The sequence below is a fragment of the Dasypus novemcinctus genome, chromosome 3, assembly GCF_030445035.2.
Source record: "Dasypus novemcinctus isolate mDasNov1 chromosome 3, mDasNov1.1.hap2, whole genome shotgun sequence".
Classification (NCBI taxonomy): Eukaryota; Metazoa; Chordata; class Mammalia; order Cingulata; family Dasypodidae; genus Dasypus; species Dasypus novemcinctus.
In genome coordinates, this window is record NC_080675.1 from 31480337 (window position 1) to 31551431 (window position 71095).

The window sequence follows — 71095 nt, forward strand, 5'->3', positions numbered from 1 at the left end:
CAGATGCGAGAGTAGAACTGAAAAGTCCGAAACCCTGCCAAGTAGAAGGTGATCTCCCCATTCTGACAGGCAACGCCCCCACCGCCCCTTTGGGGCCCTGTGCGCCCTGGTGGGCACCCCTCCGTAGCCTGGTGATCCCAGCCCACCTCCCCGGGCCCCCTCTACTGTTCCATGGCTCCGCAGGGCCGTTCCTGAACTGGCCCAGCCCCCCTGGGGTTTCTTTTGTCCCCAGCGCCCACTACTCTCAGCAGCTCCCTGTCACTCCGACTTCCTCCCTTCTGTGTGGGTTTTGTCTGTCAACTCTACTGTAAATTCCCAGAAAGGCGGGAATGGAAATGGTGGCGTCCTGGGTAGGGCACTGATGCCATACCTCTAGGACTAGCCATTATCAATATGTAGCGAGCATTTTCCACCTGCCAGGCGCTTCTCACACACACAGTTTACCTCTGTTAGCTCATTCTAGCCTCATAACAACCCTGTCGTTACTCCCCTTTTCCAGATGGGGAAACTGAGGCACAGAGAGGTCATGTAACTTTCCCAAAACCATCCAGCTAGTAAGTGGCAGAGCTGGGATTCAACCCTAGGCTGCCTGCTCCAGAGGCGATGCTTTTAGCCCAGACACTAGACTGCTTTTCTGTTGTGAACCATTGTAGACACCCAATAAATTCCCTGCTGAAACCTAACAAGGAATCAAGTTCTCATTTATTCATTCAACACATTTATGGAATACCTACTGTGTAACAGGTACCGAGGATAAAGAGAAAGGAACAGGATGCGGGCTCTGCCCTCACAGAGCTTACAGTCTGATGCTTAAGGTGGCCTTGCAGGTGAAAAGAGGCCAGCTTCAGAGCCTACCTGGACAAAAGAAAGGAGCAGCCTAGCCAGGGCACCTGCGGGGGCTGAGGGCACTCCATGCTGGGGACCTCTCCCAGGGCTCAAGGCTGATGCCTAGCCAGGCAAAAAGGCCTGAGCTATTCCTGGGTTGCCAAATACCTTGGCAGTGACTTGGGGTCCCCAGGAAGCAACCAGACCCCACCAGAGAGCTGAGCACAATAGAAGACATCACCCCCAACCCCTGGAGAACAGGACAGGGGAGGCATTGAAAGACCTAAAAATGGGGGTAAGCTATAAGGAGAAAAACATCTACAAAAGCTCATCTATAGGGAAGCAGATGTAGGTCAGGCAACTGAGCTCCCACCTACCACATGGGAGGTCTGGGTTTGATTCCTGGTACCTCCTAAAGAAGACAGTGAGCTGGCATGACAGGTAGGTGCGGCAGGCTGACACAACAAGATGATGCAACAAGAGACATAAGAAAAAAACATAATGAAAGACACAACAAAGCAAGGAGCAGAGGTTCTCAATGCCTCCTAAAGAAAACAAGCAAGACGGCGAGCTGGCGTGATGGGTAGGTGCAGCAGGCTGACACAACAAGATGGCGCAAGAAAAGACACAAGGAAAAAAACATCATGAGAGACACAACAAAGCAGGGAATGGAGATGGTCAAGCGATTAGGCGTCTCCCCCCACACTGGAGGTCCCAGGTGCAGTTCCTGGTGCCTCCTAAAGACACAGTACACAGCAAGTGCAAACACTGAGGGGGTGGGGAGAAATAAATAAATATTTTTAAAAATATTAAAAGAAAACAAACAGCAACAGCTCTCTATGACATATGGGAAAGAAAAGCCTCAGGAGGGGACTGACTGATGGCTGGAGAGGCCAGAACACAACTTGACATTCTCCCTGCTGAAGGGCAGTGTTAGTGCGAAGCTCCAGGAGGTGGGGAGCAGGGACTGACCTGGGACCTGGAGCTGAGGGGAGGCCTTTCAGGGAGGAGGCAGTCCCACGTGAGCTGGAGGCTCCTTCCCAGAGTTCTGGTCCCCCAATTTTCCCTTTCTGGCCTGCTTGTGACATGTGGAATCCCACTATTAATAGCTCCTTAAAATATCGAAAGCATTTGGCCTGCAAAACCCCTTGTTCCAAATCCTAGGATGTATTTACTACAAAACACCTTGAACTTGGGCTCTCTTCTGCTCCTGCCCCAATACCTGGCTGAGAGTTGGGCCAGAAGTGGCCTGGTGGGGTGGGGGTTACAGGGGAGGGAGAGTTGTATCCCAGGCAGGAGGTACTCTGGGGGAAGGATGGCCCTGTAAGGGCAGTGGGAGGGGTGCCAGGTTGGGTAATTCAGCACACCAGGCAGGAAGGGCAGGGGCAGGCTAGGGGGGCAGGAACTAGCAGTATCTTAGCTGAGTCCCTGTTTGCCCCTGGGCAAGTCACAACTCTCTTTGGACTAGACTCACCCTTTGTTTAGACTTATCAAGGGTTAGGCAATCTTGGCCCCTGATGAGGCAGATGGGCCCCCAAGGAAATGTTTTGCTACCCAAGACAATATGTTAACATATAGCAAGCACATTCTACCTTGCCACAGACCCCACTCCTCCCTACTGCCCAACTACAGCTACCCACAACTCTTCCCCTACCTACTTGGCCTCTGAAGGCTTCTGAGTTTGTAAGCCCTGGAAGATCAAGCTTCAGGGCCTGGAGTTCTTGTCCCGACTGTACACTACATTTGCTGAGCGACCTTCCACAAGCTGTTGCCCGTCTTTTGTGCTGTGCGAGGGCCAGTGGCAGTGGGGGGAATGCAGGCACACTGTTTAAGAGAAAAAAGCAATGAGGGAGGTGATTTTAGAGCAGAAGAGCCAGGCGGGGGTGGGGTGGGGGGCGGAGATGAAACGGCAGGAATTTGATTTGGATATATTCCGAGCCAGCAGAGGTCACCAGCTGCAGGGAGAGGGCTGTTCCTGCTTGACTGTAAGGGATGCGTTCCTGGTGGAAAAGCACGAGTGGACCCAAGGAGGGAAGCCCCGAGGAGGTGGCGAGTTGAGCGGGCAGCGGGGCCCACCCCCTGGGACCTGGAGCACGCCCGGCGGCTGGGGCCGGGAATTCCCTCGCACGTGCCGGGTAATTAATAAACCGGGGCGCCGGGCGGCGGGGCGAGACAGCTCGCCCGGGAAAGGATTTAATTAGCCACGCTTTCAGGAGAGAACATTAAATTACAGGAGACAATGGTGCGCTCCGAGGAACACGGAACCCTAAACCGATTTCTCAGACCTCGCGCGCGTCCCGAGCTGCCCTTCCACAGCCCCAGCCCGACGCGGTGGCACGAGCGCTGCGTGGCCTCCCGGGCACCCGCCGGCACCCCATGAGTGGCTCGCGTCGGCCAGAAGGGGGCGCTGCCGGCCTGCCACGCCCCACTCTCCTGGCGCCGACTTCTCCGTAGTCCGAGGTGGGGCGCCCCCTTGCGGGGGTCAAGGGCCGTGGGTGGGGACCTGGGGGTGAACCAAGCCCAGGGCTGGGGGGGCTAAGGTTCTTGCCTTGCCGAACCACCAGGGCCTCGGGGGTGGGGGAGGACGGTGCTAACAGGCATCTGAGACTCAGCTACGCGGTGGCCCAAGTGGGGAGAGCCGGCCTGATCCCGGGGCGTGGGGGTCGGGGAGGGCGAGGATGGGCCAGCTCGGTCCGCACCCCGCCCCACCAGGCGTCACAACCTTGCTCTCATCCCTGCCGCCTCTCCTCAGACGCCACCGTGCCTCGGCGTCCCCTCAGCCCACCTGCTGCTCGGCGTCCCCTCAGCCCACCTGCTCCACAGCACCCGGGAGTATTTTTATCTGTTAACATAGCGACCAGTCTTGAGCTTGTGCTAGACCCAAGCCATGTAGTGAGTGCGGACTATAGAAGCTCACCGAATCCCAGCCGCAGCTCCGGGAGCTGTAACTCTTAGCCCTGCTCTTCAGAAGAAGAAACTGGAGCTCAGAGAGGCCCCGGTGCACACAACCGGTAACCAGTGACCTTGCTGAAAGCCACACGCCTTGGACTCGCAGATACTCCCCAAGAGGGGAATGGTTTTGCTCCCCAGCGCAGAGCCTCTCACATAGTAGGAGCTCAATAAGGATGAGCTGAATGAACGAATGGCAGGTGGTGGTTTCCTGTTTGTCAAATCCGGTGCTAATAGCTGAGAGGGGGTGTGCAAAACACCTGGCACTGCACTTGGACCATTGTAAGTATTTAGTCAAAGCTCATGCCAGCGCTTCTCAAACTTGACAGTGAGTGGGAATCATCAGTGGGGTCTCCTTAAAATGCAGATTCAGGATCAGCTGGTCTGGGGCAGGGCCTGTGATTCTGCATTTCTGCCAAGCTCCCAGGTGAAGCCGGTGCTGCTGGTGGAGGATCTGCTCTGAGTAGTGCCGGGCTAGTCCTTTCTCTGCCCCTGCCCCATTCCAACCAATCCCACGGGTGGGAAGTCACTGCGGAAGCTCTTCACATTGCCTGTACATTTGCAATCGCCTGAGGAAGTTTCCTGCTGGGTGTGGGGAGGGGTCCCTCCCGGCAGGGTCTGATGGAATGGGTCCAGGGTGTGGCCTGGGCCCTGGGATTTTAAAAGCTCTCCAGAGGATTCTACCACGTAGCCAAAGCTGAGAACCGCTGCAGTCCAGGCGCCCGGGGAGCGCAGTGCTGTGAGTAGAGGAAAATGCAGGAAGCGCACCTGGTACAGGTGGTTTGAGGGGCAGCTGCCGCCAGGTGTGAGATGAAGGCCCTTCCCTAGGGTGGGGCAGACAGTCCCGATTCCTCCCTACCTTGCCCTGGCTGTAAAGGGGGGCGGGGCTGGGACAGAGTGGGGAGGGCGGGAGCGCATGCTTGGTAAGTACTCTGCAGGGTGTGGGCACGTGCTGAGGGAGAGGCTCGTTGCAGGTGCAGCAGGAAGGCAGGGAGCTGGGCAGATTTGCTGGACACTGCCCGTCAGTACAAAGTGGAAGGCTGGCCTTGGACAGAGGCCAGCAGAGCTGGGACAGTCCTCACTCCATAAACAAACCTGCGTGGTTCACCTGCAGTAGCAACGTCACGACCAGCCGTTAATTGAGCACCCACTGGGTAGTGGCCACTGAACTAGGCACTTTATAGGTTAAGGTGCAACAAAACTTTTGGAGTAACTGTTAACCTTAACAGATGAGGAACCACAGCCCAGAGAGGTGAAGTAACCTACCAGGACCACACAGCAGCCAGATCCATGATATGTCCATCGTATCATGAGGCCAGCCAGCCTCGGCTCACATGCTTTCCTTTGGCTAAAGCACCCTTCCCTTTCCTCTCAGCTTATCTAAGTGCCATCATAGACCCAGGCTGAGCGCAAATCTCAACTTGCCTTGAGCTCCTTTTTCAGGGCCTGGGGGGCTCTTGTCTGTAATTCTCCTTGGGCCCCAGGTACATGCGACAGCCTTGCTCCTTTTTCTGAGTCACGTCCCCTGGCTCAACTGTGAGGGCTGCAGGGCGGGGAACCACATGCAACTCTCTAGAGTCCCTGGGCCTCAACAGGTGTTTGCTGCCAGGCCTGGACTAGGGTGAGGCAAGCAGGGGACCTGCTGTGCAAACTTGAAAGAGGCACTGGCTCTCTGGATCAGGCGCACGTGCCTGCTGGGCTGTGTGTGCGCACTCGGAAGTTCAAAGGTGAGTGGCTGAACAGGATAATCCACTTCTGAGAACTCTCTTTGTATGCTTGGGTGTCTTCGGGTGTGGACTTAACTACTTTAATTCTTATGCCTATATCAACACTTCCCTTGTCAACCTGGTAGTTTAACATTCAGGACTGTTGCCCTAATCCAAGGGTGTTGAATCCAAAGGTGATCAAAGCATTAATCTTTGAAGTAACAGTAGAAGCGGGCAGGGTGCATCACCTTGCCCACGGCCACTGCTACCCTCTGGTGAGCATGTAAGCAGGGCCTGTGCCTGGACCTTCCCTCACTTTATACCTGACAGCTAGGACAGCAGTTGGGGCATAATTTAATGTGTATACTACCCTGAGGTACAACAATGCTTTGGCCAGGTAAGCTTCAGGATCATCACAACCTTAATCAGGAGTGGAACTCACCAGGGTTTGATGATGATATACATTTTGGGAGTGTGGGGGATGGGTATGAAAATCCTAGGGTTGAGGGCCAGACTTTTTATTTCTATTTTTTTAAAGATTTATTTATTCCTCCCCCCCCCCCCCCCCCCCCCGTTGTCTGTTCTCTGTGTCTATTTGCTGCGTCTACTTTCTCCACTTCTGTTGTCAGCGGCACGGGAATCTGTGTTTCTTTTTGTTGCATCATCTTGTTGTGTCAGCTCTCCGTGTGTGCGGTGCCATTCCTGGGCAGGCTACACTTTCTTTCACGCTGGGCGGCTCTCCTTACGGGGCGCACTCCTTGTGCGTGGGGCTCCCCTATGCGGGGACACCCCTGCGTGGCACGGCACTCCTTGCGCGCATCAGCGCTGTGTGTGGGCCAGCCTCCTGAGAAGACTTTTTAAAGGTCCCCCAAGTGGGGTCTGCCCTGGTATTTACCTCTGCTGGCTGGTGCCTGCTCACTCCTGGCCCCATGAGTCCCAAGACCCTTTTCCCCTCAAATAATAAGTCTGTGTGGCAGGGCATTTACGGCTCAGTGTGTGGGCTCATGCACATCTCCAATCCCAAAGTGGCTGGGGGTGGGGGGGAGGCCAGTCCCAGCCATGTGCTGAGTGGAAATGACATTGTCACCGTGGCCCAACCTGACCAGGACTTACTAGCTGGGAGCGTCACAGCATAACTGAGGCGGGTAAAATGCTTCAAGAATGAAGTAGCACCAGATGTAAAGCACAGCACTTCTAAATACAAGTATTGACTTTGAGATCCTTTAAAAAAAAAAAGCGTTCACCTTAAAATTCTCTTGGCCCCTGACTGCCTGCTGGAGCACAGTGGCATCCTGGGCTGTTGGTTTGGGGCAGCTCACTGACCATCCTCTGTGTGTTTTAAGTGAGTGCTGATTCGCATTTTCTGAGCTGCCCATGACCATCGAGAAGACAGAAGCCTTGCTGGAGAAGAGAGGGGGTCAGGATTAAACACTCACCAGGCCCCCTGAGCCAAGTTTTCCTGCATCTATTAAAGATGGTGCAGAACCCGCTGAGGGTGCCTATTTTTGTGTGTTCTTAAAAAAAATTCTTCTCTTCCCCTGACTTTGGGGCAATCTACTAATTTCAGCCCAGCTCTTTTTAAAGAGATCTTGATCTTTCAGGGCTGATGGTTTCCCAGCCCGGACCCAGGAGCTGACTCTCACCCCGAAATGAAGGGCAGGCTGCGGCCAAGGCCTGCCAGCCAGCCACCCCCAGCCCAGCCCAGCCCCAGAGGGCAAGGGCCTGTGACTGCTCTTGGAGAAGACGCCCTAATGCACCTTTATAAAGACATTTACCAGAATGAGGGAGTAGGCTTCAGAGGCCACGGCAGTTCCCAAGAGAACGTGAGTCTTTAGGAAACTTAAAGGTAACTATTTTTCTTCTCATTCCCCAGCCCCTCTCGAGGCCTCGCTCCCAAAGCTGATCAGTCAACCTGACTGGGGCCCTAACGCTGGCTGGCCTTGGCGTCCTACTTTTGGTTTAATTCTCTTTCATTTGATTCATTTCATTTCCTAACTTCCTACTCCATGGGCTTTTCTCTCGCTCATTGTCAGCTGCTGTAATTTGAGGCAGGCGCCATATGGGCTGTTCTTTCAAGCAATTCTCTAATATCTTGCATAACCATCCCTCAGAAAGGGAAAGAGATGGGAAAACTATGTATTCTAAGAACGGAGGCGGAATTCAAGGGGAGAAAAGCCAAAGTGGCCGCAGGGTCTCATGGACCCAGAGAACGTCCCCTTCCAGGAAGCCAGGCAAAGAATAACTGTCCTGGGTTGATATTTGCTCTCTTCCCATTCGCTGTAACTGAGATTCAGGTAGAAGATAGTTTAATTATTCCAGGCAAATGACAACCCTCAAGGGGTCGAGTGCCTCCCTGAATTCCATTGCTGGGTTTGTGTGCAGCGAGGCCACGCTGCTCGGCAGAGCAACTTTATGACACTTTATAGACACACCCAAGTTCTGCTCCTCCCTGTGTTCTCCGGAGGTCAGATGTACAGCAGGGATCCCCCCTCCTCTATGAGAAAGGCAACTGGAGAGGCAGAGGCGACAGCTGGAAGAGTGGGGGCATGTTCGCTGCTTCCTGCTGCCTCTTTCTCCCCAGCGACTCTCATCGCGCCATGTCCCCCAGGCAGGCCTCTTTTCATCTCTCTTTTCTCTTCCCAGGTGGATGAAAGGTGACACACACAAGGTTGCGGCCAGAACAAAGACCTCACAAGGTGCCACAGCATCCTACGGAGTCTGTAACTATTCACAGTGAGAATATACCAGGGGCCAGGTGGGGTTGGGAAGGCGGAGGTAATTCTTCATTGGCGCAGTTTCTCTTTGGGGGGCTGGAAAAGTTGGGTAATGTATAATGCTGATACTATCACAATGCGAGTAACACCACTGGATTATATATCTGAATGTGGTTAAAAGGAGAAATTTCAGGTGGTATATATGTTGCTAGACTGAGAATTAAAACAACAAAAACCATAGGACTGCACAACACAGTGAACCCTAAGGTAAAGTGCGGTCTATAGTTAATAATACAATTATTCTCTCATCAATTTTAACAAAAGTTCCACACTAAGGCCAAGTGTTAATAATGGGGGTGGGTATACGGGAACCCTGTATTTTCTGCATGAACTTTCTGTAAACCTACAACCTCTCAATTAAAAAACAAAACAAAACCCAAGATGTTCTTTCTAACACATGCAGAAGCACCACCCCAGGTTGTAGGGAGAGAAATCTGAAAGGAAACCAAAGGTAATAGACATTCTCTTCAAAATTGACAACCAGTTTTGCAACCTTCACCTCCGATGAAAAGAAAGGACTGTTTAGCAGTGACTGACCAGGAAAGAACATGATTTGACTTAACCCCATATGATTCTCCTTTGGAGCTTTAGAGTAGTCTACTTTCGCCGCATCCAGATAATCTTAAGAAAGGCAAAACGAGTGCAGACAGGCAAAACGAGTGCAGACTGGCAAAGAGCTTCTGCTCTCAGAGCCACATATAGTAAAAAAAAAATCCGACAGAACACTGTAATATAAAACCATATTACTAGAGCACTAAGACTATTTTCTAAGCACCCCAGGGTTTTTTTTTTTTTAATCTATTAATTTTACAGGTCACCTGTAACATAGCTATATACATCTTACAAAAGGTTAGAGCTGGGAAGCACCTTAAAGATAACTAGTTCAAATTCCTTATTATTCAGCTGAGAATGACATGTAGAGAGGTTAAGTGACTTATCTGGTTACGTGGGTAATGGGCTGAGATGACCCCTGAACACAGGCTCAGTCCCCATCCCACCAATCTATCATCTGTAGCGATGTCATAAAAGATGTGGATTAAGCAGACATGTTCATACTCTCTTGCTTTCTGAAATCTTTTTAAGGAAGATGGTTCTCTTTATATGAGGAAGGGTCATCTCTAGCCATCTTTACCCATTTCATTTCATTTTAGTTTTCTTAGAGTCCTATTTTAAAAAGTCACTTAGGGGAAGCAGATGTAGTTCAACTGATAGAGCATCGCTTAACATATGCAAGGTCCAGTGGTCGATACCCAGGGCCTCCTGGCATGTTTGGTGAGCTGGCCCACGCGCAGTGCTGCTGTGCACAAGGAGTTCTATGCCACTCAGGGGCACCCCCCATGTAGGGGTGCTCCACAGCGCAGGAGAGCCACCCCGTGCGAAAGAAGTGCAGCCCGCCAGGAATGGCACTGCATACATGGAGAGCTGACGTAGCAATGGGACTCAACAAAGAGACAGATTCCCGGTGCCGCCTAACAAGAATGCAAGCAGACATAGAAGAACACACAGTGAATGGACACAGAGAGCAGACAATAGGAAGGAAGGGGAGAGAAATAAATAAATCTTAAAAAAAAAATCACTTAGAATATTGGGTCAGACAGAAAGGAATTAGATTTTAGTAGACCCACCCCAGGCTTTGAATGACGACAAACTTTTTACTCCCCCAGCATCTTAAAGATCCAGGGTGGGGGCACGTTGACTGGCCTTGGGGAGCAGGGAGGACTCCACCGGTCTCCCTGAAAGGGAGGAGCAGAGCTTTAGGAGGTAGGGAGGAAGGCTTGGAGGCATACTTGTTAAGGGCCTCTACTGTTGAAAGAACTTACTTAGTGTGGCTTTCGTTCCTCCCAGGATATGACTACAGTTTTATTGCAAGTTTGTTGTGAAAGGGTTCAGACCACATGGAAGAAATGACTGGGATGTATTCTCCTCTCCCTCCTCCCAGCCTATCCACTATAAACCTCCAAGACGCCAGCGAACATCAGAGTCTTCATTTGCCCGAAGACTGCCTGCATTTCCTTGTAAGTTTACACTGGGCAAAGTCAAAACAATGAATTTCCATGAGTCCAGTTTCTAATCCCAACACTTCAAAATGACATGAGGATGTATGAATGAAAATTAAATCAATTCACATATTTGCTCTAGATTTCACTTGGTAGTTTTAAGCAGTGATAAAGCAAAAAGGCCAAATACTTTTCAAGTAAGTGACTTTTATTTCTCTCTGACATTTCACAGTCAATTTCTACAAAACTTCACACTTTTGCAAAAGAATTCACATTTGGTAAATAAATTTCTACCCTACAGAATTCATAGCTGGAAAAACACTTCAATATATGCACGAAAGTTACTTTTCTGTTCAAGGAACCACAGTGCAGAAGAAAAGTCAGACAATATTATAATCAATAAAAAGCAATGAGAGAGTAATAAATTACAAGTGCCATTAAACTTCATTCCCATAACTAATTTAATCAGCAGCTTTTCCTAAATGTGTCTCAGCATTGCTCAAAAAATCTACCAAACGTTCTCTTCAGGGTTGGTCTGAGCTAAGAAAGGCTTCTCACTTTCAGCCAATGGTAGCTCTGCCACAGTACTTCATACCAGATCGAACCATGCATCGCTGAGACCATCACTACTTACACAGCCTGTGCAACCAACAGAGGTCCTTCTGGTCTACTCCGAGGTTCTTTCATCTGACAATCTGGCTTCTGGCTCCAAGAATCTGCAGGCCGCCAATGAGCTCTCCTTCCAAGGTCTAGCTTCTCTAACTTAGCTTCATCTGCTCACAGCTCCACTAGGAGGAGAATACCCATGCTAGGAGCCTAAAGAGACTTCCAGCACCAAGTCACCAAGTCAGAGAAGAGCCAGGGGATGCTGCTGCTTCTCCCTGCCACTCAGCAGTGAGGATCGATGATGGTTTTCATCATCTTTTACCATAATCGGAAGAGAAATGCAAGCCTGAGTCTAGGAAGAAGGATCCAAGAGGCTTATAGCTAGCTCCACAAAGGGTTTTTCCAACAGAATAAATTTGGTTCTCAGCAAGTGTTTTCTGATTTTGACACTCAGTAAGGCTCATGACTGGTGCCCAGACTGTTCTGCATGCACCTGTCTCAACAGCTTTGCTGCCAAACCTATTCTGCCAAAAAGGAAGCTTCCTAGCATGGTGCCCAAAGCGGAGGTGCTAGAGCCCCACCCAAAGTCAGGGCAGGCTATGGGAGGGGGGCCAAGAGGAAAATATTCAAAGGAGCTGGGACTTTTGAAAGACCCATTTCCTCTGATTTAACAAATTCTTTCAGAAAGCAAATGGCAGTAATAATTCTGCATTCACCAGGAGAAGCTACAGAATTCACCAGGTTAACTTCTAAATTGATGATATCCACATTCCACATTTGAGAGCCAAGTGTAGGTGATGTGAAGTCTTTTAATTTTTATGCTATGGTTAGAGTTATTACTACCTAGTCAATATGATCATTAACTTCTGGCCTTGGTAAAACTTCAAGAACATCTTCCTTGCAGAAAAGATGAGCTGATCATATATTTAATTCCTCATTAAGGGAATTTGTAAAGTACAACGATTTTCAGGAGCATGAAATTGTAAAATGAGAGGATAAAAACTTTAGTATTTAGAAATACAGTTTACCTATACAATGAAGCAGAAGTCAATGTGTATTATCATCTGAAAATTCTCACTGCATTTTTCATTTCTAGATGAACTTCACATAACCAGCATTACACCTTTGGCTTTGCTGTCAATATCCAACACGTGAAAGAAACACAGGAGATTCTGCTCCACTGCCACTCCACCTCACCACGGCATGGAACAAGGGAGAACTACAGATGTGAGAAGAAAAGGGAGAAGATTTTCCAATATTTTGTGGACTTCTGTATTGTAATCTCAGGATGACTTTACTAAAGTCGGAGTTTATCAAATAATAATCACATCTTTCCTTTTTTATATATATAAAAAAGAAAGGCGGGTGAGGAACAAGAAATGGCAGAGGGTTAATTTATATTACACTCTTAGTATCCACCAAAAGTTATGCTTAAAATTCACTGTTTCAAAGAAGAGGGGGGAAAAAGCATAAACCACTAGAATCTTCCAGCTCCCCACCAAAAGATGCTATGTCTACTTTCTTCAGACTCTAGGTCAAAAAATCAATTCATCAAATACAATTTCACATGGTACTGAACCCATCCCATACTTTCTGAAGTTCTTTTGCCTGCTAACTCAAGTGAAGAGAAATCTGGCTTGTGATTAAAGTATATGAATTAAATGATTCTACCCTTTCCCCTTGACTTTCAAGTTTAAGAAATCAAATCCTTAAGTGATTAAGTTGTTTGTATCCTAGGCCCAACCCATGCCCAAAGCATTTTAGGTTTCGCCCAACTGGTGTGATCTCTTGTGGAATGCACACACACCTCCTATTTTTCTCCATGACTAAGACACTCAAGGGAAGATCCACAAAGGGACCTTTATGTGGCGTGCTCCGTGGCTTGACAGGTGCATGCTCACCCACATCACTGTACCCTTGATCCTGGTGAGTGGGAAGGTGGGAGGTGACAGCTAGAAGAGCCTCACACGGCCATCTCTCCTGCCTTGTCCATGACCCATTTGAGTGCCTGTAGGCTAAGGAAAAGGGACTCAAGGACACTCTGAGTTGCAGGTCATTAGTGGGATGGAGGCATACGGAATCTGGGCATAGACCACAGGTTAGGACAGCAGCCAGGTACTGGCACGTGACTTCATAAGTGAAAAGCTCTCACCTAAGCTTAGGGAAACAGGAGGAAACAGTAAGAGTTAAAAGAACCACTCAAGTAACAGGAAAACATGCCTTCTGTGCTATATGTCTGGGTGATCAGAGAACACATCCAGATCACTACCAGTATGACTTGACCCAGACGTTAGAGATGCCTGTAGCTTGGCCCAAGCCTGTGGAGCCCTGCTCTTGGTGGCCTCTATAAACAGCTGCGTTTGTTCTTTCAGCTGATCTAGTTCCACCTGAGTTGCCTGGTTCTGACGAATCAACTCCTTGGTTTTCAAAGTGATCTCCAGCAAACCAGATTTGTGCAGAACTACCAGGGTATTCTGAAAGCGCCTATGTTTGCTCTGCCGCTGCTCTGAAAAGATATCTGGGCTGCGACAGAGGTGCTCTGCAGCCCATAAAGGTGAGCTGTAACTGGCTGGCAGAGGGGAAAGGGGGGAGTTGCTCTCTAACCCGTGCAGAGTACTGTCTGCTGCACAGACAGGACTGGCGGGAGAAGCGAAGGTCAGACTGGGAGCTTTAGCCACGTGGCTGCTGGACACTGGCTGAAGAGTCTGTGGACTTCCACCTGCCACCAGGGAGGGCACACCCTGCAGAGCTGAGTCCTCGGCAAGTTTGGCGCTAGGGGTTGCTGGAGTCGAGGAGCTGGATGGCACAGCACCAGTCTTGGTTGGCTCACTGGGAGATGAGGTTGGCCCAAGTCTCTCTGAACAGATTTTCTTCTGTACCCCACTTTTTCCTCTTTCTTCTGGGCTGAGGGAAAGGCCCCTTTTGCCCGGGTGTGGGGCTATTTTGGTGTAAGAATTTAGAATGGGCAAGTAGTTTCTGGAGTCCAACTTTTTGTCCCCAGCATGGCCTGGGCTTACAGGAGATGGTACAGGTGGGTGGAGGAATAAGAGCTGTGGCTGCGCTGAGATCACTTCAAAGGAGGGCTGGACCGTCCAGGACTGGAGCTGGGATGAGCTGCTGCCCTGAAAAGAAAGGAAGAGAGCAGCGTTCCACTTACTGCCTGCTGAAAAGGACAGACGATTGACGCTTTTGTCAAAGGGGCCAAACAGAGCTGCAGATATTTATAACCATTTCAGTATAGAGCTTCCCTTGTTAAGAACATGATTGGAGAAGAAGTGGTTGAAATCAATTCATGTCTGATACCACAATTTTTTTTCACTTTTCCTAAGGGAAAACTAGAGGTAATATCTATTTTTACTCAAATGCTGTTACTCAGAAAAAGAAAATGTAGATAGCTGAAGTGATGATAGTGTTAAGGTCATGATGGAGGTAATGAAAATATGGACATACAGTTTCTCAGCAAAAATTAAAATGTGATAATCTAGGGAAGCAGATTTGACTAAATGGATAGAGCATCGGCCTACCACATGGGAGGTCCAAGGTTCAAACCCAGGGCCTCCTGACCCATGTGATGAGCTGGCCCACGCGCAGTGCTGATGTGCGCAAGGAGTGCCGTGCCACACAGGGGTGTCCCCCACGTAGGGGAGCCCCATGTGCCAGGAGTGTGCCCCATGCGAGAGAAGTGCAGCCTGCCCAGGAGTGGGGCTGCACACACGGAGAGTTGACACAGCAAGATGATGCGACAAAAAGACACACAGATTCCTGGTGCTGCTGACAAGCATACAAGCGGATACAGAAGAACACACAGCAAATGGACACAGAGAGCAGACAACAGGGGTAGGGGGAAAGGGAGAGAAATAAATACAAATAAATTTTTTTTTAAAAGTGATAATCTCAAGAATATAAATATGACTTTACATCAGTCTACCTGCCTTTAGTATACCTGGAACCACTTTACCAAAAACAACTTTTGATTTAAAGTTGCATGTTGGCAGGAGTCTATGTGACACTTGACTAGCATAAAACCATTCAAAATAATAATGCCACCATTTGCTGGGTGTTTACTATAGGCTTAGCACTGTGTGTGACATTTTCCATGGGTTATCTCATTCATTCCCCATAACCACCCCCCAAGGCAGCTATCATATCCTATTTCATAAATAGGAACCTAAGATACCGAAATAACTTGCTTTAAGTCACAGAGATACAAAGTATGGAGCTAGGATTCCATCCTGTCTGACTCTAACCTTTGTTTTATGACTCCTCAATTGGAGACTGTAATTTTTAATTAATGTACTGATTTAGAGGGAAGTCTAATAACATCTAGGAAGGAAGGGCATGGCTACTTGTCTCCAATATCTAAAAGCAGTCAAGTTACAACCTGGTCCCAAAATTATGAATGTAGACAAGGGCAGACAGAGGGACTCACTTATGTGAAGACAGCTATGGACTACCTTCCCACACACATACACACACACTTCACACACATCTCAGCCTCATAGATGCTGGGCTAGGAACTACAGCCAACAATCATTCATCTCAAATTCTTATACTCAGGCTTGGGCAGTGCGGAGTCTGTTCTGGAGTCCTCTTGATCTCTTCAGACAAGCAATGCTTAGGACCTTAAACCCCAGATCCAAAATCTTGGGTATCTTTCAAAGTAGAGATCAGTCTAGTCCAGCTCAGTCAGAAGCAAAACTTCAGTCCTAAGGGTTAACCTACAAGGCAAATGGATCTAAAAATACACAATCCATTGCCTTTCCAAGATGGTTTTACCTGACTGTTCTTCCTAATGGTTTGTTATGCCCACTGTCCAAAGATATACTTAATTAGCTCTATTCATTATGTTTTACAAATTATTCATCAGAGGGAATGGAACAAAATTTTAGACTTGGACAGGTTCTTGGAATCATTTCACATAGAGCTTCAGGTTAAGGTGAGGAAATTGAGGCCCACAGTGGTTAGGTAACTGTGCAAGATCATACAGTTCCTTAGCAGAGCTGGAATCAGACCCTTCAAAGAAAAACTCCTCAAACCAAGCAGCAATAATCAATTCACTATACAATATACAATATGCAGAGATTTAAAAAAACATATTATTATTTTAACTTTAGAATATTCTATCATGTTTAGAAAAAGGAAAAAAAAAAGCCCTAGACTGTTACATTAAATCAGCCTATCCCCAAGAAGACTGTCTCCCGATGGAGCCCAGCAGCCACCTGTCGGGCCTGTGTCATGAAGAATGTGCCTACGCACTCCCTAACCGTGGGCTGTTCTCAGCCTAAAGAAGGGACACAAACACAGACATGCAAGAGTAACAAGGCAGACAAGAGAAAGGGAGGAAAAGAGGCAGGAGAAAGGAAACCGGGCAGGGGGTAAGCTGCCACAGCACTGGCGGGGCCAGGGCAATCTCGTTTGGGCACTATTTCCTGTCTTTGTTCACTCTTTTCGTTTCAATAAGGAGAGATGTACTTCCAGCTCAAACGTGATTCGCCAAGAAAAATCTTCCTTCCAAATGCACCAGGCTATCTTGTTGAAAATCAGTTTGTGTTCCTCAGAAATAACTAGGTAATAATTAAGAGGTTACTGTTTCTTATCAGATGACAGCCATGCTTTTCTAACATTTTACCTAAGGTGGGAAGGTCAACTACATAAAGCCAGATTCCACCTGCCACTATCTTCAAGCAGCTTCATCAGTGGACCCCAGTGGGAACTGGGATATGTTTTCAGAGTAAAGCAAGGTGAAGTTAAATGTTCTTTGGGTTAAATTGATCTTTTTCTATTCCTCAGACTTCTCTATTCTAATTTAGCCAAGTTCATAGGATTGTGTTCTCAGTTTCAGACACTGGAGCTTAGCTTTGATTTTCATCTAAGACTTCTTTCATATCTAGACAATAATCACATAATATGCATAGTTATGTAATAAAGCTCAAAGCAGGTTATTTTTCAAATCTGCAACAGTGCTGTGTGGAATCTGCTAGTATAACCATACTAAATCAAGGAGCTTCTTGTCACTTATAAAATGGCTTTGGCTGATTACTAAGAAAATTCTCAGAATGTGACATAAGAAACATGGAAATTGCCTCTACCTCTGAAACCAATAAATGCGTCTTACATTTCCAGATTCCCAGGGCAATTCAAATGAGAAAGAAATTCTTCTGCATCTGTCTTAAACTCTGCCACATGTTAGACTGCACAACTGAAATAATGACATTTCTGTTTGGTCCCTTGATATATGACTAAAGCACTTTGAGGTCTCTTTGGACTACAGATACAGAAATAAAAGTCTACTGTCTAAAAATGAAAATACCTGCCACGATTATTGTATTCATTTTTAAAATAGTGTCAGTAGTTGAAAAGTGACATCCTCTCCCTGGGATAGAAAACATGCAGCAGTGTGGTTTTAGTGGTTGGTTTCTAAAATCTCTCCGTGGCAGAGAGGATGAGCCTTGGGACAAAGAGTGCTCAGAAACTTGAACTTGCACAGACTTTAGGAGCCAGCAGACCCCTCACCTGTTTGACCAGCACATTCTTCATGACGACCATGGGGGGCAGCGCAGGGAAGGCATTGTTTGCAGTCTTGGAGCTCTGCCCCGGCCTGTCTTCGCTCCAGCCTACAGCACGCAGCATGTCCTCGGACTCCATCTGCTCTGCAGAGCTCAGGCATTCCGAGCTCCCATCTGGTGGGCAGAAGAATGGTTGGTTCATTTAGGCTCTAGGCTAGGGGCTCTCAACCCAGCTCCCAGGGAGCACTGGACCTTCGGAAATGGAATGCAACATTTGTGATAGGTGATTCTGTGCATTTTGCTGAGGAGAAGGTCTGTAACTTTCACCTGATTCTTGGTGGGATCCAGAACCTCCCCACCCCACAAAAAAAGTTTAAGAATCACTGCCCCAGGACCGCTTGACTTTCTTTCTAACATTCTTAATAGACAAAAGTCTACGGTGGCGGACTTGACCCAATGGTTAGGGCGTCCGTCTACCACATGGGAGGTCCGCAGTTCAAACCCCGGGCCTCCCTGACCCGTGTGGAGCTGGCCCACGCGCAGTGCTGATGTGCGCAAGGAGTGCCCTGCCACGCAGGGGTGTCCCCCGCGTAGGGGAGCCCCATGCGCAAGGAGTGTGCCACGTAAGGAGAGCCGCCCAGCGCGAAAAGAAGATCAGCCTGCCCAGGAATGGTGCCACACACACGGAGAGCTGACACAAGATGACCCAACAAAAGGAAACACAGATTCCCGTGCCACTGACAACAACAGAAGCGGGCAAAGAAGAACACGCAGAAAATGGACAAAGAGAGCAGACAACGAAGGTGGGGGGGTGCAAGGGGAGAGAAAGAAAGAAAGAAATCTTTTTTTTTAATTAAAAAAAAAATAGACAAATGTCTATATCAATTAGAAATCCCGTAATCAACACCACAGACTACAGGGAGGCTTCAGGAGAGTTCATTACTGTCAAAAATCTGTTTCTGAGGGAGAAGGGAATGTGTGATCCAAGGCAGGATCAGGACCTCTAGAGGCTATGGATACCATAAGATGTAATTATAATAATAAATTACAGCCATGATAAATTTTCTAAATGTAAAATTCTGGGTAAGTTCATCAAATCTGAAGTTAAAAAATTTTCTTTCTTTGTTCTCCCCCTCCCCACCCCCTTTTAAGTGCCTCCTTTGTTGGTGTCCTAAGTGCGGGCTAAGTGTGCCTACTGGGGATCCTGCACCATGAGTGACAGCAAGACGTTCTCCAAGAACTCCAAGGGAGAGAAAAGAGGGCCACCCTATTCCATATAAAAGACATGATTAGTTACCTGCTAGAAGAAACCAAGAGACTACTGAAAACCTGCTGTTGAGGAGTCTGAGAACATCTGAAATGCTTATCAGGAATCTCAGAGTCAGGTGGGAGAGGTGAAGCAGGTAGTAAGATAGGGAATCAATAGACAGATGTGGAACCTGGCAAGAGGTCCACGTGGACATCAATACCCCCAAGATGGCTGCTAGAAGGACTCCCCCCTGCCCCACCCCACAAGATCCTGCCATCCAGAACAAAGACTTCCTCTGGAGGCCAGAAGAAGCCCCAGATAGTCCCCAAGGACGTTATCATGGGACCCTCACAGGGAATTGATGGGTGGGGAAATCAATCAAAACAGCAAACAGCTGGAACTCCTGCCCTGCCATTAGCAAAAGGGTGGGATAATTAAGAGCTCAAAAAGCCACGTGAGGCCTGAAGAGGGCTCTTGCTCTCGTGCTCTCTCGCCTCTAGACCTGTTCCTTCCTCTGTGCGCCACTCTCGCCATTTTTCCTCTGCCATGTGGCCACACAAGTAAAACCTGGGCATTTATAATGTATAATGAGGAATTGTAGTCTTCTTTATCACCTCTCACCCCATTCCTCTCTACCTGGGATCCCTGATCTGTTATTTTCTCCCATTTCTCGTCCCTCCCTGCCTGAATAAATTACTGGACTAACTCACCTGATATGCTATTGAAATTCATTTCTGCAGCAAAGTCAAGAACCTAGATAAAATCCAGTAACAGAGGCAGGACTGGAATGCGAGTATAACTTTAATAAGTGCGACTGCCAAAACTTCCATTTTCCCACACTTGGAGAAAGACTGTGTGACCAGAAGGACATTCTTCAATAGAGGTAAAATTCAGAATCTCCAGAAAAGTTTCTTTAAAAATTACGAACGTTGGGTCCCTCCTCTCTGGATTGATAAAGCTGAACAGTGGTGTCCAGGCACATGTATTTTCACAAAGCACCATAAGAAGTCCAAAAGTGTACCTCTAGTTCCTCTAGTTAAGAACCATGAGGCCAAACAAAGGACCCCGGAAACAGTGTGCATATCAAGTACCTGGATCTTGGTTTCTAAATGCCATTCTGCACAAAAAAAGAAAACCAGAGCTCCTTGAAGAAATGGCTGATTCCAAGTCTTTGGCAGGGAAGGTACAAAATGAGCCTGGACTTCTTGTTGTCCCAGAAAGCTAAGAAGTGCTCAAACACTAAGGGGGACATGGCAAAAGGACATGGGGACTATCTACAAGGGATTCCAAACTGGCCAAATTTAGGACAATTTGAATATCAAAAAGAAGAGTAATGTCAATGGATCAACAAATTGAATTACAAAAGATTTTCAGGAATCCATAGTGATGCTCAAAAAAAGGGGATGGGGGATGGAAAGCACTGTTTTACAAAAGAAGGTCAGCTAATAAATGTACAAAGAATGATGGTGTGGGAAAATCCACCAATGTCATAATTGATTCAGGCAAGGACCATCAATAGATGCTAAAACCACTGGGATTTGTTGGGGAAAAGGACAGTCACACAACTTCAAAGTACCAACTAACAGATTACTCACTAATTACAAAGGAAACAGGGTACTTTTACAATGAAGAAATCTGGCACACTCTTCTTTAAGCAAGTGATCACTGGAGCATCACCAAGAATCAGACAGATTTATGAGTCTCCTTATATATTGCCTTGGGAAGGAAACAACATCAGTGATATAGCATTCTGGTAAAAAATGTTTATTCTGACTCTAATAATGAGGAAACTATCAGAAAAAATCATATCGTGGGACATTCTACAAAACAACTGGCCTGGCTCATTGAAAGCTGTTAATGACATGGAAAAAGAAGAAAGAAAGAAAAGATGGGGAGCTGTTCCAGATTAAATATGACTACAAAGATAGGACAACTAAATGCAATGCACCGTCCCCAGTTGGATCCTGGATCCAAAACAAATAGACAAAAAGACAAACTGTTATAACGGACACCGTTGGGAACATGAGAAAAATCTGAATGTGGACTCTATCTAATGATAACTGTATCTATGTTAAATTTCCCAGGTATGATAATTGTAGTTATATCAAAGAATGTCTCTTTTTTAGGACATACATACTCAAATATTTAAAGAGGATGTGTCAAGTGTCTGCAAATTGTTTTCAAATGATTCAGCCTCTTTCTCTCTATATAGAGAGATAAAGCAAATATGGTAAAATAACAATCAAAGGATCTGAAAGATATCTAGGGTATTTATTTACTTTTACATAGATTTGAAGTTTTTCAAAATAAAAAGTTGGGAGAATAATTAAAATGGAAAATGCTACCTTGGTTTTGCAAATTTTATCATAGTCTAAGATAAGTGGAATAACTCAGGCAGTGATGAAATCAATGGCCCCTGGCTCAGGACTGGCTGGGGGCATTCACTGGGGCTACTTATTGGGACATAATGTGTTATGATTACCTTTTATTTATTTATTTTTTTGGAGGTCCTGGGGCAGGGGATTGAACCCAGAACCTCATATGTGGGAAGCCGGCACTCAACCACTTTAGCCATAACAGCTCCCCTGACTTGGATTTTTCATTTTTTTTGTTTGTTGCTTGTTTTCAGGAGGAACCGGGAACCAAACCTGGGACCTCCCATGTAGGAAGCAGGCGTTCAATCTCTTGAGCCACATCTGCTCCCTTATGATTACTTTTAACACCACCTTAGGTCTGAATAGTACAATACTTTTTTTAAACTTTTTATTATAGTAACCCATATAGAGCACAAAATTTCTCATTTTAGCCACATTCAAGTATACAATTCAGTAGTATTAACTATATTCACAATATTGTGCTACCATCACTGATATTCATTACCTTCCTTGTTCATCACCTCAAAAAGAAACCACTTACCCTTTAAGCTATTAACTCTTTCTTCCTGTCCCTGATAGTTTATGAACCACCACATGTCTCTATGAAGTGTGCTTCTTCTAGGTATTTCATATAAGCAAGATCGTACAATATCATGCTACAATGCAACAACAAAAAGACAACCTAATTTAAAAAATGGGCAAGTGACTTGAAGAGATATTTCTCTTAAGAAGATATACAAAACACACGAAAAGATGATCAGCACCACTGGTGTCAGGGAAATGCACATCAAAACCACAACGAGATAGCACTCCACACCTGCTAGGATGGCATGGCTATAACTTAAATAACAGAGAATAAGTATTGGCAATATAGAATGGTGCAGCCACTGTGGAAATCAGTTTGGTGGTTCCTCAGGAAATTGAAAATAGAATTACCATGTGACATAACACTCCTCTCCTTGATATATATTCAAAAGTATTGAAAGCAGAGATGCAAACAGATATTTGTACAACGTTTATAGCAGCATTACTCACAATAGCCAAAAGGTAGAAGCAACCCAAGTGTCCACAATGGATGAATAAATAAACAAAACGTGGTATATGCATGCAATGGAATATTATTCAGCCATAAAAAGGAATGACATCCTAATACATGCTGCAACATGTAGACATCTTGTTGAGTGAAATAAGACAGATACAAAAGACAAATGTTATATCAAGAGTACAATACTTTTTACAGTACCTCTACACAGCAAATGAGGAAACTATCAGAAAATTTCAGATTGTGGAACATTCTAAAAACAACTGGATTGGCTCTCAAAGTTGAAATCATGTCAGAAGGAGAAGGACCAAATGTCAAAAGGATTAGGAATAATGGGTAGTAGGATTATAAATTACACTTTTCTGAATTTCTAAGTTTCTACAATGAACATGCATTACCTTCATAACATGGGAAAAAAGACAAAAAACTTTATATTCAAAGAGAAAAGACATTAGGTCTGCAGTGTTTCCCAAACCTGCCTGATTCAAATAAAGAAACCCTTGTTAAAGTACCAGACTCCAGAGTCTCCCCCAGACCTTCTAAATCAGAATCTCCAGGGGAGGGGGTCCTGGTGATTAGTTGTTCTAGCGAATGCCTTGGATGAACATTATAATGAGGCAGATTTAAGAAACCATGCTGAGAGATACAGAAGGAAAACTTAAAGGGCTACTAGTTGGCTTGCCCTGCCCAGACTGTCTTGGCACTGGGCAGGGGCAACTAATTCCTCTTATTCTAATCCCCTGCTCAGTGCTATGTTCCTCTCTGAGCAACAGTCTATTTATACTCTGGCTTCTCAAGCAGAATGCCTACAGGGACAAAATACACTAATCTTAGAATGAGAGAGCTCTAGTTTTCCTGACAGCTGCATTTACACTATAAATTAATAAATCAACAAGACTGATTGATCAGTCTCTGTAAGCTTGGGCATTATTTAACTTCCCCTAAGAGAAGGCTCTACTCTCAGGATGCTAACCCGGCCAGGAGCCCCTGACATCATACCTCTGCATCCCCTGGGCCAAAACTGTTGACATTTAGAACCATATTCCAATCACTATCTCCAGACCAGGAAATAAAAAAAGAGCCTCAGCACAAAATCAAAAGATTCCCTAGGAAAGCAGCTAGCAATTCCAGGTAAGATTTAAGGCAAACTAGTAAAGAAATTTGATTTTTTTTACTCCCTTGTCTCTTTGCAATGGGGCCAGGTGGCTGACAGTCCAAAAAACACAATGTATAGATTCTAGGGAGATGAACTGTGAGGGAAAATGTTTTTAAACTCAGCAAAATTACTTTCTTAGCAAAAAAGTTATCTTAAATTCTATACTACTTTTGTTTAACTGACAACCTTCCAACTTGTTACATGGTGACAATATGCACTATTTTTTCCACTGCAATGTTAACTATTCCTATGAAAAAGGAGCCAAAACAACAGAATTACACATACCTAAATTTTTTTTAATCTAGTAACTCCTTGCAATGGTTGGAAGTATAAGATTTAAAACTGAGAGTCTAGCTTGAAAAAATATGTCAGATCTTCCTTTCAGAACCACCCCCATGATGACCAGACAGCACCCTGCCACATGGCATCAGAATGACCATTTTATCCTGTACATGAAAGCTTTCCATCCTTATCACACAAATGAGAAGAAACGTTCCAGGCAAATCATTGATTACAATGTAGAAAGCATAAGGCGTTTTAACCTGAAAATCCAGAGTCCTTATCTGACTCAGCAGTGGCCATGCCGAGTTGACGAGCCACTTTGTTCATCTCTGTCCCTTTGCCTAATTTGGCCGAGAGTCTTCTGGGGCTCTCTCTGGGTAGGTTTTTCCTTTCCATGTTCTACTGGGCTGGAAGCAGCTTCATCAATACTCTTTTCATCTGGATTGCCCTGTGAAAAACAACAATTACATAAGATGTCATGCTTTGAGAGCTGAAAGAGGTGATCCCAAGAGTGAGGAGTAAAGGAAAGGCAAGGAAAGCTGGCCTCGCCCCCTTCCACTAGATCTGCTCTGAGGTCTCGGCTGACCAAGGCTTCAAGGTGACTGAACAGTAGCATGCAGCTGCGCAGTCCTCCTACTGCCCTCTAATTCCATCACAAATTCAAGACACACAAACCACACACAGTGGAGGCTTTGGAAGGAGCTAACAAAGGCACATTTTATTAGGCTTTTTGGAATGGGAACCAGGTCAGCTCACCCTGCGCCCTGAGGAGAGGAGAGGAGAGGAGAGGTCACACTGCTGGGGCAGGCCCTGCGCCCCAGGTACGCACCAGCATGTTTGTGAAACTACCGCCACCTCCCATAGTATAGTTTCTCTAATTAACCTCTCGCCTCTCTGGCTGAGGTAATGAGTAGAATAAAAACAACTCCTTATAATAAATGTATGCTATCTTTCGGCCTGAAACACACTTTTATGCACAAATAAGACATAAGTCATAATGTGCCTATAAAACGTGAGTTCACAATATTATTGCCGTGAATGTTATCTCAGTTGAGCCTCACAATGACCTCCTCAGTTGCATTTTTGCCCGGAGGAAGCTGAGGCTCAGATAAGTGACACTCAACCATTTAAAGCTATTTACCAAGTGCCCACTATGAATCTGGCATTGTACTAGGACCAGGGATATAAAGTGACTAGGACAGACATGGTCCCTACCTTCCTGGAGCTGGCATTCTAGGGAGAGAGACAGACATTAAGCAAATAATCACAAAACTAATTAATTACTATTTTGATAAGAGCTACAGAGGGAAGGTGCTGATGGTCTGGAGGGCCCTGGGAAAGAAAGGCTTTCCTGAGGAAGTGACCAGTAGGTGGGATCTGCAGCAGGGTGGGAAGGAGTTAGTAGGAGTCAGCTACGTCGAGAGGGATGGATGAGGTATGGAGGTGTGCTGCAGGCAGTGTGAGGGCCCCCAGCACGCAAGGAGCTCAGCACATCCAAAAAGCTGAAAGGCCAGGGGGACTGGAGGGCAGTGCTGAAGGGTTAGGGTGCTATGCACAATCGAGAGAGGCAGGTGGGCAGCAGCAAGGCAGTGCCTTGTAATCCATGTTAAACTTTGATATTAACTGAAAAGCAATGGGGAGCCACAGAAAAATTTTAATCAGAAGAGTGATCGGATGCTGGGCTGAGCCTGAATTGGAAAGAGGCAAGAATGACACTGAGAACATTCAGATACCACCATGGTAGTCCAGGTGAATTAAAGTGGTGGCAAAAGCAATGGAGATGGAAAAAAGTGGACAGAATGGAGACATCTACAAGGCTGACTTGATTTTTATATGTAGGGAGTAGATGGTGGTACCATCTCCTAAACTAGGGAGACCAGGTGGCAGGTGGGATGGGGCGAGAGGGGTGATAATTAGAGTTCAGTTTGAGCCGTGTAGAGTTTGAAGTGACAGTGGGTCATCCAAGTGGAGATGCTAGGTAGGCAGACAGATATACAATTATGCGGCCCAGGAGAGCCGGCTAGATTTTCCCCAGTGACATACAGCTAGTCCATAGGAGTCCAGACCTAGGCTAATTAACTGTGCAAAGAATGAGACAAGTTTGCTGAAGGGCTGGCAGAGGCTGAGAACATTCCCTCCATTGCAGGAAGGCTACTTGAGTCACCCAGGAATGGCAGCTGTAAGGTTGGCTTGATAAGAATACAAACAAAGGATAAAGAAAATAGGGGGAAAACAATAATGAAACTGGATAGCTGGTAGCAAAGCCTGGTTAATGTTTTAATTCACAATCCAATCAGGACTCACATCCTTTTGTCCTTCTGAGTAGGTAGACACAGGTCCCTTGTCAAACTGGTATATCTGGGATGCCCTGAAATGCCAAGTCCAAACATTTCTGCTAATATCAGATCTAGTGGAGAATATCAACCACTCAAGAAGTAGATGACGGATTCAAAATAAAATTAAATAGAAGACAACAATGCTTAGGAGCATCCTTGAACAACCGTCTGCCTCAAACTTTTGTACTCAAGAAAAGGAGAGTGAAGGGGACCACACCAATCTGAATGAGACTGAATTTTGAACATAGTTCCAAGTAAAACTTATTTGCATCAAATATAACTCATTTAAGGAGACTGGCTTCCTCATCAGTTTTGTTCAAATCAAGGACTCTTTAACAGGTTGCATGTTTAATTCTGTGCACATAAAAAAGAGACAACAGGGCTGTCACATCTTGCATAGCACTGTGTAAATAAAAGCAGTGATTCTCTGTTGGATGGCTATGAAGTGGATGGCCTGGTTGGGGGCGGGGGGGCAGGAATTAAAGTATAAAACTGTATTTGCAATTAAACCAGGATCCTTTTGTGTGAAATGCAACAAATAAGCATAATTTAATTTTCTTGCCAATGATATTGTCCAAAAGTGAATTGGAGGTGTCTTCAAAATGGATGTGGCTTGTGAATGGGCATTTAGACTCTTGCAAGTCTGAACAGGCTGCTGATTTAGATTAGGAAGGTGGCTCACATTAGCTGCAACTAATTAAGAATGCAAAAGAGTTTCACATTATCTTTAAAAACATGGGTTATTTCATAGGTATTTTAGGTTAAGCATCTTGATTTAGTGTTCCATAGTCCTTGTGACAAGAAAATGAAAAAGGGTATTGCTACTGTTGGTAAAGTGTAGTGAACAGAGCTACTGAAAAAAACTCAAATTTAATCCGGCTCATAGAGAATTTAAAGAACAATTATTGAATTGAATACTGAAATACTGGCAGATAAGTTAAAAGGAGAAAGGCTACAAAAATTGTAGATCCTGGGGAATTGGTGGCAGTTGGAAATAAGGAGTGCATAATTTACTTTAGAATGGCAAACCGCCTATTTTGGATGTGAGAATGTTTTAAACTATGAAAGGCCCTGGCCTAAGTCAAGTTGTCTTCAAGTATCACAAATCTTTAATGTCCCAAGGAGGTTCAAGTGGGATGGAGATGAAGAGTTCCATCCCACCTCACACTTCTCGTAGAGGAGTGGCTGGGAGTGGCCCAACGGATGTCAATTAGCTAGCGAACAACAGACCCACCCATCAGGGCTCGACCTGTGGCCTTGACAGGAAAGAAACAGGTGGAGGGGCGGCTTTTACAACAGGGCCATGCAAATGGCAGTCTGACAACGTCAAGAAGCTGCTCGATACTTTTTCCTCCTTAGGGAAGTTAGATATTAATAAGTTGATTAGGAGATGAAAATGGTTTACTAAGTTCTTATCCTCCATGTCATTTCTGCATTCCTGGCACAGACTGGAAGCCACTAACATTGCTTGACAAATACCTCTGATCCTCATGTGTCTAACTCTGCATTTGAAGGACTCCAACTAAACTCCAAAAACTGTCAAGATTGACCTAATTGGGCTTCTTATAAATGTACACGTAGTACATTGTCCAAAAGGTACCCAGAGGGCATAGAACACAATAAAACTCATAATGTAAATTTGATCAATAAATATAGACGTTCACATAAAAAATAAAATTATAACCAAAGTTTTGTAATTCATAAGTATAATTTTAGTGCTCCATAGCATTGACTCTCATTTCCATTTTTGCACTATTTACATTGAAGTCTAATTACTTGTCTCCTCAACCTCAAAGATTATTTTTTTCATCGTTTCAACTTCAGCCCCAACCATTAACAGGCATACAACACATGGGAGACACTTGGCAGAATAATAAATTTCAACAAATCTTTTGTCCTGCTGAGTCTGTGACAGCCCTAGCAGTTTAGCTGTCACCGAAATTCCCAAACAGCTTGAAGGTCAAGATTTTGCAATTCCAAACATCATGGTCACTTCAAGACCTAACTTTCATCACTGCAAGAAACAGATCAACCCTATATTCTATTTTTTTTTTTTTTTGTCAATCCCATTTTCTAAGATGAAATCATTCCTTTTTGAGCTCAGGAGGAAACTGATCACCAAGCAAATTAAAGGGATTTAAACTGGCTCTAACCCCCAAATAATCTCTGAAAATTTGGGTTTATGATAAAAAGGAGAGCCAAGGGTTACAAGGAAAGGATCTGAAATGCCGCTCTCAGATCTCTCCTTTTATAGATACCTGGCAACTGTCCCGAGAGCTCAAGTTCCCTTGAAAACGTGTCACGTGTATAACATGCGTGCACGGACAGAGAGGTGTGAGGTTAAAGCCCAAGCAGAGGCTTAAATACAATACAGTAACAAGGCCATTGAAAGTAAAGTCCTCGCCACCCAGAAAAAGATGAGTAATCCCAGTTAGAATGAAAATATATTTCTAGCTTTTTTTTCTGGAAGTTATTTTCTCTTCATCTGCATATTCAGAGATAGGATTCTGGAGGAATGTCTGTGTACTGTAATGGGGGAAAATGCATCTACCTAAATCTCTTAACATTCACCTTCCCCTTTGCATCCATTTCCATTCTCCAACTTGGCTGCTAACTTGTGTCAAAGATCCTGAACCCTGATTCCATACATTTTTAAATTTTGGGAACCGTGTATGGGTGGCTCCATTTTTCCCCTTTTAAAAAGATCAGATTAGAGAACAGCCAATTTCCTGCTTCCAGAAGGGTTCACAGTAACAGTGCCCACCTACCCATTCGCACGAGCCCACGCTGCATCTGTGCCAGACAGCATCAGCACCCTCCAGCCATCCACCAGCCCGCCAGCTCAGCAGGGCAGAACTGGGCAGACCCCAGTACTGTGCTGTGACTGGCAGGCCACCAGCTTCCCAGGACACACGCCCAGGCAGTGTGTACTGCCAGGACTTGGGCAACAGCCGGGAATCTGGCTCCGGCCTCTGCCGGGATCAGAGCTTCCCCCACCCACCCACTAACTTCTGACTTGTCACTGCCCATCTTTCACCTCCACTTCCCACCCCCCACCTCCTGGCGCCACGCCTGGCAAGCTGGCCACCCTGGGGAGATACCCAGCAAAGCGGATGACAGTAGGTCCCTGTAAAAGACAGCACACCTGTGCCGGGAGCCCAGAACGGGCCACTGTTCCCACCCTAGACTGAACGTCCCTCACCCCGCCGGCTGCGCGCCCACTCACTCGTTCCCTGCCCTCTGCTCCCCTCAGGCTCTCTCCATGTCCTGGAAGGGGCTAGACCAGCTCTAACCAACTCACACCATTACTCCTCGGAGAAGACCCCTTCTCGCAGTCCCTACCCCTCCCTCGATTCCCTCTCGCACAGTCCCCGCCCCCTCACAGCAAAACCAACCAACTAAACAGAGGAAAGGACGCACCATCCCTTGCTCCCTTCATTTGGCCCTCTGTCCCCCGAAAGCCTGCGTTCCCTCTCGCCTACCTCGCTCCCCTTCTTCTCTCCCTGGCTCCCACCTCCTTTCCCCCACGCTCCTCCCACAAACCTTCTCCAGTCGCGCCATCCCCGCTCCCCTTCTCCCCGCCTCCCACGCTCCCCGCCATCCCCGCACCAATCCCTCCCTTTCTCACCGAGGGCCAGGGTCGCCGTTCCACAACTGGCCCCGCGGGTCAGGTGGCGCATGCGTGAGCCCGGCCCCGCGGCTCCATGACAACCCGGCGGATCGCGGGGTCTGGAGCGATCCCGGGCTCCCGCCCCTTTCTCCTCCCCCCGCCTCCGCGGCACCTTTCGCCCGCCACGTGACCCAGCTTGGATGACCCTGCACCACGGAGACTGCTCGCTATCCTCCTAGAAGGGCCCTTTGAGAGGCATCTTTCCCCGACGCCGGAAAACGAGGCCTCACTGGGGGCGGGGACGTCCCTAAGAGGCCTGCGCTCTCTTCACGGAAGGCGGGCGTCTCTATGGTTGGCTTCTGGGGCCTCTGACGCCATTTTGTGCGGGGGACTCTGAGCCGCAAGCAGCGGGAGCACGTTTTTTGCGGTGCAGTTTTGAGAAACGCGGGTTGGGCCCTGTTATAGCAGATTTGGCCGGAGAAGTGATTCTTTTGAGGGAGCGGGTGGGGAGTGACCGGAGTGAGTCCGCTCTCTGGGTTAGTACCGCTTTAAGGTTGGGGACCGGGACAGGCCGCACCTGACTTGCACGCGGAGCCCTACGACTGAGTCCGCCGTGGGAAGGAGGCGGGGCAGCTTCGGCTCCATCCGGGCGTGGCAGAGGCGGCCCTAGACCTTACCCCCCCGCCGCTCACGTTGTTGCCACGCCTGTTACAGTGGTTTCTGTGTGTTCCCATCTGCCGCGCGCGAACCAGGGACGTGAAGAGTATTTTTGCAGGATGAGTGCCTGTCACTTGATGTTTGACTCACGTTGCTCCGTGCGACTGTCAGAGCTGGTGGTTTCTTATGGCTATTGTTTCTTTTGCCAGCTCTGCACTGGGAACACGTGTAACAACTGAAGAGAAAAAAAACGGGATTGGGAGCAGTTGAAGTGCTGATGAGCTCAATCAGTGAGCCGTACTTTTTAATTTTATTTTAAAATTAATTTATTAAAGTATATCACCCACACACAAACATACATAAACAATAAGTGCATAGCAATAGTTGCGAACTTACAAAACAAACATATATGACACCGTACAAGACCCTTATAACTCACCCTACCGCCAACACCTTGCATTTTGTTAAACCTTTTTAACTAATGATTAAGAAGCATTGTCAAAATATTACTACTAACCAAAGTATTTTTCCCCAACCCTATTATCATCTTTATATCATTTGTATATGAACACACATAAACAAGTATATAGTAAAAGTTGTGAACTTATAAAGCAAACATGCATAACATCATAGAAGTCCCATACATCAACCCTCCACCAACACCTTGCCTTGTCATGAGACGTTTGTTAAAAATTATGAAAGAATATAGTCAAAATCTTACTACTAATTATTGTCCTTGTATTTGGTGTGTTTTCCCCCAACCCACCCTATGTTTGTTTGTTTTTAAGATTTATTTATTTCTCTCCCCTTCCACCCCCCCACCCCGGTTGTCTGTTCTCTGTGTGTATTTGCTGTGTCGTCTTTGTCGGCTTCTGTTGTTGTCAGCGGCATGGGAATCTGTGTTTCTGTTTTTGTTGTGTCATCTTGTTGTGTCAGCTCTCCGTGTGTGCAGCACCATTTCTGGGCAGGCTGCACTTTCTTTCGCGCTGGGTGGCTCTCCTTTCAGGTCTCACTCCTTACGCATGGGGCTCCCCTACGCAGGGGACACCCCTGCGTGGCACGGCACTCCTTGCACGCATCAGCACTGCGCATGGGCCAGCTCTGCACGGGCCAAGGAGGCCCCGGGTTTGAACCGCGGACCTCCCATGTGGTAGATGGACGCCCTTACCACTGGGCCAAGTCCGCCGCCCCTATACTGTTTTTTAAATGTAATTTTTTTATGACAGAAGTTGTAAACTTATAAAAAAATTGTGCATGTGCAGAATTCCCCAACAACACTTCTCTATCAACACACCACACTGGCGGAACATTTCTTACAGATAAGATAATATCATCTGATTGTTACCACTTCCATAGTGTACATTTGGCTCGCATTGTCCATGCTGCCTCAGTATCAACACAGTATATCTTTTGCATGGATGCAAGAATATTATATTACTGCTGCTAATCACAGTCCATAGGTCACTCCAGTTGTATTTTTCCCGTGCATTCCCAGCATTCTGCAGCAGTGATGTATGGTTGGTCAAGCACAAAGGGCACTGCTGCATCTGTAACATCAACTGCAATTCTCATCCACCTTTTGGTTTACTATGCTATTCAGTTCCTAGATTATTCTCCAGTATTCTGTCAATTGGCATTTATATCCCTAGAATACCATTTTCAGCCACATCCCCATTTATAAACTCGCTGTTACTATTTGTTACCATCCACTCTATACATTTCCACACTTTTACAGTAAAACTAATTAAAACGTCTACATACATTAAACATCAGTAGTCCATCTCAGTCCTCTTATCTCCTTAAAGAATCCAGCACCTACCACCAGGTCTTGAAGATATTTTCCTACAATTTCTTCTAGAAGTTTTATGGTTTCTTTTATTTTTAGTTTTTTTATCCATTTTGAGTTAATTTTTGCTTAAGGTGTGAGATAGGGGTCCTCTTTCCTTCTTTCAGCTATGGATATCCTGTTCTTTCAGCACCATTTTGTTGAATGGAATATTCTGCTCAAGCTGTGTGAGTTTGCCCAGCTAGTCAAAAATCACTTGACCATACATGTGAGGGTCTATTTCTGAACCATGCTGTTTTTACCACTATAGCTAGGTAATATGATTTAAAGTCCGGAGATAAGGGTTCGCTTTTCCTTTTTATGATGTTTCTGGCTGTTCAGGATCCCTTACCCTTCCAAATAAATTTAATAATCTTATTTTCAATTTTTTAAAAATGCTGGTGGAATTTTTATCAGGATTGCATTGAATCTGTTTATCAATTTGAGTAGAATTGACATCTTCGTTATATTAATCTTCCAATCCATGAGTATGGAATGCTCTTCCAGTTATTTAGGTCTTTTTAAATTTTTTAACATTGAGTTGCAGTTTTCTGAATACAAGTGCTTTACCTCATTGGGTTAAGTCTATTCCTGTCTATTTGAGTTTTATCTGTCATATTTTATTTTCACCATTCTTTTGACACTTTTACTTACTTTTATTGATATAATCTTCATTTCTAGACTCTCTTCCAGGCCTCTCTCTCCTGTCTTTTCTTTCCAGGCTCTAGCACACCCGTTAGTATTTCCTGAAAATCTGGTCTCTTGCTTAGAAATTCTCTCAGCTTCTGTTTATCTGTGAATATTCTAAAATCACCCTCATTTTTGAAAGACAGCCTTGATGGATATAAGATACTTGGCTGGAAGTTTTTCTCTTGTAGTATCTTAAATATATCAGACCACTGTCTTCTTGCCTCCCTGGTTTCTGGTGAGAAATCAGCACGTAATCTTATTGAGAATCCCTTATATGTTATGATTGCTTTTCTCTTGCTGTTGTCAGATTCTCTCTTTGTCTTTGGCATTTGACATTCTGATTAGTATGTATCTTGGAGTTAGTCTATTCAGATGTTTTCGGATGGGAGTATGTTGTGCTTCTTCGACATGGATATCTATGTCCTTCAATAGGGTTGGGAAATTTTCTAGCATTATTTCTTCAAATATTCCTTCTGCCCCCTTTCCTTTCTCTTCTCCTTCTGGGACACCCATGACATGTATGTTTGTACGCCTTTTGCTGTCATTTAGTTCCCTGAGACCTTGTTCAATTTTTTCCATTCTTTTCATCATCTGTTCTTTTGTATGTTCACTTTCAGAGGCCATTTCTTCAAACTCACCAATCCTTTCTTCTGCTTCCTCAAATCTGCTATTATATGATTCCAGTGTTTTTAAAATTTCATTTATTGCACCTTTCATTCCCATAAGATCTTCTATTTTTGTATGTATGCTTTCAAATTCTTTGTGCTTATCCAGTGTCTTCTTTTTTTTTAAGATTTAAAAAAAAATTGATTTCTTTCCCCTTACCCCCCCCTCCATTTGTCTGCTCTCTGTGTCCATTTGCTGTGTGTTCTTCTGTGACCGCTTCTATCCTTATCAGCAGCACCGGGAATCTGTGTTTCTTTTTTTGTTGCCTCATTTTGTGTCAGCTCTCCATGTGTGCGGCGCCATTCTTGGGCAGGGTGGCGCTCCTTATGGGGCGCATTTCTTGCGCATGGGGCTCCTCTACACGGGGGACACCCCCGCGTGGCATGGTACACCTTGCATGCATCAGCACTGCATGTGGGCCAGCTCCACACGGGTCAAGGAGGCCCGGGGTTTGAACTGCTGACCTCGCATGTAGTAGGTGGATGCCCCATCCATTGGGCCAAGTCCACTTCCCCCAGTGTCTACTTAATATCCTTAATCTCTTTAGTCATCTCATTGAATTTATTAAGGAGATTTGTTTGAACATCTATGATCAGTTGTCTCAACTCCTTTATGTCATCTGGAGGCTTATCTTATTCCTTTAACTGGGCCATATCTTCCTGTTTCTTGGTGTGGGTTGTAACTTTTTATTGGTGTCTTGGCATCTGGATTACTAGAGTATTTACTCTAGGTGCAGTTTTTCTGTTTAGTTTAGGGCTTCCTGCCCTTTCTCCCTTGCTGATTGTGCAGTAGGGGCCAGGGATGTAATTGGTGCTATAAACTATGGAAGCTCAAGCTGCTCTCATTGCCCCTGGGACCGATGAAACTTCTCCCAACTTTTTCCTTTGGCAGAGGTAGGGACAGAGTCACAGCTGTGTGGAATAATCCAAGTCATGCAGGCCTAGACTGTAGTTTCCCAGAGAGACTGATGAAGCTTCATTCCCCTTCCTCCCCTGCCTGGGGCGGGAATGGAGCTGCAGGTATGGGTAGCAATCTATGCAGTACGGGTCCAAGATGACTGCAGCTGCCCTGGTATATTTCCTGTTATTCAGTTTGTGCCAGCCAAAGGTACCTGAAGTTACCTGGATAGGGTAGTGAAGGGCTTGCTAGTCTCCTCCCTGTGGGAGATGGGGCTGAAGGCTAGTTTAGGGCTGCAGGCTGATCTGGGTGAAAGAAACCAGTTCCTATTGTCACTGTGATTTTCCATCAGACAGGCTTCCCCTCTGGCTGGGGACAGAGTCAAAATGGTGGCCACCAGCCTCTTTCTGACTTGGACAGATTCACACCCCAGCCATTCCTAGGGCTGTATCTTAGGCAGCCGAGTACTAATCAGTAGCCAAAAATAGCAGCCAGTCGTCTCCTCCTCCCCCCCTGTTTTTGTGAAATAAAGCTTCCAATTCCAGCCACAGCATAGCTCTTGGGGTGGCTTGTGCCACCAGAGAAAGATAATCACCACCCTCCATGACTTGGCCGGTAATTTCCCAGAGAGGCTGGCGCAGGTCCCTGCAGCTTTCTCCCTGCTGGAGGTGGTGCTGGGTCTTAGGCTAGACCTGTAATCTGACCTGGATGGAAAGAAGCCGGTCCCCACCAGCACTTGGATTTTCAGTCCGCACTGCTTCCTCTCATGCCAGGAGCAGAGTTAAGATGGTGGCTCCTGGCCTCTTTCTGACTTGGACAGGTTCAAACTTCAGCTGTTCTCAGGATTATAATTTAGCCTGCTGAATTTACTCATCAGTAGCTGAAATTGGTGCTAACCGTCTCTTCCTTTTGGGGAAGTCGAGCTTTCAATTCCAGCTGTGGAACAGTTCCCAAGGCAGCTTGTGCCTCCAGTGGAGGATGGGCACCAGCCTCCAGGGCATGGAGCACTCTACTTACGAGTCTTCCCTGCAGACAGGCAATGTCCTCCTTCCAGTCCTTCAAGGATGTGGCAGGATGCTCTTCTCGCCTCCTGAAGCCCCCAAACAAATGCTTCAGCTAGCTCCAGAGAGCTCTGGGTGATTACTAACTGCCCTGTAGCAGGAGCTGACTCTAGGAGCTCCTTACTGCACTGCCATCTTGCTGGTTCTTACTTTTTAGATTATGAAAAGTTCCTCCACTCATGAAAAAGATGATACATTTGAATTTGGAGATTGCTAATGGGTCAAGGCAAGGTGCAGAGCTGCCCTGACCAATATAGTAGCTGCTAGTCATGTGAGGCTATTACATTAAATAAAATGAAAAATTCATTTTCTCAGTCACCTTACCATATTTCATGTGCTCAGTAGGCACATATGGCTAATGGCTGCCCTCTTGGATAGCTTACATTATAACATATTCTCAGCTTTGCAGACAGTTCTATTGGACAGCACTGATTAACAACTAATGGGGCGGGAGGATTGCTTTACGTTGGTAATCTAGGCCTTTTTAAGCACTGCTAGATCACAGTTAATCACATAGGCCCTCCACACAGAGATAATGCTAATGCATTAATAGGTATGAATGTATTTGTTAGCACAAACAACAAGCAAATAATCTGAGTGCCCATAGCATGTAAGGCTTTTGTTTGGGGGCTGGAGGGAATGAAAACAATAGTCAACCATGACCAAATAATTAAGAACCAAGCAGCTTGACATGCATTCTCTTCAAATGCCTCTACAAATGTATCAGGTAGGTGCAGTTATTTTCAGGTTATAAATGAAAGAATTGAAGTTTGGGTCCTTAATAATATAATTTGTAAGCCCCAGCCTTTTAACCAGTAAGTCACATTGCCTCTTTTTGAGGCAGATTGAAATAGTCTTTGCTTTCAAGTAACTTAAAATCTAATATGAAAAATAAAACATGCCTTAATAAACAATATAAGATAGATGGAAGGTGATAAAGCCAGAAGATACTGAACAAAATCTAATGAATAAAATGAGGGATGGGGTGGGGGGAGGAGGATAACATTCAGCTTGTTTTTTGTTTGTTGTTAGAGGAGGTAAAGCTTCAAGATGGATGGATATAAGTCAGAGTTATAGTCATGGAAGTGATGAGAGCATAATGCATACCAGGCAAAAGAGAATAAATAAGCAAAAGCTTGAGGGGTCACATTGTCTTGGTCCTCTAAGGGGTCAAATAAGGCAACCTTTCCTGTTTTCACTTTATGAGCAGGCAACCATGCTTTGTCAATAACCTGAGCCTCAAAGACAAGTTTGGTAATGGAACCCAAATGAATCAGACCAATTTACTAATAAGTATAATTAATATTGCGCTACTATATAATTCTACTTAATTAGATATTTAGATACGCAATTCATAAAAATGGGTAACAATTTTATATAATAATATTTTTACATAGCCAAGCTAATTTTTTAAAAAACTGTCCTTTCTTTGTTAATTCACGGGGGTTTGTCAATCAACCTCTGTTAATAGTTTCCTTATATCATAAGCTTTAATCTTTGTTCTCGTACACCTGATTAGGCTAAGGTCCCTGTGTTTGAACATGGGTTTCAAAGCAATATTTCTCCTTGCATCTAATTGCTCAGTTCCATTTGCGTTTCCAGGCTCTCATTTTGCCACCACCACTTCCAGCAGGGGGAGACCTGTTCCCTTAAGTGCCGCACTTAGGGATTTGCAAATAGGTTTCTTTTTTCTTTCTCCTGCTGTGGAGAGCCACAGACTGGAGGTCAGAAACTGCATCACCACCCAGCCTACATCATTAAGTTGTTACCTGCCATTCCCACCTAGGCAGGTTTTAAATTCTACTTAACTACCATGAAGAGATAACCTTGTGCTGGGTTTTATTTGAAGATCATTAGATACATAGAAAACAAAAACTTACATGGCAATGATAACATTAAATGAGACTGGATTAAGCAATCCAATGAAAAAAAAGTTATTTAAAATTATTTCACAGTAACTTAAAATAGTACACTAGAAAGCAGTGGAAGTATTCAAACAATCTGGTTTCAAATCCCCGCTCCTAACATTTTGTAAAAGAAGGCCTTTTCAACATCCTTCCCTACTATATACAGGAATAAAAATAGGATATAATCTCACAATTTAAAAATGGAGTAATTTCAGCTTTATGAAAAACTCATTTCATTATTCTTTTCCAATTTTACTGAGGACCAGTGAGAAACATCACTGCAATGACTGGCATCAGTTCTTAGATTGGCATTTGGGAACCTCTAATTTTATTTTTCTAACCGTAGGTTTGAACATCAGTAAAATGATAATTTTCCATACATCATTATCATTGTTGGTGTTGATTACTTCATGGAGTTGTTTAAAAGGATCTGATGGGATCCCCTTAATGAGGTGTGTGTGTGTGCGCTCCAGTTCCAGAGTCACAGGGCAGTGAGAGAAGGGAGAAGGGCTCTACCCGGTGCCTGGGCAGGGGGATCTACAGGTCCCACACTAACAGAGGCAGAGGTGACAGCAGGAAACATGATTTTTTTTCCCTTGGCCAGGTGACTAGATCCCCTCCAGCCAGGTTGGTTCTTAGCTCTTAATTCTTAGGGAAACTTATGAAAGAACAGGAATGCTGAAAGGATAATATTCAAGTTATATTCAGGATGTTTATAATGTATAGATAAGGGTTAGATTTCAGGGGCAAAGGAAACCCCTCCTGAGTAGTTCTCCATCTTTTTGCCGATAATTTGAAATTCCTTTAAGTATAATTGTTTGACTTGGAAATACTTTGGAACCCAAGACAAAGTTTTCTGTAATAACTAACACAAAGTACTTACTATTTGCCACGCACTGTTCTAAATGTTTTGCCTAGATTTACTCATTTAATCCTCCCACAGCCCTGTGAGATAGGTGTAGTATCTTTAATCTCATTTCACAGAGGAGGAAAGAGATATAGAGTTGAGTCACTTGCCAAGGTCACCAATGGTAAGTGGTGGAGCCAGGATTTGAATTTCAGAGTCCTTGCTCTTAGCTACTCTCCTAGGTTGCCTATGTGTTAAAGTGGAAATGGGTAATTCCATACCCTTTCCTGCTGTGTCAAGAAGGTGACCCATAAAAAAATTAAATTAAATTAAAATAAAAAAGAAGGTGACCCATGGGGAGCCAGAAGGCATTGGCCACCATCACTGGTGTGGGAAAGGATGTCAGGAACAGAGATTGGAAACTTTAAAGGCAAACTTTGCAGAAAATTCCTCCATGTAGTCCTCTTTTACTTTAGTTCTGCACCAGATATTTATTGAGTATGTGGTATGTGCTGATTGCAACTCACATATCTTCCCAAACTACTTAGCAGCTGCCTTTTACCTGTGAGATCCCCTGTTTAGAATCTTTTTAGTGGATTTTAAAAGTCTTGTTTTCCTCCACTCAATATGAAGTGTTTGATTTACTCTCACGAATTCTCTCTCCCTCTTTCTATGACCCATGAAGTGGCCAGTTGCCCCTTTCTTTGGAACCATTTAATTTTTGGCTTATAGGTTCTCCTTAACTTCATGTCTTGCTTTATTGATTTCCCTCACTTCTGTAAACAGTCATTGGGTCCTAGGTGAATTCACCAGCATGGGATTGCCAAAAGGCAGGGAACATGGGCCACCACAGCCAAAGACCAGGTGGAACTGGGGCTCTCCAACAGAACTTGATGTTTCAGTAATAGAAAGATAGCTACAAAGACCAAGATCAGGAGTAGCCACCACACAGACTTTGATTATTCATGGGATTGAATTTAGCTTGATCTAGATAGGTTAGCATTGTGATTTCCTGGGTACTTATCTGTTTCTACCCCTGGAATATTAAATTCCATAAAGGCAGGAATTAGATCTAAGTTTTTTCTCCCAACAAAATGAATTTGACATGTAGATATTCAACCAGCTTGACATCAACAGCACCCAGACTTTCTGAAAATGTAACAGTGGGCTCATGCCTCACTGACAGGACTCCAGAGAAGGAAAAGACATCACCAATCAGGGGACTAAGTAACTTCCATGGCCATGGGTACAAGGGCAGACTTCAGAGATCTTTTTATTTTTGTTAATTCCCTGACTCAGTCTGCTCTCTCCCACCTCCAGGTCTTTTGCACATGACTATAATATGTGGTCATTAGGGTATGTTAAAAAATGGAAAGTGAAGGTAGATGCTGATTGCCATGAGTTTTGCTACACATTCATGATTCTGGCAAAACAACTCCCCCCCCCCCCATGTCTCTCCTGCTTCTCCTAGTCATTAAAAAGTATTTTCCTCCTCATGTTTTAAAAATCTAATGTCTTTCTTGAGTCTGAGCACCTGCTCAAGAATGCCCCTGAAACCTCCCTAACATTTGGTTTGGCTTGTGGCTGGCTCTTGTCAAAGAAAAATTCCACCAAACAATGAAATAGGCAAGGATGACTTTATTCAGTTACATGCAATAGAGATGAGAAAGCGAGGGTGTATATTCAACCCCCGCTGAAACAGAGGGCAGTAAGGACTAGAAGAAGCTCCCAGAAGAGGACTAGAAGGGGGAGGGCAAGCAATGGGGTATGTCCATTACATGATGTTATCTCCGAAGTTTACTGTCCAAGCCAGGTAGAATATGTTCTGTCTGGATTCTGTAAGGGCCAAGGCGAGGGAGGCGAGGTGTCCAGAGACAAGGCTATCTTGGTCAGTAACACAGTGGGTGGAGTGGGGCATTTCTCAACCTAAACCATTTTCCAGGATCATAGGGTTCAGGTAAAATTCAACATTGCTACTCTACTCCACAGAGAATCTTATTAAACCTGTAAGTCAGTAGAGGTTAGAAATGTAGTGGCTTTACTTTGCAGACAGAGACATGTCCAAGAAACTTGCACACCGGCTCCCTACTTTCCAGGGTGTGATAGATAGGCAGGGTTGGTCTTTTGACAGGCTTCATTCCATGGGACTGGCCCGCTGGGTTTTAAGTCAGGTCTGACAAATAAGCATCAGATGTTGGCTTGAATCCTTGTGCAGTTCTTTGAAACTGCCTGGTTCATTTTATCTCCTTTTAGGGCCTGTTTTCTCTCAAACTGATTGCTTGATCCCAAAGCCTGAGATCTCAAAGTTAAATCTCAGACAGGAGACTGAAAGCAAGCAGTCAAAGAAGACTTAAATATGATAGGTGTGGAGTAAGGTGGGCACATCTTTTTTTAATCTGGAGGGGGTGTCATTCTGAAAATGTGAATGAAAAAGATAAGTTCTCTTAGCCCTCCAAATTTGAAGTGGCATTTAAATTTCAACTCCTTTTTTCTTGCTTAATGTCAGAGAAGCTTTGAGACTTCCTGATTGATTCTCCAAAGCTTCATCATGTTTTCAGCCTATTTCAAAGAAGAGAGTGTCAATACCTATAGTGGACTGGAGTCTTTACAAGGCAGCTCATTTCCCTGAAATGTCTTGGAAATCATGTGCTAATGAAGAAATTACTAAGAGCTGTTTCTGCAAGCATAAAAAATGATGACATATTCACCCAGACCTTGAGTTTCTTTGAGATGTTGTATGTTCTATTTACAACTTAAAAGGCTACTTTATCTGGTAAAATCTCATCCCAGTTGGAGTCATGGAACACGCTGATCTGGAGCCCTTGTTGAGTTGGCAGCCATCCACATGCACAGTTACTGTACATTTGGTCTTCTGCTTTGTGGACAGAATAACAGGTTAAGCCACAGGATTTGCCCACAGGGTAAATCTAAGAAAATTCACAGCGGTGTTTTGTGCAAATTGTTTAATGAAATTCTCCCTCCAGCACTTTCTGACAGGGCACAGGGATTTTCTTCAGTGTCATCACACTTCAGGAGTGATTGTGTCATCCAGGTGCTAGCGTTCTTGGCTGTCCTTTACCTGTTGTCTCCTCATGTCACATATAGCCAAGAAAGCAGATGACAGGCTCATCTCTATTACTTGGGGAATTACCAACTGGTTGCCTAGCAACTGACACAGCGCAATCAAGATGGTCTCTGTTGTGGAATGTAGAGTGTTTGGCTTGCCTTTCAAGAATGACTATTTGCATATTTCTTTGGGGCTTCTGGAAAAATAGGTAAGTGTTCTTGAATTTGATGCTATTATATGGCCTTTTATCTTGCTTTCCCCCAGTATTCAATTTTCTAGTAGCTCATTATTGTAAAAAATGACAATTACCTGATCAAATCATTAATATAACAATTGCATCAATTAAATTCAATTCACTAAGCATCTTCTGTGTGCCAGGAACTATGCTAGACACGGTAAGGAGTTATAAGGATGAATAAGTATAATCCCTCATCTCAGGAAACATTAAATTTAGTGTAGATGCTTATAGGTTTAATAGATGTGCGTGAATCATTTGTTTTCACATGTGGAACAGATAGCTATGATATGTATGTAAAATCAAGATATTTTTGTTTGGAAGAGTTCCTTTGTGTTTGATCAAAGAATTTTTCACTTTTATTTCGATTCCCCACCTTTATAGCTTCCAGCTGCAATCAGTTCAAAAAGCTGCAATCAGTTCAAAATCACTTTTAAGACACAGCTCTTATTGGAATCTAAGTAATTAGCAGCTCTTAAACAGCTCTTGTTGGAATATGACACTGCCAAGGTTTTAGGATAGGATGGTGCTGTCCTGTGTCTATACCGCAGCCTTTTTTGCATAATTACTGCCATGGTGTTCACAGCCACCCCCTGCCTCTATTTTACACCTTCCGGTTTCAAAGAAGCCTCTTTTCCCTACTTTGCTAGCAGGCACGTGCCACCTGCCTCTCCCCAGTTTAGGGGAGGGACTTTGGAAAGTTCTGAATCTTGCCTTAGGAAATCCTTTGATCGCTTGAGCTAACTTCTTCAAGTGAAATTTGGCCCCTTTTCAGGAATTGATTTGTCTGGTGAATTAGTTGGGCAGCTTTTCCCCCAAGAAGGACCCTGGTGTGAAGATCCTGTGCATATTGATTTAAATGCCCCTCCCAAGTGGCCTGTATCTGCAATTCACAAAGCAAAGGGGAAGTTTTTATGAGAGTGGTATCACTGTACTGGGATTCTCCTCTACCATCTTTTGTTAGCAGGCTTTGTTTGCTCTGCTTGTCATCCCAAATCCCGGGTGCAGGACTTGCTTCTTGTTTTCTTTGCCATCCAGTTCCCTCAGTTACTTCTGCATTCTTTAGAAGTCACTCAGACTCTCATTTTCATGTAGAGCAACTTGAGTTTTGCTCTAGGTCCAATGTCAGGCAAAAGGAAAAGGGGAGGAGGGGACTGTAATGGACCAGATGCTGTGCAGGTATTTTTTCATCCCCATAACACCTTCTGCATAGCTCCTCTTGGTCCCATTCCACAGATGATGTTCAGAACTTGCTAGCATACATTGCTCCAATGAGTACTAACACATTCTCCAGTTTCAAGGCAGCTTTTCACTTATAATCAAATCAACCAACATTTAATGTGTACTATATGCCTCCTAAGAATTAGCAACACCATAAATAAGAGTCCCTGCCCCTGAGAAGTCCTCAGATCAGTTTTATAAGTGCTGTAAGAAAGATGTTACAATACAAACAGAAGATCTATTAGTTCATGTAAAGGGTGGGAGTTCAGGAAGAGATACATAGATTTAAACTACATCTCAGGGAAGCGGATTTGGCTCACTTGATAGAGTGTCCACCTACCGCATGGGAGATCCAGGGTTCAAACCCCGGGTCTCCTGACCCATGTGGAGCTGGCCCACGCACAGTGCTGGTGCACGCAAGTTGTGCTGTACTGCGCAGGGGTGTCCCCCGAGTAGGGAAGCCCCATGCGCAAGAAGTGCACCCCATAAGGGGAGCCACCCCATGTGAAAAAAGTGCAGCGTGCCCAGGAGTGGTGCTGCACACATGGAGAGTTGACACAAGATGAAACAACAAAAAAGAGGTGCAGCTTCCCAGTGCTGCTGACAAGAATATAAGCGGACACAGAAGAAACACAGCAAATGGACACAGAGAGCAGACAAGGGGGGGGGGGGGGTGGGTAGAGAAATAAAAGATAAATAAATATTTATTTTTAAAGATTTATTTATTTATTTCTCTCCCCTCCCCCCCCACCCCGGTTGTCTGTTCTCTGTGTCTATTTGCTGCGTCTTCTTTGTCCACTTCTGTTGTTGTCAGCGGCATGGGAATCCGTGTTTCCTTTTGTTGCGTCATCTTGTTGTGTCAGCTCTCCGTGTGTGAGGCGCCATTCCTGGGCAGGCTGCACTTTCTTTCAAGCTGGGCGGGTCTCCTTACAGGAGACACTCCTTGTGCGTGGGGCTCCCCTACACGGGGGACACCCCTGTGTAGCAGGGCACTCCTTGCGTGCATCAGCACTGCGCATGGGCCAGCTCCACATGGGTCAAGGAGGCCTGGGGTTTGAACTGGATGCCCTAACCACTGGGCCAAGTCTGCCGCCTAAATAAATCTTTAAAAAAAAAACAAAAAGCAAAAAAAAAAACTAGATTTCAAAGGCTGGTAGACAAGGGAGGTTTTTTTTACCTTCTAAAAATGTGCTCAGAGCAAAGAATCTTTTCCTCTTTGATGTTGGGAAATGCTTTCATGATCTGATCTCAGTCCTTCATGTTGTTTACCCATATTTCCTCTCTCCAACTTCAGTTGAAATAGTGAAAACCTTTGCCTAATAACCTAGTCACTTGGAAGTCTTTAAGCAAGTCATATTCAGGGCTCTCCGCTAATATGGGAAAAAACTATTTTCTTCCCACTCCCAAACTCTGCAGCTAGAATTCTCCAGCTGCTGCCTGAGGAACAGTTTCTGAGAGGCTACTCCCCACTAGGGCCCTCCCTTGAAGGGTGGGGTGGGGAGCAGGGCAGTCAGCTAGTGGGGGCCTGCCCCAGATAATTGCACTTGAAAGGAGTCTGCACTGCAAGCATCTTTCATGGCATCCTTGTGAAAGGCAGAATTTTTGAAGTTGAATTGGGTGGCATTTAGAAAAGAGAAATACAGTGCATCATCACATGATACCCCATTACTACCACCACCAAGAGCGAGGCCCAGGATGGCTGTTCCAGCTGCTCTACCCAAGGAATAGACATGCTCACCATCCAGACTCCTAGACTCACAGGGGCCCAAGAAGACTAAAGGTCAGGAGACAAGGACTTGAGCTCAGCTCTCAGAAGGGCTTAGAGAGACATAAAGCTACTGCTAAAACTTTTCAGCTAATTGGGTGGTGACAAGGCTTTGGTGAGATAGCAGGCAAGTTTAACCATCTTAAAATGTTGTAGACCAGAGCAGGACACAATGCCCTAGCATCTAATGGATATAGGGTGTTGAAGGAGGATGGTCTTCTATGGTGATGTGAAGCTATGTACCCCAGAAGAAATGTTCTTAAACTTAATCCATTCCTGTAGGTGTGAACCCAGTGGAAGTAGTGCCATTTGATGAGGTTACTTCAGTTAAGGTGTGACTCCCCTCAGTCAGGGTGCGTCTTAATCCTAATACTGGAGTCCTTTATTGAGACAGAGAGAAGGCCACAGGAAGCAGGAAACTGAACATGAGCAGAACCCCGAAGAGAAGGCAAAGGATAGGAAAGGCTGACATGTGCGTTACTATGTGACAGTGGAGCCAAGGATCAAGGATCACTGGCAGCCAGCCCTAGAATGCCAGTCTTTAGGAAGAAAGTATGGCCTTGATGAGGTCTTGATTAAGACTTCTCAACCTCAAAACCATGAGCCAATAAATTCCTGTTGTTTAAGGCAACCCATTGCATGGTATTTGCTTCAGCAGCCTGGAAAACTGAAACATTCTTCCTTTCGGTATCTGCAGCAGATTGTATTTTTCCAAGATGGCTGCACCAACAGGTATCCTATCCTATATACTCTTCTTGTAATAACAGGACATTGACATCCTTCTGTGAAATGGTGGGGTCTTACTTTCCCTCTCCTTTGAGCCTAGGAGGGCCCTTTGGAACTGCCTGAACCAATAGCATGTGAGAAAAGCAACACTGTAATTTCCTTTCCTGTTCCTCAGTGCATGCCTTTGGAACTAGGCCACCATGCTTTGAGGAAACCCAGGTGAAATGAAGGGCCATGGGTGGGTGTTATGCTGCTAGCTCCAGCTAGGCACAGCCAGTATCAACTACCAGACATGTGAGTGAATGAGCTTTCAGATGTTTTCAGCCCCCAGCCATTGGCTGCCGACATTGTGGTGCAGACAAGCAAGCTATCCCCACTATGCCCCGTCTGAATTCCTGACCCACAGAAACCATGAGAGATAATAAATGATTATTGTTGCTTTACTCAACTAAGTCTTGGGGCAATTTATTATACAATACTGGAGAAACTAATACAGTATCTATGAATGATGAGCCCCAATTGAATCCAATTACTCTGCTAGTGGATCATCTGGTTCATCAGGATTTATACTAAAACAAATGCTATAGTTTTCCTCAATGATAACTGTTCAACAAATACAAATACTTGCTTATATATTCTCCAAGGAGAAAGTTACCCTTACTTCCAACAGTCTCTGCCATCATCAGTCAGAAAAGTGAATATACTGAAGAGTGTTTGTACCCATTAGTGTGTCAAGCAGCCCATGAAACTCCTGAGTGCCTGCCATGCCCAGCCCCTTCTGAGTAAAGCCCAAACATCCTAGTCTTCCCCAGCCTGTGATTGCCAATGATAACCACAAGTCTAAGTTTCTTTAGCTCTGAGTTCCTACTGAAGATCTGTAGAACCTTCTGCCTGTCTACTCCCTCTGCCAACTCTTCCTCAGTTATTTCTGGGAGGCCCCTGAAGTATCTCATATAGGTTCATGGGCAAACCCACTATGTTTTCCCACTTGAACCTCACCATTGATGGTCTGCTGTGTGCAAGACCCTTATCTTTCTCCCCAGGGTGCTCTGTACCCAAACAACCCACACAAAACACAAAACCCTCCTACTTCAATAAAATGTGAAAGTTTGTCAATTTATGCAAGTAGTACTAATGCTTGGGGCATGGTGGTGGTCTGTAAAATTCTATCCCATAATTCATACAATCCAGGTATATCAGGGTTTTCTTGTATGATTTGAAAATGAGGTCAAGCCTACCAAGCCCTCATTACTATAAGGGATATAAAATGTAAAAGCTACTGTCTCATAGGGAATCTGAGTACGTGTCATCTTAGGAGAAATCAGCAGTTGTGGCAATCCAAAGCTTTAACAGTACTATGTCAAAGACTACTATCTGAAGTCACTGAGAAACTTCCATACCCTAAAACAACATAAAACAAATTATTTAGATCCAGATAATGCAAAAAACAAAGTTAGAAATGGGATTGTCTCAAAAGAGGACTTCATGGTATGGTACGTAGATCTCATGCTGTGAGATGTGACACTAAAGACCTCAGTCAAATCCAGGCTCTGCCATTTACACACCAGGGCCCCTTGAGAAAGTACCTTTACTTCTCTGAGCTATTTCTCATTTCTAAAATGGAGTGATGATAATGTCTGCCCTCCTTTCTAGGATTGTGAGAATGAGATGAGATAATAAAGGTGAAAGCACTTTGCAAAGCATTATTCTCTAAAGGCAAAATGGTGGAAAATCATAGCAGCTTAGTCATGTGAATATGGCTTTCTCTAGGCTGATAGAGTCTTTCCCACAGGTGGCTCTGTGCCCACACATGATTCCACCTTGTGTCTCTGACTCAAATGTGAGGTTTGAAATGGACAGAACCCCTCCTGATACTCTACCTTGTCTTAAGGCACAGGACCAAAATTCGGTCTGGTGAGGCCATAAGTGGAAAGAATGGGAATAGCTGTGACTAGATGAACATGTGTGTGCTCACTGATGCCAGATGTAAAGGGAATCTACATTCACAGTAAACTCTTCTGAACTACTTTTCATCTTGCAATCACTGTTTTTCCAAAAAATATCTTCCTTCATGCCAAGCAGCTTTGGTGATACAGCAGATCCTAAAAGGGCATTCCACTCTTACCTCTGGGATGTTTTCCAAGCCACTGACACTGTTTCTTCAAGTTTTGATGCTGACACTTTTTCACCAGAAAGATCCTGCATTTGCAGGCAGCGATAACCACCAGCACCACTGAGACCCAGGCACAAAAATTAATGAAGATAAAAATGGAATACCATATTGTGCACAATTCTTTGGAAAGTCTAGCCTTTGTCCCTGAATGTTCCTGACTTTGACACTTACAGATGTTGTGGCATGTCTGGCCTCTACAAAAGAGCAAATCCCAGCGGCAAATGCAGCTTGAAGTCTAGGCATTGCTCCCCTGACTCCCAAATGGTTGGTCAAATTCGTGAACCTAGCTGGGGGGCTTTGAAGTTCTCCATATATTGGGGCATCTTGGAGGATGATTGAAGTTAATTGTAGATGAATTGGCTTTATTTTTTTAGGATTAGTCTTAAACTGTTTTTTTTTTTTTTAAGATTTTTTTAAGAAATCCCCCTCCTCCCCTTGTTTTGCACTCACTGTCTGCTCTCTCTGTGTTCTGTGTCTGCTAGTCTTCTCTTTAGGCAGCATCTGGAACCAGTCCTGGGAGCTTCTGGAGCAGGAGAGAGGCGTGTTCAATCTCTTGCACCACCTCAGCCCCCTGGTCTGCTGCATCTCCTATTGTCTCTCCTCTGTGTCTCTTTCTGTTGCATCATCTTGCTGTGCCAGCTCTCTCCAAGGGCCAGCACTCCACATGGGCCGGCTCACCTTTCACCAGGAGGCTCCGGGAATTCAACCCTGGATCTCCTATATGGTAGACCGGAGCCCTATCACTTGAGTCACATCCTTTTCTCTAGATTGATTTTGATATGAAGGTTTCATGTTGACATAGGATCTTGAGCTACTGGCTGCCATTCCCCACTCAGAAACTTGTCCCATTGTTCATTCTCCAATCTTGAGGATTTGGGGAAGGTGGGGCTGAATTCCTGAGCCTGTCTGCCCTGCTTATAGTCTCTAGATGTCTCTAGAGCCCTCAGGAGCCTTGCTGTTTGAGACACTGTTTACTGTGGCAGTCAATGAGATCCTGCTAAGACATGTGTAAGCATAACCTCTGGAATGACCACCCAACTCACTTTGAAATCTTAGCCATAAAAACTCATTTGTACTTACTATTTCCCACCTTTGGTCAAGGTCATTTTTCAGATGCATTACTATTTGGTGCTTGATAATAATCCCTCCATGCCAGGAAGGCTCATCCCCAGGAGTCATGTCCCATGCTGTGGGGGAAGGTATGCTTTTATATGCTGAGTTTGACTTAGAGAGAGGCTCAAATGTGGCCTCTCTTGAAGCCAGGGGTTCTTAACCTTTTTTGTTCCATGGACCCCTTTGTCAGTCAGGTGAAAACCACGGACCCCTTACTAAGCCCACACGATACCGGATTTCATTTAGGTTCTTTACTTATGCTGCAGAAATGAATTTCAAGAGCATGTCAGGTGAGTTAGGCCAATAATTTATTCAGGTAGGGAAGGACTATGGGAGATGGGAGAAGGACTAAGGAAATGGGAGAAAATAACAGATCAGGGGTCCTAGGTAGAGAGGAAGGGGCTGAAAAGTGATAAATTGGGCTGATTTACAGGCTACAATTCCCCATTATACATTATAAATGCCCAGGTTTACTTGTGTGGCCACATGGCAGAGGAAAAATGGCGAGAGCAGCACGCAGAGTGCAGGAATGGGTCCAGAGGAAAGCAAGTGCGAGAGTGAGAGCAGGGGTGCTCTTAGGCTCTGTGCCTGCCTTTTGAACTGTTAATTATTCCACTCCTTTGCTAATGGCAGGGGAGAGATTCCAGCTGTTTGCTGTTTTGATTGATTACCCCACCCATCAATTCCTCTTGAGGGCCCAATGATAAAGTCTTTGGGAATTATCCCACACTTCTCCTGGCTTCCAGAAGAAGCCTTTGTTCTGAAGGCAGAATCTTGGGAGTGGGGTCTTTCAGCAGCCATCTTGGGGGTTATTGATGTCCATGTGGACTCTCTGCCAGGTTCCAGATCCATCTATTGATTCCCTATCTTATTAGCCTGCTTCAATACTGTATTGAGGAAGTGGATGTGGCTCAACAGAGTGTCTACCTACCATATAGAAGGTCCAAGGGTTCAATACCGAGGGCCTCCTGGCTCATGTGGTGAGCTCACCCATGTGCAGTGCTGCTGTGTGCAACAAGTGCCGGCCCATGCAGAAATGCCCCCATGTAATGGTGCCCCCCGCACAAGGAGTGGCCCCTGCGCAAGGACGGCCGCCCTGCGTGAAACTGCAGCCTGCCCAGTAGTGGTACCACACACACAGAGAGCTGACAGAGCAAGATGATGCAACAAAAAAAAGAGACACAGATTCCCCAGTGCCACCTGATGAGAATACAAGCAGACACAGAAGACCATACAGCAAACGGACACAGCGAGCAGACAACAGGGGAGGGAGAAAGAAAGAAAGAAATCTTTAAAAATACTGTATTGAATAAATATATTCAATATATTAATATGTTAATAAATATAGCACACCTGCACCAACACATCCCCACAAGAATGTTTTTTTTTTAATTTCAATTCAAGCTCACAGGTAAGAATGCCTGCTCTAAGCCAAAGCCAGACTTATTATTCTAGCAATGAAAGAACTTGAGACATTGATTTAAAGGCAGTGGCCATCGGAAGTTCTGAGGGGAGGGAGAGAGAAGAATAGGTGTAACATGGGGCATTTTGGGGACATTGGACTTGTCCTTCATTACATTGCAATGAAGGAAACAGGCCATTAAACATTTTGTCAAACCTATAAAACCGTGCAGGGCAGAGTTTAAACTATAAACGATATTCCATGGTTAGTAGCAATGCTTCAATATGTGTTCATCAGTTGTAACAAATGTACCACACGCATGAAAGATGATGTTAAAGTGGGGGAGGGGAGAGGGTGGGACACATGGGAATCCCACCCTTTTTTTGTAGGTACCAGGTGGGGGATTGAACCCGACACTTGGTATGTGGAAAGCCAGCGCTTAACCGCTGAGCCACATGGGCTCCCTTGAATAGGTTGTTTTGTTTTGTTTTTGTTTCTTAGGCAGCACCGGGAAGCAAACTTGGGACCGCGCATTTGGGAATCAGGCACTCAACTGCTTGAGCCATACCCATTCCCCTGCCCTATATTTGTAATGTAACATTTATGTAATCTAAAGCTTCTTTTAAAAAATAAAAAGAATCAAATCCCTTTCTTCTTTCTCTGTGTAATACTTGTCCCCGTTGGGGTCTGTTCTGAAGGAGCGCCTAAGGTGAAGGTCTTGACTTGTCGTGGGGACGTCCCCTAGCCCCTCGCTCGCCCTCCACGAGCCTCTCCCACACCCCTCCCCACCCAGTGCTGTCTCCTCCCCTCTTCCTCCCTGACACCGTCCTCCACCCCTCCCCCAGGTGCAAGACAGGTCCCTCCCCTCCTAGGCTAAAACCCGCTGCTCGCGTCAGTCCCGCTCGGCAAAGCACCCCTGGCTGAATCGGCGGGCCCCCTTTCTGGCTAAGGCGGGCCCAGCGGCCTCCCGCAGCACAGGGAAGAAAAGGGCGTGGCTGGCGAGGACTTCCCGACTGCGCCTGCGCAGCCACGGTCTGCACCACTTAAGAAGCGCGGGGATCCATCGTTCCTTCTGGCTCTCTGTTCCTTGGGGGTCGAGGCTCTTCAGTAGTCCAGGGCGGTGACCTAAAAAGCAGTGGAACCTGTCAAAAGTCTGGAAAACAAGTCAGGAATGCACTTTACACAACGGTTCTTTCAAGTAGTGAAAGAAACCGTAGAAACTGACATTCATATTCTAAGTCCAAAACCAAAGGATGCACCTACTATATACTGTAACTTCTTTCAAAATCTGTCAACATTAGTTTTGGCCAGCGAGGGTATCTGGGTCCGGAAACACATAGGTTCTCCATGTAAAAGAACAGAAACATCACTTCCACACAATATGCAATTGCTAGAAGGGAGACAAACGTCAAACAATCGATAGAACGCAACGGTAGAGTAATAGTATGTGTGCAGTGTTTGGCCAAACATAATGATGGGTTGCTGTTCTCACCGTGGAAAATATGAATTTATGTAAAATGGTTTCTGGGTCTGAATGGGAAGAGATGGTGCCTGGTCACTATACAGAATCTTCAAGTGCACTGATTGGGCAATAAACACATAAGTAGCTTTTTTCTACCCATTCTAAATCTTTATTGATAAATTGCTTTGCCTCACATGGACCTATGCATTTTTTAAAAGTCTGCCCCTCCCCTCCCCGTGCCTTGCTTGCTGTCTGCTCTCTGTGTCCATTCGCTGTGTGTTCTTCTGTGTATTTATTTTTTAGATTTTATTTTTATTTCTCTCCCCTTCCCCCTCCCCCCAGTTGTCTGTTCTCTGTGTCCATTTCACTGTGTGTTGTTCTTTGTCCGCTTCTGTTGTTGTCAGCGGCATGGGAATCTGTGTTTCTTTTTGTTGTGTCATCTTGCTGCATCAGTTCTCCATGTATGCGGCACCATTCCTGGACAGGCTGAACTTTCTTTCGCACTGGGAGGCTCTCCTTACAGGGCTCACTCCTTGCGCGTGGGGCTTCCCTACACCCTGTGTGGCACGGCACTCCTTGCGCACATCAGCGCTGCACGTGGGCCAGCTCCACACGGATCAAGGAGGCCTGGGGTTTGAACAGCGGACCTCCCATGTGGTAGACAGATGCCCTAACCACTGGGCCAATTCCACTTCCCTGTATTTATTTTTATTTATTTCCCTCCCCCCCTTGCAACTTGCTTGTTGTCTGCTCTCTGTGTCCATTTGCTGCATGTTCTTCTGTGTTTTTACTTGTCTCCTTTTTGTTGTATCACCTTGCTGAGTCGGCTCTCCACAGTGCTTGCAGGCTGGTGGCACTCCATGGCGCTTGCGGGCCAGCAGCACTCCGCGGTGCCCAGGCTGGTGGCTCTCTGCAGTGTGCGGGAGAGGCTGCCTTTCACAAGGAGGCCCCAGGACATGAACCCAGGGCCTCCCATATGGTAGACGGGAGCCCAAGTGATTCAGCCACAGCTGCTTCCCCTGGACCTATGCATTTTAAATCAATTATTTATATAGAGAGGAATACCACAAAAATTATTCCCCTGGGGCTCAGTGCACCTTAAGAGCAGCTGCTGGTGACCACTGTCTGGCCAGTGGTGCCATGGAGTTCAGAGATTTGGAATGTGAAAACACTTGGATCTTAGACTAAGTGAGATGCAATGATTTAGGGGCTTAGAAAAGACAGAAATTTCTTTCTCACCTGAGGTGCTCATTCCACATATGCGGGAAACTCTGCTCCACACTGTCATTCAGGGATGCAGGTTTCTTGCATCTTCCTCCATCAACTGCTGGGGCATCATTCTTGCTTGCATGGTCAAAGTTGGGTCTCAGGCAAGTTCTGGCTCAAAAGACGGGGAAAGAGTGTACATAAGGCATGCCCAGTAGCTTAAGGCATCTGTCTGGTCATCCCTTCTTCTGGAATTCCAACGGTGAAAACTTGGTCACATGGTCACACCTAACTGCAAGGGAGGCTGGAGGGCTAAGGAGCTTTGGGCCCAACTATGAATCTGTTACTATGGAAGGAGGGGACAAATGATTTTGGTGAAATTCTGGCAGTCTCCATTTTAGGGACTCATTTGAATGAACCATCTCAGTTGCTAGTTTGTCCTAGAGGCACCTAAGAGAGCTCTTGTCTGTCACCTGGGGGTTGATTTGGACAATCCTGGCACAGGCGTTGCACTGCCACTCAGCAAAGTCTTCCGAAACTGTTTCCCACCCCCGTGATCAATTTAAGAATGAGCTTTTTAGCATACAGGACAGCAAGAGCCATCCATTACTTTTTGTCATCCAGAATCCTTTCACCAATCTTCTGGTAACTGTGCCCTGATTTTCCTCTTGGGGTCCTCCCTTTCCAGTCCTGCAGCTAGAGTTGACTCCATTCCTGGATCCCAAGGTGGGCCTGTGACTACAGCCTAGCCAGCAGGCCATCGCATTTCCTGAGATGGACACATGGCCAAATCAGAGTCAGTGAGAAGCAGCGAGACTTTTGCTGGGACTGCAGAAAGAAAAGCATTTCCCGTGTTTTTCCCCACAAGTCTCACCTGGGAAGATCGAGGACTGGAGTACCAGCAGCCCTCTTGATCTACAAGAAGATGCTACGGGGAAGAGCAGAGTGGAGGGACAGAGATAAAACCAAGTCTTGGTGATGTTGTTTGAGTCCCTGGTGGGCTTCTCAATCACATGAGATAACATCCACCTCCCTTAAGTCATTTAGAATTGCATTTTCTGTCACTTAGTGCAACCAAGAAAGCACTTATTGATATAAGGGCCACATCAACATGGTCTTTTCTTGCACGGAGTGCAAATTCCCTTGGGATTTGTGTGACCAGCTCTGGTCTGGATCTCTTTAATTGCTCTGATCACTGAATGGGGACTGTTTCTTGATTGTGATCTTCAATTGGGTGTGATAATTCTTCCTAGGGGACATCTGACAATGTCTGGAGACATTTTTGGTTGTCACAACTTGGGGGTAGGTAGGGATGCTACTGGCATCAAGTGGGCAGAAGTCAGGGACGCTGCTAAGCATCCTACGATGCTCCAGACAGCCCTGCAACAAGAATTAGCCAGCCCCCCACGACTAACCTGTCGTCGGTGCCGAGCTTGAGAAGTCCTGCTGACCCCATCTGAAGCCCAGGCCCTCTGGAGTTATTCCCCAGTGCAGACATTTTCCAAGAAGCTGAGGTTCCTGGAAGCGCTGTGTTCTCAGCAGGGAAGGGCTCACCCCGAGGCTCTCTGTGGATTTGTCAGCGCCAGGCAAAGTGGCAGCAACTTGTACCCAATTCGGCTCTCTGTGAAACTGATCCCAGAGTGCTACCCTAGCCTGGTGTGGGGACGGTGACCTGCTTCTTGGTGCTAGGGCCTGGGAGAGCAAGAAAGGGGTAGCCAGGTGACAAAGAGATTTTCTTTAGTGCCTACCTTCCTGAAACCCTTAAGGTTGAGGTTTAAAGACTACTAAGAGGCTTTTCTCCTAAAGGCTGAAAATCGGGCTCGTTAGGGTTCTGAAAGGCCGCTGTCACCAGCGAGCTGGAGGCTTCGTGAGGAAATGCCTCTCTTCCCTTGAAGCATTGCTGCTGGGGCAGACTGGCCTTTTCCCGAGGCTTTGACTCCCGCAGCGCCCCAGGGATGGTCTCTGGGCTTTCCACGCTCCAGCCTCGCTGCATTCCAGCCAGCCACAGAGCAGCTGGGCCCTCCCCAGGAGCTCGCACCAGCCTGGCCCGGATCTTATCAGCAGGCTCTTGGCCGACCGTCCAGGGAGCCCAGCTCCTGCCTGGTCCCAGGGTCCCCTCTAGAAGGGCAGCCGTGCTTGCCAAAGCCGACTGCTGACAATGAACAGAGCTCAGGGATGAGGAGGGAGGGGAGAATCAGAGGCAGCCAGAATTTTTTTTCAGTAACGAAGAAGACACTAAAAGAACTGACCAAATCTCACCTCCATCATCTCCTGGGGAAATACATTCATTCATACGTTCATTCGCTCATTTCTTTAGCAGGACCTCACCGCCACCGCCACGCTCCCTCTTGTCCTCACCCAGACCCCTCCCTGACTTAACTGGCTTTGCACAAATCTTTCGCAAAAAACAGCTGTGTCCTCCCAGGAGCCCTCCCAGGAGCCCTTGAGCACCCGCGCAGGCAGCCAGCCAACCTCACACCGGCCTCGGGTCCTGGGGTGAAGTCAGGCCAGGGCAGGGTGAAGAGTTCGGAGGGTGTGGGTGTTTTGCATGGGACAAGGAGTCTTGGCTTTTTAATTGTCACTGTCTTTGTTGCCATTTCCAGACAGAGAGAAGGAAAAAATAGTGAAAAACTCCTGAGCAAAAGCTGAAGAGGAATTTCTTAAGGACCCTCCCTGTCCATCAACAATCTGCGACTGGGGTTGGGGGCATTGGCAGACAGGGAATATAAGGTCCAAGCTGTCCCTGGTAAAGCTTGAATTCGGAGAGACCAGCCTGTTGACCCTGTACCCCCGCCGACCATGCTGAAGTGTTGGTGGCCCAGTGGCCATTTTGTGTCACAAAATGCACCATCAATTTAGAGATTTAAAGCGTTCAGTCAAAGACGTTAAATGCTTCTTTCATCTTTGCCCTCCTCCCTTAGTGAAGGTCTGTAGTTGGGAGTCCCTGGTCTTCAGAGATTGGGGTGTGGTTGGCTTTTGTCTGTTTGCTCTCCTGTCTTCCCCCTCCCTCCACTTGGTAGTTGCTTTCAGGGTCTAAGTGGGGGGAGATGTGAGGAAAAGTAGGGAGTAGGACAATTCTTCTGTGACCAGACAGTTGCCTGATCTCTGGGCCTGGCAGATGTTAACGCTCTCTCCTGGGGGGTGTCCTGGGTTCTCTCTTGGGGTTCCCTGGCCTGCATCTCTGTTCCAGGTGTTTTGCATGGGACTCCGTCTTCAGCTCCCCGTGAGGCTAGCATCCCCCACCTGCTTCTTCCTGCTGAGCAACCCTTACCCCTCTAGGTGGTCCTACAGGACTTAAAACGGCCCCTCTCTGGGCTCCCTCCCAGCCCACACGTGGTCCAAAGAAAGCTCTCACACAGCCCCTGCCCCAATCCCAAAGCAGCCACTCCTCTTGGCAGAGGCCTTTTGGGGCCTGCAGCACTGAATGGCTCCATGCAAGCCCCGTCACTGGGCCTGAGATGAAGGTAGTAGCACCCCCAGCTCCCCTGAGGGTAGATCTGGTTGCTTAGCAACCGTAACTCTCTCTGATGGGTTTCTCTTTCCAAACCTTCCCCTTTCTCCACACTCTGATCCTTCTTATGTCCTTGATCAGCTGAGGGACCCCAAGGGCTAGGCAGGTGATCCTCTATCGTTTCTTTTGTAAATACTGCATGTGGGGCTCTGCTTCATACTCAGTTTGGTATCTGATCTTGGTTGTGATAGCCAGCCTCTCAGATGGCACTCAATGATCCTCCCCTCCTGGTATTCATGCCCTAGTATAGTTTTCCCCCACCCTGAAACTGGGCTGTGGCAGAACGAATGGTGTGCGACTTGCGTGGCTAGGTCATCAGAGACACTAGCTTCCGCCCTGCTCTCTCTCGGATCACTAGCTCTGGGGGAAGCCAGCTGCCATGTCATGAGGATGCTCAAGCCATCCTATGGAGAGTTCCACACGGTGAGGAACTGAGGCCTCCTGCCAGCGGCCGGCACTGACTCACCAGCCATGTGAGTGCACCCCCTAAGCAGCGGACCCGACAGCCCCAACCAAGACTTCAGATGTCTGCAGCCCTGGTGACATGTGGATTATGACCTCATGAGAAACCCTGAGCTAGGACACCAGACAAGCCATTCCCCAGTTCCTAAACACAACAGTAAGATAATAAATGTTTATTGCTGCTCTAAGCTACTAAGCATGAGGTGAGCTCTTCTGCAGCTACAGATAACTAACACTGATAGCTCCCAAACTGGGGCCCCAGTGTACCTGGAACAGGAAAAGTCCCATTTGATAATCTCCATACATGACTTGGAATGGTCAGGGCTCTGATGCTGCTCTCTCTGAAGACATTTGCAGCAATGGGCTCCATAGCCATTTGTAGTCAGCTGTCCTACTCATTCATTCACCAGTGAGCACCGACTGTGTGCTGGACACTGGGTTAGAGGCTGGGGCTAAAGACATGCATCAGTCCTGCCCTCGTGGCCAAAAGTCTTTATGGCCAGATATGGGCAGGAAGGACTGTACCCATCTGCAGAGATGGGGTGGGTTCTGAGGCACCAAGAAAAACCTTCAGCGGCGTGACCTCAGAGGGAGGAGGAGAACCAAGCTCAAGGTGCGAGAGAAGCAGGCTGCAGAGCTGGAACTAGGATCCGGACACCCCACTTCTCCTCCTGGATTTGTGCTGCCCGAGTTGCACAGAGACTAGTTTCTGGCACATGGACTTGAATCCTACTGGGATGTCATCTTTTTTTAAAAAAAAAAAAAGATTTTTTTCCCCCTTTCCCTTCCCCGCCCTGCTGTTTTTGCTGTGTCCATTCACTGTGTGATCTTTTCTATTTCTCTTTTTGTCTTCTCTTCTTGTTTTTCCCTTCTAGGATTCACCAGGATTTGATCCTCGGGACCTCTTGTGGAGAGAGGTTCCCTGTCACTTGCACCACCTCAGTTCCTGGTTTCTGTTGCGCTTCACTTTGACTCTCCCCTTCGTCTCTCTTTTGTTGTGTCATCATCGCGCTGCGTGACTCATTGCATGGGCACTGGCTCACCATGCGGGCCCTCAGCTCGCTGCATGGGCACTGGCTAACTGCGTGGGCACTGGCTCACCACGCAGGCACGCTTTCTCTTCTTCCTTTTCACCAGGAGGTCTCAGGGATCGAACCTGGGTCCTCCCATATGGTATGCAGGGGCCTTATCACTTGAGCCACATCCACTTCCTGATATCATCTTTTTTGGATGACAGTGTCTCTGTGAAAAGATAGGGGTCCAAAGCCCCGGGATCTGGTTTCAGCTCTGCTGTCTTGGCTAAATCAGTCCCTTTGGAGGTCCTCTGAGCCACGACACATCAGCAGCTCCTTCTGAAAAGGCTCAAGTGGAAAGGTGAGAAGGCTGGACCCCACCTCCATCCAAATCCTACCCTTCTTAGTTATGGCGTTTTCTAGAGAAGTAGGAACAGAATTTATTACCTAGTAAAAGCTACCAGGCCGGTGTCTCTAAGGTCAAATTGCAAACCTTGAAGATAAGAATAGCCACCATTTCTTGAGCATTTACTTGGCAGCAGTGACTCTCTAATCGTCACAGGACCCTCTCAGGGCAAGGGATGAGGATCCCCACTTGGCAGTTCAGGAAAGTGAGATTCACGAGCGAGCCCAAGCACACAAAGCTTGTGAGAGACGGAGCTGGGACTCCAACCCAGGCCTGTCTGACCCGAAACCCCCTCCTTTCTACCTGCCCCTCGCTGCCAGGAGGGCATTCTGTCTGGGGATTGAAGCCAGCATCCCAGGAACTTGGATTTCCTCCAGCCTAGAAGGATCGCTATGGGCATGAATGGGGTGAGGTGGGCAGACACCGGGGGAGGTGTGAGGTAGCATGGAGGAGTGGTTAAAAAGAATGGGGTTTGATGCCATATTGCCCAGGTCTGAAGCCTAGTTTCCCCCTTGCTTTTCTAGCCTGCAGAACAAAAGCAGGGGAGCAGGAGTAGTTCAGTAGTTGAGCACCTGCCTCCCATGTGAGGTCCTGGGTTCAATACCCTGTACCTCCTAAACAAATAAATACATCTTTTTTAAAGGGGGATAACTGCTTTTTTTTTTTTTTTTTTTTTTTTTATGCCATACAGTGGGCTGGCTTCACAACAGGAAGTTATGGGCTCACAGTTCCAGAGGCTAGAAGGCTTGCTTCCTCCCGGGGTGTAGATTCTGACTGACTAGCAACCTTGGGGTGCCTTGGCTTTTCAGTCACAAGGTGGCATCTTCTCCTTTCTCTTTTCCAGAAGAGAATTCCAGTTCCAGCTTCTGGCTACTCCCTGTGGCTTCCTCTCCCTCTGACTCCTGCTCTGCTTACAAAGGACTCCAGTGATCCGAATTAAACCCCAACCTGACTCCGTGGGGCCACAGCAGCAGTGGCGTATTGAAGAGCTCTTACGTATAATGCGTCCACACCCACCGGAATGCAGACCAAGTCCAAGAGCACGTCCAGACTGGGGTCCACGGGTCCATCCACCACACCCTTACACTCCGCCTCTCACATTCCTTGCCAGAAATTTGGGGATAAGAGCATCTACCTCCTGGGGGTCTTGGGAGGATTAAATGCGATAATGCATGGGAAATTCCTGGCAAGAGGAAACAGTCCATTAAAATTTTGTGCCAGGGAAGCAGACTTGGCCCAGTGGTTAGGGCATCCACCTACCACATGGGAGGTTCACGGTTCAAACCCCAGGCCTCCTTGACCCGTGTGGAGCTGGCCCACGTGCAGTGCTGATGCGCGCAAGGAGTGCCATGCCACGCAGGGGCGTCCCCGCATAGGGGAGCCCCCCCCACAAGGGCCCCATAAGGAGAGCCGCCCAGCGCGAAAGAAAGTGCAGCCTGCCAGGGAATGGCACCGCCCACACGGAGAGCTGACGCAGCAAGGTGAGGCAAGAAAATGAAACAGATTCCTGCTGCCACTGACAACAACAGAAGTGGACAAAGAACACACAGCAAATAGACACAGAGAACAGACAACCGGGGTGGTGGGGGGGGGAGAAAAATAAGCAAATAAATCTTTTAAAAATTTTTTGTGCCATTAATATTATTATTATGGACATTAGTTTCCCTCCACGGCCACCACACTCTTCTATCGGGCCAGTATTTGAAGAGGACACATTTAAATGAAACAGGTGTGGCGGCTGGAAGGTTGTTTTCTGGGTTTTTGTTTGTTGGCTCCTTTTCCATTTCTAAGACAGCTCCCTGGGTAAGGTGATGATTGTGATTAATTGCAATCAGCTCCTCTCTGCAGCGTAATGAGGGACGCTGGTTGTCATCCTGTGGCTTCCGTCCAAGACGGTGCAGTTTCCCATTATGTCCACGGGGTGTCGCTATCGATCACGCATCACCTACCTGCCGCCAAACCAGGACACCCACGCCTGGGAACCTTATTACCAGAGACTCCCATTCAGGGAAGAGACGTTGCCAGGGGGCTGAGCATTCTTCAGAAACAACCTTAACACAACAGCATTGTGTTGTTGGATGGGGGAGGCGGGGGTCGGGCGTGGAGCTGAAACTCAAAGGTCAAGTGACTGGGCCGAGGTCACCCAGGTGGTGGGGTCTCCTGCCTCCTGTGCCACACCCCATCTGTCCCCATCTGTGTCAGAAGCTTGGCCAGGACGGGGACCTTGTTCCTAGGCCTCGGGTGACGGCCCCCTCAGGGACCGTGACTTGAGGCTGGGGTGGAGGGTGAGCTTCCTGCTCTCTGCACCTTTCCCTGGAGCCGCAGGTCCGGCTCTCCCGGCAGCTCTCGGTCGCCGTTTTGATGACTGCTCTTTTAGTGGCAGGTGCGATGGAGTCCGCAGCCTTGGTCAGTAGAGCAGCAAGTACTCAGGACAGCAGCCCCCATCGGGGACGGGAAGGCCAGCCCCTGCTCCGGAGGAGAGGGGTCTCTGGCTCTTGGGCAACCTGTCTTCTGGGGCGCCTCAGCAGGGGCTCATGGGAGCGAAGAGAAGACACTGCCAGCTAATGCTCCTTTCCCTAGCGAGAGAACGTTTCGAAAACATTGTCTTGTTTCGGTAATATATATAACATAAATTTTGCCATTTTAGCTATTTTTTAAGTGTACAGTTCAGTGGCACTAATTACCTTCCCAATGTGGTGCCACAGTCTATTTCCAATCTTTTTCATCATCCTGAAAAGAAACTCGCCATTCTCGCCTCGGCCAGGCTGTGGGAACCTCTTATCCATGTCGTGTCCGGAGATAATTTCAGGAGCTGGCCGTTGGGCAAGACCCTGGTGAACGTTAGAGATGCAGGGAGCCGAGGCCCTTGCTCCGTATGGATGAGGGCCTGCCGGGTGCGTGGGGTACGTGGGTGTGCAGGGTAGCTGCTCAGAAAGCACCCCTTCCCATCTCCTTCCCAGTGCCCTCCCAGTGCTCTGCGAGGGCCGGCAGAACCGCTGAGGCAGGGCCTTTTCTTCTAAGGAGGAGCGCACCGCCTGTGATTTCTTTCCCAGCCCTGCGACAGGGTGGCCTTGCCTCTGTTTGCCCCGAGAGAAGGCAGCACCCTGCGTCGGAGCATTTCCTTCCAAGTGCAGGGTGCTTCTGGAGGGAGCCAAGGGGGCCTCTGGGCACTGCAGATTTTCACGGGGTGGCGGTGGGGGGCACAGCCTTCATACCCCACTGGTCAGGACAAGGGCTTCCTGGAGCAGGGGGGGCCCCTACACCCCCATCCCCACTGCCAAATGCCAGGAGGGGTGGGAAGGGAAGGCTCAGGAGCAGGGAACTGTGATTTCTTTGGAGAGCTGTTGGAGGTTGGGGATGAGGACACGGAGAAGTACAATCCAGTCTGGGATGGGCTTATTTTTATTGATTTTCATAATAATGTGAATAATAGATGCTTATTGCGGGGAAAAAATAGAAAACATAGATAAGCCAAGAGAAGAAAACAAAATCATCTGTTAACGTTTTGGCAAATACCTTCTTTCTATGCTTAGATACATTGAGACTACTTTTGTTTCAGTTATAAATATCTCTCTATATATATACCATACACAGTTTTATAACCTGTTTTGCTTTTTTTAAAAAAACTGAACAATGTACTAGGAGCATCTTTTCAGGCCTACAGATAAATGTACTTCACCTTCGATGTTATTGGCTCACTGGGGTTCTTGACTAGAGGTTGGCGATTTACTCATCCTCCTGCCTCTCTGTCTTCCAGAAGCAAAAATGACCTGGACACCTGCATCCCAGGCTGGGCGCGGAACGCTGATCCTTGGAAGCTGGGGGAGGCTGGAGACCAGCAAGGCACAGAGCTCCTCCAGCACAAGGACGTGCCTTCCCCACAGACCCTGGATGACCTTGACCGTGTAGACCTGGGAGGCCGGTGGCCAGTGGACAGGTACAACTCCAGGGACGGGAGGGAAGAACAGAGGGCAAAGCCTAATGGAAGGGAGGGCACGGGTGCTCAGGGGCTCACGTCCTGCCTGCCCTCCTTGAGTGGTCAGGGTCAGAGCCGGGAGGCCAGGGCGGTGGGGGCTGCAGGGGAGAACTGGCTCCAGGCTGTGGAGCATCGTGGTTCAGAGCCCTGGGGGCACACAGAGCCAAGCTCTATCACCAGCAATAGCACTCGACAAATGACCAAGTCTGGGTTTATCATCTGTAAAATTAACAACGGCTACTGACCACGCTGATGGGAGGATTACAGAAGATCATCTACAAGCTACAGAAACGCTGCACGGCAGCCGCCTTTGAAATGATGCTCATTAGTAGTAGTTTGCTCTGATGCTTGTTGCTGGATTCCAGGTACTGCAGAAGGCTCTTGGCCCTTGCCCGCCGCACCCACCTCTCCTCCTGTGCCTCCGATTTCCCCCACCAGCCTTCCTCTCCCTTCCCTCCTGCTCGCCCCCTGCTGGTGCCTTGGCTTGGCAAGCAGTAGCTGAAGGAGGAGGGAGAAGGGGCCGCGGCAGGCCGCAGCCCGTGCCGCACGAGGGCAGCAAGCCCCTCTGGAAGGCAGGGCCGCCTCCGCTCCCACCCCCCAGCCTGGCAACAGCCCAGAAGAAAGAAAGGAGCCTGGCTCGGCCTCGGCCACTCGGGGAGGGGCCACCCCGGCGGGTCCTGCCTCGGGATGAACTGGCCAGGCCTGGCCGTCCCCTGGCAGCCGGTGGTGGCTGTAAGGACAGGGTCCAGGCAGGCTGGCCTTTCAGGCCTTGGTTGCCTGGACAGGGCCTGGATCTGCAAAAGGGAGAGTCAGAGAAGCCAGAGAAGGACCCAGATAGCCCTCATAGCGGAGAGGCAACCACGCCCGGAGGGCAGCTCTGGGAAAGTGGCCAGCGCAATTGGTCTGGAAGAGGGAATTCAGCGAAGGAAGTGGGCACAAGCGTGGCACACGGTCACACGGCTCTGTAGACTGCCCAGGCCTGGCTTCCGGTATGGGGTCTGGCACTTAGCAGCTGTGTGACCTCATGCAAGTCACTTAACCTCTCTGAGCCTCCATTTCCCCACCTGTAAGTAATACTGGTACCTATCTCAGAATTTGTGAAAACTAAGACAACAGAGGTAAGGCACTTGGCACATGGCAAGCAAGGGCCCAGGTAAGTCTGCCTGGATTGCTGGGAGACAGCTGCATGTGGAAAATGGACGTGCACTTGCCCGAGTTCACAGCGACGGCCAGGGGTGGGTGTGGGTGGCTGGGTGCGTACGGAGGAGGGATTGGGGGTTTGGAGAGCCATCGCCACGAGGAGCAAGGGGTGGGGGCTTCGAGGCCTGGCTGCTTTGAAACAGGGACAGCCCTGGCCAGCGTCCTGGTGAGGAACATGTTGTGTCTGTGCACACCGCGCCTCCTCCTCCAGGCAACCCTCCTGGGGCTGCGGGCAGGGCAAGGGTCTCAGCCGGAAAGTAAGAAGTGAGGCCAGTGGGCTCTGGACCTGTGCGGGCGCGATGGGAGGAAAGCGGGCTGCGCGGCCGGGAGGGGGGCTCTGTTGGAGAGGGGGACTCCGGGGGGGTGGGGGCCATCTGCTGAAGGGCCTCTGCAGCGGGCAGCACAGAAGGGATGGGTGGAGGAGAAAGGGGCCCCTGACCTTGAGGAGCTACGGGCCCGTGGCCCACCCGTGTCTACCCTCCAGGAAAGCAGGTGGCCCCACCGGGCTCCTTCCCTGCCGAGGGGCAGATGGCCCTGGTCCTGCCTCCCGCTTCCGGACTGGCCCACTCAGGAGGAGCCGCTTCTCCAAGGAAAGAGGGGCTGAGCTCCCGGCAGGCAGGCTGGTGGCGAGTGCCTCTGCTCCTTTGCCTTCTCCAGGAAGGCCGCCAAGGGGTCTCCACGCCAGCAGGCTAGAGCCTGGGGCGACTTTCCCAGACAGTTGCATCTACTCCCAGGCTGGCCTCCAGGACACAAGCCATCCCTGCGGATCGCCCCGTCTTCGCCATTGATTTCCTGGGGGCCCAGCCCGCGGCCGCCTGACGGGATGTGTGGCCTGTGTGTCGCCGGGACTGGAGCCCCAGAGCCCCCTCCCTCCCGCACTGCAGCCGGGCCCAGTGTGGAAGGCACACGCTTCTGCCCCCCTGGATCCCCTTGGCGGTAGCAAGGCCTAAAGAACTCCCACACGTGGGCACAGAGAGGCACGGGGGAGGCTGCGCGCTGCAGAACTGTTTGTGACGGTGCACAACGGGAGATGCCTGACCTGCCCGCCAGGGTGGGCTGCCGTGCTCAGAGTGCGGATGGCGTCTCCTGGAGAGGTGCGGGAGGCACCTTTGACCACGAAACCCTCTGACCCGTGCTCCCCGGAGTCGAGCCACGGTGTCCCCGGGCAAGGGTGGGAGTGGATGGGGTGGTTGGGTCTACTGTGTTACAGCCACATGTGGAATGTTATGCAGAAGTTTAAAAACACAAAACAAGAACAGAACAAGATGCTCCATGTATGTTGACACGGAAGACGAGACTGTTATGTGGGGGAAAGCTGCAGAGCAACGTGGTTCATTTATATCCCATTCATGCAAAAACAAAACGAATTCCTGACATCGGACACATGGATATGTGTGCATGCATATATGTGTGTATCTGTGTGTGCACGCCTATGTGTGTGTGTATGTGTGTGTATGTACGTATCCAGAAGAGGTCTCGGATGACACACAGTGAACTGCCAATGCAGCTTACTCCCAGGGAGAGCAGGGATATTGGTAAGAGATGGGAATTAAGGAGCTTTCTCCTTTTTTTTTCTCCCTTTACCTCTGTGTTCACATTTTTTCCATAGGGGGAAAAACTGTGAAAGAAAAAAAGAAATGAAGGAAGGAAGGGAGGGAGGGAAAGAAAGGGAAAGAAAAAAAAGGGAGGGAGGGAGGGAGGAAGAGAAAAAATGAAAGAAAGGAAAGAAGCTGCCCTCCTTCCCGCCTGCGCCCTCGCCGGCAGCCTGCTCGCCCCCTCCCCGCCGTCCACCCGCTTCCTGGGAGAGCGGCCCCCGGGGCCCCTCTTTAAGGAGACTCTGGCCAGGGGAGCTGGACGGTGCTGGGCCCACATCAGAGATCCTGTCATGGGACGGTCCAATAGCAGCCAGCACCCATCCAGACGTGCGACCCGAGCCCAGCGCTGGGGTGGCCGTATGTCTAGTAGGCATCGTAGACACGGCTGCTGGGGGGGTGGCGGTGAGAAGCCCCCCACTGGGGGCCTGCAGCAGGAGGAGCAAGCCTGAGGGGGTGGAGGGACGTGGCTGCATCGTGCAGGCTCTTTTCTAGCTGGACCACCCAGGCGATGCCGCTACCCCAGGAGGTGGCAGGAAGGGGGGAGCGGGCAGCTTTGCCTCCTCTGTGCTTTGTGCCCACTCCGCCGTGGTGCCAGTGGAGCCCTTGGCCAGCAAGAACAAGACTAGGGCCGCCACACTGGCCTCTGGATTGAAGCGACTTTGTGCTAAAGGATCAAGGCGCTGCGCTCTCTGGGACCAGGCTGGGGCCCCTCTGACACTCTAGGTGGCCTGGCATTGCCCCCTCCCTGGCCAGGCCTGAGGGAGGGGTCTGTGTCCTGGAAACGTCTGGGTCTCCCGGCCTCCCCTGGGCCCAGCTCCAGCTGCCCGGGAGCCTGGGCTTCCGCCTTCCTCAGCCGAGAAGGAGGGGCAGGGGCAGGGCAGGAGGCACAGACGACACCCCCGTCCTGTGCCAGGAGCCTCCCTCTCGACCGTGAGGCCCGCAGGGATGGGGCAGCAGGAGAGGCGCCCCGGGTGGCGAGGACTTGGCGAGCCAGTAAAGGTGGCCCTGAGATTTGTGCCCAGGTTGCTTCGGCTCCAGAGGGCCTCCCGCTCCCACTGCAGCCCTGGGCAACTCCCTGCTTGACAGGCTCGTCCCTTCCTCTAGGGGAACAGAGGAGATGGTGATGTGAGAGGGCAAGGCCCGAAGCTGGGCACGGGAGACCCCAGTGGAACCAGCCCCCCAAGCAGCTGTCCGTGGGGGCTGCCTCCAGGGATTTCTGGGCTTCCCAGCCCCCGAGACGCCGTCCTAGAGGGTGGTTCCACCCGGAGAGCTCAGCCCCTGCTGCCTTCTGTCAGGGTCAGCCCGGCCTGGGTCCCTCGTGGGTTTATTGGCCTTTCCTCCGGCATCACCCTCTCCTGGCCCGACGGCAAGACCCCTTCCACCGTGCTCTCACCCCTTCCTGCCAAGATCTGTTTTTCCATGACAGAGAAAGAGCAAGTCGGTCGGTTCCGATGGCCCCACCCCCAGCTCGGCCATCATGAGCCGGGTGCCTCTGAGAAAGTCTCTGAGCATCTCTGCACCTCGGTCTCTTCATCTGTGAAATGGGGTGATGGCAGCGGCGCTCTTCGGGCGGTTGCAAGCATAAGCGCACACATCCTTGGGACATCCCCTGGCCCGTGACAGCACTCTGTGCATCTTCCCCGTTCTCCTCGTCTCTCTCTTCCTCTCTGTGCCTTCATGAAGGATCATTCTGTAGATCCATGACTGGGCGGAAATTAGAGTGGGCTGGCTACAAACCCGGCCGTGGGGCTGATGAAACGGCCATATGGTGCTCTTCTCAGAGCTGCATGAAGGAAGAACAAGTCGCTCTGCGAGTTGGGGTGGTGGTGAGACCAGGCGGGGATAACAGGGACAGGACTCCTAAGTGCTCTGCCTTTTGCTTCCGGCCTTTCCCCCGAGTCTGCGGCCTCCCACAAGCACTGCCCTCCCGCCCCGCGGGGCCTCAGGGCCCCAGGCCAGGAGGGAAGGTGGCCAGTGTCTGTTCTGTAAGCAGATGCAGGAATTCCTTGAGCACATTGTGAAAAAGCCCTGCGGGAAGGGGGGGGCAGCGGGGGCAGAGGACGAGGTGCTCATCTTAGGGGAGGGAAGAGCGCTCAGAGCTGCGGGCTCGCTGAATGTGCTCGGCCACCAGCAGCTTCTACGCCACTGGTTATTAGGGACCGGGCAAAGCCAATCCCGCCGACTGCGGGTGCCTTGGTTTCCTTCTCCAAGCAAGAGACCCTGAAAGAAACAAAGCATTTCTTAATAAAGAATAAGCCTCAGAATCCTCACAGTTGGACATAAAAGCACCTGACAGCTCCGTTTCTGGCCCGTTTGTATTTATCTGCCTCCCCCACTAGGCTGTCCCTGAAGATGAGAATGCATCTGTCCTGCTCACCGCTGCCCCCTGATGCCCTGTGCTCTCGAACAATCGATAGCCTATCTGCAGACTGAACGGAGGAAAGAGGGAGCCGCAAAATGGGGAAACCGAGAAAACCACAAGAAAGAGGCTCAGGCAGAATCTGGCGCACAGTAGGCGCTCCGTAAGTGGCAGGGAGATTTGAGCTGGGGAGAACTGTTGGGTTGTCACACCGTGGATTTCTTTCAGGGCTGACCCCTCCAGGCAACAGGTGCGACACCCCCAGCCCATGGTGCGGTCTCAGCGGGGGAAGCAGCAGCCTGCCCTCCTCCTGCAGGGAACCTCCTTCAGCGGCTACGTTGTCACCCCCCAGCCGGCTCCCTGCTTGGTGGGTAATTCCTGCTTTACATATGCATCTGTGTCTGGGTTGCTTCCTAAGGAAGGTAGAAACCACCCCTAGCAAACCTCTGCCCAGCAAATATGTCTCCCTTACTGGCCCAAGGGAAACTGCACCCGCAGGATCCTTCACAAATGCAATTCGAGGAAAAGGAGGAGCTGCTGTCCCAGGCTGCCTTCCCTGCCTGAGGACTAAGGCACTTCCCCAGCAACCAAGTTCACTGTCTGACGGCTGCTTCCTGGAGGATAGAACATTCGGGATCAGCCCAGGACAAAGAGCCACCGCAGTCCTCCCGCCTCCATCCCGCCTCGGCCTGGAGGAAACCCTGGTACTGCTCGAGGCTCCCCAGGGCAGAGGAGCCTCTGGGCCCGGCTTCCTGGTGATGGGAGGATGTGGGGCTGAACTGCCCACCACGTCTCCGAGACCGGCATACCCCAGGCCCCGGCCAGCTCATCTCCATCCCGGGGCTTCTCTCCACCTGCCCAAATGCGCCCACTCCTGCCCACCTCTGGTTTTAATCGCACGCAGATTTCCCAGCCTTAGCCCCAGCGTTCCTGATTCAGTAGGTTTGGGGTGGGGCCTGAGAATCTGCATTTCTAAAATAGATCATATATTTTTTAAAGATTTATTTATTTATTTCTCTCCCCTTCCCCCCCCCCCCACCACCCCGGTTGTCTGTTCTCTGTGTCTATTTGCTGCGTCTTCTTTGTCCGCTTCTGTTGTCGTCAGCGGCACGGGAATCTGTGTTTCTTTTTGCTCCGTCATCTTGCTGTGTCAGCTCTCTGTGTGGGCAGCGCCTTTCCTGGGCAGGCTGCACTTTCTTTCACACTGGGCAGCTCTTCTTAAGGGGTGCACTCCTTGCGCGTGGGGCTCCCCTACCCGGGGGACACCCCTGCGTGGCAGGGCACTCCTTGCGCGTATCAGCACTGCACTTGGGCCAGCTCCACACGGGTCAAGGAGGCCCGGGGTTTGAACCGCGGACCTCCCATGTGGTAGACGGACGCCCTAACCACTGGGCCAAGTCTGCCGCCCTAAAATAGATCATATTTTGAAATCCACTGGTAGAAACTCTTCTCTCAGCCTCAGGGAAGCCTTGCCTTCTCCCCCAAAAGAAATGAGGGGCCCCCATATATTTCATTGGGGTCCAGTGCATTTCCTTCATGGCCCATAGGACAGTTTGCAATTATTATAAACTAGTGAAAATATCAGATTGACGTCAGCCTCCCTCTTCAGTCTGTGTCTGTTTCCTTTAAAATTGTCTCTTCAGGGCCTAGCCCAGTGCCTTGCACATAGTAGCTACTCAACAAATATTTGCTGTGTGAATGAATGAATGAATGAATGAATACAAGCAAAAGCCTTTCAGAAGCCTTCCTGTGGTTGCCCGGAGCACTAGGGGAAGAGCAGTGCAGCCAGAGGCAGCGGGGCAGCACTTCAGAGCCAGGCTGTCTGGGTTCAAATCCCAGACTGTTGCTACCAGCTGTGTGACCTGGGGTTGGTAACTTAGCCTCTCTGTCCATTCCCTGCTCACCTGTAAAATGGGAATAGTAAAGATCCTATTAAATGAGCTTATATCTGTGCCCACCATTTGTTAAGCACCATCTAAGGTTATAGCTTATTGTTATTAAAGTGCCTGGAGGTGAGGCCCCTTTTGCTCTAATCAGACTCTTGGTCTCCATTCAGGGATCAGCTTCTAGAGAGTTCCCTCTGGCAGCCCCGGCTTTGGGTCGATTTCCCCAGATTTCGCCATGCCCATCTGCCTCTCTCAGTGATGATTGCACACAGTATGTATTTGGGGGGGGGGGGGGTCTGCCTTCCCCCTCCCCGCTGCTGCTCCTCCCTGGCACGGAGCTGGCGTTTCTAGCTTTGCCTGCCTGGCGTGGAGCTGACTCACTGCCGGGAGCGGGTGGTGATTAGTATGCAGGGCAGGTACAGGGAGAAAAGCTGTCTCCACGCAACAGCTCTTGATGTGTTTCTCTGATTAATGTGGCAGAGAGAACGTTGCAGCTTTTTCCTGAATGGCCGCCACGTGGAGCTGGAGCCATTAGCATTGCTTCCCCCCAGCCCCCACTCCGGGACCGCCACGACCTGCGACCACCCTAAGCAGATAAAAATGACAATGGCTGAGACAGCTGCGGGGCTGGGAAACAGGCTGCCTGGTGACTCTGCAGCCGGGGGAGTCTTTCATGGGGAAGGCTTCTGCAAGAGCCCCGCCTTCCCCACCCCCTCACGCCCCTCTGTACCTGCCGTTCCGTGAGGCCAGAACCCCTTTCTCAGGAACGGAGGCCCCAGGATGAGTGCTGGCAGCATTGCCTCCCCTGTGGGTGTGCGCCCAGGTGATGGGGGGGTGAGGGGGGCCCAGGCAGAGGGCAAAGGACAGAGCATTGCAGGCTCCCTCAGGTGGGCACAGGGGGCCCGTGGGGTGGGGCAGGAAAGGAAACCGAGGGTCTGGACTTGCTCCTGGGGCGGGCAGGGAGGTATCTTGCAAGGAGTAAGACAGGGCATTACAAACATGCAGAGCGGGAGCCTAGCTAACTCGCCTAGGGCTGCCGTAACAAAAGTATCTCAAACTGGGAGGCTTGCACCAACAGAAATGTATTCTCCCACAGTTCTGGAGCCAGATGTCCCCCCTCAAGGGGTCAGCAGGGCCGTGCCCTCTGAAGGCTCCCGGGAAGCGTCCTTCCTTGCCTCTTTTAGCTCGTGGTGGTCCCTAGCCAGCCAGGGTGTGCTTCGGTCTGTCGCTCCAGTCCCTGCCTCTGTCTTCATGCAGCCAGCTTTCCTCTTCTTGGAAGGAGACCCTGTCACATTGGATTAGGGGCCCTCTAATCCCGCAGGACCCCAGCTTAAACTATTACATCTGCAAAGACCCTATCTCCAAGTCACAGGTCGGGGTGGGTTGGGACTTGAATGTATCTTTTTGGAGGACCCAATTCAACCCACAGCAGAGCCCAAACTGGAGAGCACTCCAGGTGGGAGGTGCTGTGCCTTGAATTAGTGCCCCCCACCACGTTCCTCCTTCCTTGGTGCCCCCTGGCTCCACCCCGGGAGCTGTGTGTGAGAACCTCTAGGCAATCTCCGGAGGACCAAAGCTCGAGTTGCTCCGGGAAACCGAGACCACCAGTGGCCACCTTACAGCCTCCCCAGGAGGAAGTGGGGGTGGGATGGGCCCTTTCCATCTCTCTGCTTTTTCTTGCCTCTGCGTGGTTGGTCTCATGTGGTCATGTTGGTTGGCATGCCCGTTTGGGATTCTTTATTCTAATTTGTCACTTCCCTTCCCTGGGTCTCGACTTTCCCATTCATACAGTGGGGAGGGGGGGAAGGACACGGAGATGGGGGGAGGCCCCTCGGCTCGCTGGGAAGAACGCGGATGAGACTGCCGCAGGGAGCACCGGGTTCCGGGCAGCGGGCGCTCGGGCGGCCCCACGCCCGCAGCGCTGAGCCTCTGCCCCCTGCTCCACACCACCAGCACCCCTCCCTTAGGGTGGGGGTCTCTGCAGTCGGCCCCACAGCATCTGCTTGCCAGAAATCAGGTCTCAGAGCTCAGCCTGGCTTTGAAGGGAATGAGCAATAGCGCTAATTGTGGAACTGGCAGGAGAGGCTGGGAGGAGGCAGCCGGGAGAGAAGTCATCGTGTGATGTGCCAATTACTGATCAGCTGGGACATAATTGTGGGGCTGCCATCCCGGCTGCTGGAGGTACCAGGCCTCCCCCTCGTTAATCAACGATAATCCAGAATTACGACCCTTAATGATTCGCAAAGACACTTATGCACACGCGCACACATGCTCTCACACGGACACAAGTAATTGATAATCAACCATGTAATTTGAGGCAATAATTCTGTCGGAGCCAGATGACAGGCTCCACC

At 48.1% G+C, this 71095-nt stretch overlaps 2 protein-coding genes across 7 annotated transcripts in view; one reads left to right on the forward strand and one right to left on the reverse strand.

Moving 5' to 3' along the window:
- The window catches only part of ZDHHC22 (zinc finger DHHC-type palmitoyltransferase 22), a 14526-nt gene extending 13843 nt beyond the window's left edge, over positions 1-683 (forward strand). For both annotated transcript variants that reach the window (XM_004453562.4, XM_023587416.2), the window contains exon 4: positions 1-683. This exon is cut by the window's left edge and continues 5630 nt beyond it. The gene's annotated coding sequence lies outside the window, so the exon portion shown is untranslated.
- Positions 684-10438: 9755 nt separating this feature from the next.
- CIPC (CLOCK interacting pacemaker) lies at positions 10439-29751 on the reverse strand. Of its 5 annotated transcripts, none has more exons than XM_058292987.2 (4): positions 29432-29751; positions 23728-23915; positions 17371-17537; positions 10439-13979 (listed from the first exon to the last, which is right to left on the reverse strand). In XM_058292987.2, the coding sequence occupies exons 2-4, from the start codon at positions 23861-23863 to the stop codon at positions 13086-13088; spliced, it is 1197 nt and encodes a 398-aa protein (XP_058148970.1). In that variant the 5' UTR covers positions 23864-23915; positions 29432-29751; the 3' UTR covers positions 10439-13085. The 5 variants fall into 5 exon arrangements, with proteins under 5 accessions (XP_058148970.1, XP_058148974.1, XP_058148973.1 ...); XM_058292991.1 differs by having other exon boundaries at positions 28572-29693; XM_058292990.2 differs by lacking the exon at positions 29432-29751 and adding an exon at positions 29286-29359.
- Between the last annotated feature and the right edge of the window lie 41344 nt (positions 29752-71095).

What these genes read in the sequence shown, in the direction of transcription:
- CIPC (XM_058292987.2), bottom strand. Translation starts at nt 23,863, where the DNA reads ATGGAAAGGAAAAACCTACCCAGAGAGAGCCCCAGAAGACTCTCGGCC. An exon ending in TAAGGACTCTGGATTTTCAG is followed by an intron (nt 17,538 to 23,727) that starts GTTAAAACGCCT and finishes TCTGCCCACCAG; the next exon opens with ATGGGAGCTCGGAATGCCTG. An exon ending in AGAATGTGCTGGTCAAACAG is followed by an intron (nt 13,980 to 17,370) that starts GTGAGGGGTCTG and finishes CTTTCTTTTCAG; the next exon opens with GGCAGCAGCTCATCCCAGCT.